This window comes from Prunus avium, chromosome 2 (assembly GCF_965620075.1).
Source record: "Prunus avium chromosome 2, drPruAviu1.hap1.1, whole genome shotgun sequence".
Taxonomy (NCBI): Eukaryota; Viridiplantae; Streptophyta; class Magnoliopsida; order Rosales; family Rosaceae; genus Prunus; species Prunus avium.
This window is the reverse complement of record NC_142285.1, coordinates 13113945-13186033: the sequence shown is the minus strand read 5'-3', so window position 1 is coordinate 13186033 and position 72089 is coordinate 13113945. Positions and strand designations below refer to the sequence as shown.

At 45.3% G+C, this 72089-nt stretch overlaps 2 protein-coding genes, 1 long non-coding RNA gene and 1 other non-coding gene across 4 annotated transcripts; all 4 read left to right on the top strand.

Moving 5' to 3' along the window:
• The first annotated feature begins 30767 nt into the window (after window positions 1-30767).
• Window positions 30768-30874, top strand: LOC148296539 (small nucleolar RNA R71). The gene has a single exon (XR_015834215.1). It is a non-coding gene; the product is annotated as a small nucleolar RNA R71 (small nucleolar RNA).
• Window positions 30875-31636: 762 nt separating this feature from the next.
• Window positions 31637-33905, top strand: LOC148296538 (uncharacterized). Its single transcript, XR_015834056.1, has 3 exons — window positions 31637-31902; window positions 32693-33276; window positions 33777-33905. It is a non-coding gene; the product is annotated as an uncharacterized LOC148296538 (long non-coding RNA).
• Window positions 33906-36146: 2241 nt separating this feature from the next.
• On the top strand, window positions 36147-43388 carry LOC110749032 (AMMECR1 family). Its single transcript, XM_021949032.2, has 5 exons — window positions 36147-36507; window positions 37624-37743; window positions 39140-39254; window positions 41890-41983; window positions 42905-43388. The coding sequence occupies exons 1-5, from the start codon at window positions 36404-36406 to the stop codon at window positions 43108-43110; spliced, it is 639 nt and encodes a 212-aa protein (XP_021804724.1). The 5' UTR covers window positions 36147-36403; the 3' UTR covers window positions 43111-43388.
• Window positions 43389-60504: 17116 nt separating this feature from the next.
• LOC148296537 (uncharacterized) lies at window positions 60505-61017 on the top strand. Its single transcript, XM_088248558.1, has one exon. The coding sequence runs from the start codon at window positions 60505-60507 to the stop codon at window positions 61015-61017; it is 513 nt and encodes a 170-aa protein (XP_088104684.1).
• Window positions 61018-72089: the final 11072 nt, after the last annotated feature.

The following is a 72089-nucleotide window of genomic DNA, read 5'->3' as shown; positions in this document are numbered from 1 at the left end:
TTGGTTCACCAACGGGGAATCGAGGTGGATAAAAATAAAGCCACGGCCATCATGGCGGCACCTCCACCAAGGACCAAGAAGGAGCTCCAGTCCTTCCTCGGAAAGGTCAACTTTTTAAGGCGATTCATATCCAATTTGGCAGGGAAAATTCGGCCGTTGACTCCTCTGCTCAAACTAAAGGACATGGAACGGTTCGTATGGGGAGCAGAACATCAAGCGGCCTTCGACGATATCAAGAAATATTTATCTCAACCACCGGTCCTTATGCCGCCGAAAAGAGGGAAACCCTTGAGGCTTTACATTTCGGCTTCGGAGGGCTCTATTGGCTGTCTGCTGGCTCAAAACAACGAGTCGGAACGAGAGCAAGCAGTGCACTACCTGAGCCGTACCCTTAACATGGCCGAGCTAAACTATTCGCCGATCGAGAAACTATGCTTAGCGCTTTATTTCGAGGCTACCAAGTTGCGCCATTATATGCTTCCCTCGGTCGTTCAGATCATCTCCAAGACCGATCTCATCAAATATATGCTCACTCGGCCAATCATACGCGGCCGAATTGGGAAGTGGATGATGGCATTGTCCGAATTCACCTTCCAATATGTGGCTCAAAAGTCGGTCAAGGGTCAAGCATTGGCCGTTTTCTTGGCTCACCACCCGGCTCAGGGGCAGGAAGAGGAGGTGGAGGTCGAGATCGGCATGGCCCGCATGGAAAAGAACTACTGGACCATGTACTTCAACTACTCCAGTACCGAGGCCAGGTCCAGAGCCGGAGTCGTGATCGAATCCCCTCAAGGACAAAGGTGGCAATTTGCATTCCAGCTCGATTTCAAATGCACCAACAATCAAGCCGAATACGAGGCACTCATCATCGGTCTCGAAATTTTGAAAGAAATGAAGGCGACCCGTGTCTTGGTCTACGGTGATTCTCAGCTGGTGATTAACCAATTGATCGGGGAGTACCAGTGCACGAGCGAGAATTTAACTATGTACTATGTAACGGCCCTCAATGCGGCCGACGAATTTTCTAGGATTTCCTTTGTCTACGTACCGTGTGCCGAAAACCATGAGGCCAATGAGATGGCCCAGGTGGCGTCAGGCGTGAATATTCCGAAAAATGACCACGATCGTGTGATAAGATTCGAGAGGCGTACCTTGCCAGCTTTGGCTGAACGGGGAATGACAACACAAGTGTCATCGGCCGAGATCACCGACGAAGTCAACGCGGCCGAGGCCGATTGCCACTACCCCATAGTGAAGTATTTGCGCGACCCCTCCGGCAGCCATGAGAGGACTACGCGTTTCCAGGCTCGGTGTTATTTGATTTATCAAAATGAGCTATATCGAAAGGGATCGGACGACTTATTGCTCCTGTGTCCCAGCGCCGGAGACATCAAGGTTATCATGACCGAATCTCACGAGGGGATTTGCGGCGCTCACCAGTCTGGCGTCAAGATGAGGTGGCTGGTTCGAAGGCACGGCTATTACTGGCCGACCATTTTAAAAGATTGCATAGAGTATGCGAAGGGGTGTATCAAATGTCAAATCTACGGCCCTATACAAAGGGTGCCGGTCGAATCCCTCCACCCGGTTACTAAACCATGGCCGTTCAGGGGTTGGGCCGTGGATATCATCGGCAAAATCTATCCGGCCGCGTCCAACCAACACGCATGGATTTTGGTGGCAACCGACTATTTTACTAAATGGGTCGAGGCGGAGTCCTATCGGTCAATTTCTAGTGCACAGGTGGTCAAATTCTTCGAGAAACACATCGTCCACAGGTTCGGTATACCTGAAACTATCACGGCCGACAACGGCCCAGTTTTCGCATCGGCCGAGACCCGGGAGTACACCGAAAAAATGGGGATCAAATTGGTTCACTCAACACCTTACTACCCCCAGTCTAACGGACAGGCCGAGGCGAGCAACAAGGTAATCAAGGGCATCCTTGAGAAAATGATTGAGGAAAAACCTAGGGCATGGCACGACTTACTCCCCGAAGCCCTTTGGGCTTACTGAGTCTCAAAACGATCGGCCATGGGCACATCTCCTTATGCCTTAACCTACGGTCATGACGCCATCGTTCCAATGGAGTTAAAGGTTCCGCCTCTCCGTATGACCTAACATCCTGGGGAAGAAAGGAAGGACTATGCGCAAGCTATGGCTCAGGAGTCGGAGGATTTGGAGCAGTCCAGACTCGATGCTTATAACCTAATGCCGGCACAGAAGCAAATCGCGGCAAGGGCCTATAACAGAAGGTCAAGCAAAAGACTTTCGCCGAAGGCGACTTGGTATGGCGAGCCGTGCTTCCTATTGGGACTAAGGACCCTCGGTTCGGCAAATTCTCACCTAACTGGGAGGGGCCATTTATTATCGAACGAATCCTGGGCCGAGGCGCATTCCAGTTAAGGGATAGGGATGGAGAATGGCACAACCTACCAATAAACGGCCAGTATTTAAAGAAGTATAACCCGTCATTATGGGAGACGGCCGAGAATGGGTTATGTGGTTTTGCAACTGTTTGTGCCTGATAAATCACGGCCATAAGCTGGCCGAAGGAGCCCCTTCTCTCGGCCCTGACACTTGTTCGTAAAAACTGAAACGCAGCGTTTTGCCAGGGTACTTCGCCTTCCTAAAGACAAAAGAAGAAATGCTAAGGCATGATCATCTCGGCCTCAAGCGCAGGCCGAGGCCGAGGCCGAACAAAATCACGGCCAAGGCATTAAAGGCAAATCATCACGTGACAGCAGGGTCCCAGGCTTCATTTAATGAAGTAGTGCCTGTTTAATGCAGCAAACCCACTGGCCACAAAGAAGCATTTAATGCATGAGGGAAGGTGGGAAGTGACTGAAGTCAGGATTTGGTGATGAGGATCAGAGTGATTAGACGTGGACATTCTCACAAGAATTCTGACAGCCTGAGATATTGGTTCACCAGCTATCCATGCCATAAATGCGTCTCCACGGCCAAAAGCTCAGAACCCACGATCAAGAGCAACAGCCGAGATTCACCGGGATTTCTGGGGTCACACCACCATACTTCACGATCCCAAATGTCGATTGGACTGCCCACTTGCTCCAATCAGGCTCCACCATGCAGATTTTTAGCCTCGATTACTCCTCCAGAGACTCTTCCTATAAATACAAGACTCGAGCTACATTCAAAAGGTTCAACACCAAAACAAAGCCTCCCACGGAGCAACTTATTTTTTCCTGTAATGCACTTTCAATATCTTTACTTGCTTTCCTAGGAGTAGTGTTAGATTGTAAGGAAAATCCATTCATCAATATATCATACGACCCTTGATTTTCAAGGCGCCGGAGCACCATCCTTGTTGTTCGTTCACTCACCCCATATATCACACGACCGTCGCTCCCTGAGCAGCGCGTCGGAGCACCGCCAAAACCCACCACCAACACCATCACTCAACGGCCTTGTAGTTCAGGCCGTGAACCTAACAGCCGAGACCAGTTCCTCTCTCGGCTACAATCGTTTGATTAGGAAGACGAGTTCAAACAGGCGCACCACTTATCCATCCAACACTCATCAACACATCGACGCACGGTAGACCGTGCTGGCACGCCCGCGCACAACCGCACAGCACCCAAAAGCAGGAAACCGCGTGTTAACGCATATCCCCTCGGCCCGGAACTCCAGGCCGTGAGATTTGCGCGGCAGACATGGTGAAGTGGACTCAGGAGTCTCAGAAGTCAGTTTGACTGCTTTGTTTTTGAGGTTTGCCTGTGCCCTAGTTTCCACCATAAGTTTTGAAAAGTATCCCACCGGGCATGCCAAAAGTGTCTGCCGCGCAGATCTCACGGCCTGGGTTTTCGGGCCGAGGGGATATGCGTTGACACGTGGCTTCCTGCTTTTGGGTGCGGTGCGGTTGTGCGCGGGCGTGCCAGCACGGTCTACCGTGCATCGAGAAGTTGATGTGGATGGAAATGGTTGAGTGGTGCGCCTGTTTGGACTCGTCTTCTAATAAAACGATTATAGCCGAGAGAGGAACTAATCTCGGCTGTTAGGTTCACAGCCTGAGCTACAAGGCCGTTTAGTGATGGTGTTGGTGGGTTTTGGGCGGTGCTCCGGCGCGCTGCTCAGTGAGCGGCGGTCGTATGATATATGGGGTGAATGAGCGAATAACAAGGATGATGCTCCGGCGCCTTGAAAATCAAGGGTCGTATGATATATTGATGAATGAACTTTCCTAACAATCTAACACTACTCCTAGGAAAACAAGTAAAGGTATTGAAAGTGCATTACAGGAAAATATAAGTTGCTCCGTGGGAGGCTTTGGTTTGGTGTTTGAACCGTTTGAAAGTAGTCTTGAGCCTTGTATTTATAGGAAGAGTTCTTGGAGGAGTAATCGAGGTTGAAATCCTGCATAGTGGAGTCTGATTAAAGCAAGTGGGTAGTCCAATCGACATCTGGGATCGTGAAGTATGGTGGTGTGACCCCATAAATCCTGGTGAATCTCGGCCGCCGCCTTGATTGTGGGTTCCTGCGCCTCTGGCCGTGGGGACGCATTTGTTGCTCTGATGGCTGGTGACCTACTCTCTCAAGCTGCAAGAATTCTTGTGAGAATGTCCACGTCTAATCACTTTTTCCTGTCGCCAAACCCTGACTTCAGTCACTTCCCACCTTCCCTCATGCATTAAATGCTTATTCGTGGCCAGTGGGTTTGCTGCAATAAACAGAGGCATTACTTCATTAAATGAAGCATGGGACCCTGCTATCACGTGATGATTTGACTCTGATATCATTGGCCGTGATTTTGTTCGGCCTCGGCCTATTATCGAGGCCGAGATGATCATGCCTTGGCAACATTCCTTTTGTCTCCAAGAAGGCAAAACAACTTGGAGAAACGCTGCGTTTGAGCAAATGCCAAGGCCGAGAAAAGGGGCTCCTTTGGTCAGTTCATGGCCGTGATTTATTAGGCACAAACACTAGCTTTTTGACATCCTCTGCCCGTAGGGCTGTTGGCTCGGGTTGATGTCTTCGGTGCCTCGAGCATGTCTGCCGCTCAAATCTCACAGCCTGGAGTTCCGGGCCGAGGGGATATGCGTTAACACGCGGTTTCCTGCTTTTGGGTACTGTGCGGTATGTGCGCGGGCGTGCCAGCACGGTCTACCGTTCGTCGATGTGTTGATGAATGTTGGATGGATGAGTGGTGCGCCTGTTTGAACTCGTCTTCCTAATCAAACGATTGTAGCCGAGAGAGGAACTGGTCTCGGCTGTTAGGTTCACGGCCTGAACTACAAGGCCGTTGAGTGATGGTGTAGGTGGTCGATTTTGGGACGGTGCTCCGGCGCGCTGCTCAGGGAGCGACGGTCGTATGATATATGGGGTGAGTGAACGAACAACAAGGATGGTGCTCCGGCGCCTTGAAAATCAAGGGTCGTATGATATATTGATGAATGGATTTTCCTTACAATCTACCACTACTCCTAGGAAAGCAAGTAAAGATATTGAAAGTGCATTACAGGAAAAAATAAGTTGCTCCGTGGGAGGCTTTGTTTTGGTGTTGAACCCTTTGCATGTAGCTCGAGTCTTGTATTTATAGGAAGAGTCCCTGGAGGAGTAATCGAGGCTAAAAATCCGCATGGTGGAGCTGGATTGGAGCAAGTGGGCAGTCTAATCGACATTTGGGATCGTGAAGTAAGGTGGGGTGACCCCAGAAATCCCGGTGAATCTCGGCCGCCGCTCTTGATCGTGGGTTCTGAGCTTCTGGCCGTGGAGACGCATTTATGGCCTGGATAGCTGGTGAACCAATATCTCAGGCTGTCAGAATTCTTGTGAGAATGTCCACGTCTAATCACTCTGATCCTCATCACCAAATTCTGAGTTCAGTCACTTCCCACCTTCCCTCATGCATTAAATGCTTCTTTGTGGCCAGTGGGTTTGCTGCATTAAACAGGCACTACTTCATTAAATGAAGCCTGGGTCCCTGCTATCACGTGATGATCTGACTTTAATATTTCTGGCCGTGATTTTGCTTGGCCTCGGCCTCGGCCTGTGCTTGAGGCCGAGATGATCATGCCTTAGCATTTCTTCTTTTGTCTTTAGGAAGGCGAAGTACCCTGGCGAAACGCTGCGTTTCAGCTTTTACGAACAAGTGCCAGGGCCGAGAGAAGGGGCTCCTTCGGCCAGCTTATGGCCGTGATTTATCAGGCACAAACATTGCCCCCACATCCCTGGATTCTTCGGCCTCGGCATGGGTAGGGGCCGAATGGATTCCAAGGGATGGACCCTTTGCATTCCTTTCTGAAGTGATTGACAACTGGGGCATTAAATGCGCAGGCCAGTCGGCGCATTTAATGCCTCAAGAACGTCGTGTAGGCCATCATTGCCCAGGGCGTCGCTTCGCTTCATCAAATGAAACGACGATCTCTAGATTTTCGACGTGTCATCATGCTCTTAATTCGCACGAGTCATCATTTTGCCCTGCCAATCGAAACGTCGGCCACCACGTCTCTGTCATAATTTCGCGTGCTCTGAGTGCGCTGTCAGGCCGTTTCATCTTTCGAGATCATACCTCTGTTTTGAACTCCAGCGCCAGTATAAAACCCAAACTCCTTCACATTTTCCTTCACACTCCCAAGATCTCTGAGTTCATTTTCTTCAAAGGTTCATACTGTCCTTCCCCAGTTTTCTCAACCCTCGTTCCTCAAACTTAAAATTATTATCCAGCGAACTTCCTTCTTGCTTTAATCGCTTTGGAACCCTTCTTTGATTCCTGGGTTTCGCCCTCCCTTATTTCCAAACTGCCCTAATGATCCTTATTGCAGCTTCCTCAAAACCAGGGAGCCAAACCTGCTGAGTCGCATGACTTGGCAATTTGACCTGGTCCAGATGACTCGGCAGTTTGATGAGGGCGAGAAGATCTGGAATGATGACCTCGACGTGGCCGAATTCATGCGGCTGAATACTCGGGTCACATCCATGGCCGGAGTGACGGCCTTCATCAAGGCTGGAGTGATGGCTTCTACCATAATCGGAATGACGACCACTTACCATGTCCAGAGTGATGGCCGTGACCACGGCCTGAACGACGGCCGCTGCCACTGCCGGAATGGCGACTGCTTACCACGGCTGGAGTGGCAGTGGCCTTCCGTGTCCGGAGTGACGTCCCTTGCGCTTTCCACGGCCTGGAGTGAAGCCCTGGATTTAGGCTGATGGCGATATAGATGGCGAATGCCCTGCCTCAGGGGAAGGCATCGGATTGTCTCGCAAGAAGACCAAGGAGCCGAAGCGCGTAAATTTAGGATGTGATTTTTCTTATGTGTGTTTGTACTCGGCCAGGACTTGGCCGTCTCCTTGTAAACGCACCCCCCTTTTCAACCCAAATGAATAAAATGAAGTATGATTTCCTTTAGTTTGTCTTCGTTATGTTGCATACTCCACTTTGGTATTTGCAAATCTCATAACCTTTCTGCGGTCGTCTCCCACAATGACGGGATATATCTCTTCAAATATTGGCCGTTGATCGGCAAGTTATGCCGTTTCCCATCTCTATCTTTTAACTGAAATGCACCTCGGCCAAGAATTCGTTCGATAATGAACGGTCCTTCCCAGTTGGGCGAAAATTTGCCGAACCGAGGGTCCTTTGTCCCAATAGGAAGCACGGCTCGCCATACTAGGTCGCCCTCGGCGAAAGCTTTTTGCTTAACCCTTTTGTTGTAAGCCCTTGCCGCGATTTGCTTTTGTGCCTGCATCAGGTTATAGGCATCGAGTCTAGATTGCTCCAAATCTTCCAACTCCTGAGCCATGGCTTGTGCATAACCCCCCCTTCACGCTCAGGCTGCTCGGCCGCACGAAGAGACCAAACCTTTAACTCCATCGGGACGATGGCGTCGTGACCGTAGGTTAAGGCGTAAGGAGATGTGCCCGTGGCCGACCGCTTTGAGGTTCGGTAAGCCCAAAGAGCTTCGGGGAGCAAGTCGTGCCACGCCCTAGGTTTTTCCTCGATCATCTTCTCAAGGATGCCCTTGATTACTTTGTTACTTGCCTCGGCCTGTCCGTTAGATTGAGGGTAGTAAGGTGTTGAGTGGATCAATTTGATCCCCATTTTCTCGATGTACTCCTGTGTCTCGGCCGATGCGAATACCGGCTCGTTGTCGGCCGTGATAGTTTCTGGAATACCGAACCGATGAACGATGTGATTGTCAAAGAATTTGACCACCTGTGCGCTGGATATTGACCGATAGGACTCGGCCTCGACCCATTTGGTGAAATAGTCGGTCGCCACCAAAATCCAAGCGTGTTGGTTGGATGCGGCCGGATGGACTTTGCCGATGATATCCACGGCCCACCCTCTGAATGGCCACGGTTTGGTAACCGGGTGAAAGGCTTCGGCCGGTACCCTTTGTATGGGGCCGTAGATTTGACACTTGATACATCCCTTTGCATACTCTATGCAATCTTTCAAAATGGTCGGCCAGTAATAGCCGTGCCTTCGAACCAACCACCTCATCCTGACCCCAGACTGGTGAGCACCACAAATCCCCTCGTGAGATTCACTCATGATGACCTTGATGTCTGTTGCGTCGATACAGCTGCACCAAAATGGATTCAGTTGCATCCTCAACTTGTGATACTCGCAAGTGCACGAACCGTTGGTAGTTTAGCGTATGTAAGTGCGAGGTCGATTCCACAGGGATTGGTGATTGAATGATCCAATTTAGTTTCCCTACACAAAACAGAAATGAAAAAGAAAGGAAATAAATAAAACAAGGAAGAAAGAAATAACTAACTCAAGCAAATAAGTTCCCAAGTTCAATTTAGATTAATGGATTGATTCTAGCTAAAGTATGATTAAGCCATGGTGTGTGGTCATAACCTTGTGTTCCTAATTCCCTAATTTGATCATTTGTTGTCTAACCTAAAATTAAGCATTAGGAACCCATTAAGCATAGAAAAACAATTTAAACAACCAAGCATGTATCTAATCCCTGTTGTCGAATGTCCATACATACTCTTCCTATTCATAGTTCAATTCGAATTAAAGCATGGTGTATACTCTTAATTCAAACCAAGATAGCTAACATGCAAGCCTAAATGGTGATCAATCATTCAAACTAGCATATTAACTTATAAGCATAATGAATAAGAACAAAAACCATAATTGAAACTTGGAAACTAATTAAACTTGAATACTTAAGAAAGAATGTACATTACAAGAAAAATAAATTACAACTAAGAAAACATTAAAGAAAGCTAGAATTGAGAACTAGAAAGCAAAACTAAGAGAATTTGAGGGAGAGAAGGGAAGGGAGCTCTAGAGAAGTGTTTGAGAGCTCCCCCCCTTGGGGTGTGTTTACAAGCTTAGAGAACTTCTCTATTTATAGGCCTAGGGGAAGTGAAAATCTGAATTCAATATGACTAATGCATACAACACTTGTATTATAAAATCTGAATTGGTTGATGCACTTCACCAATAAATCCCACCAGCAGCCCTAGCTCATCTTCATGTCACCATGACCAAGCTTCCAACCAGAAACAATAGCTCATCCTGAGGTCAGCATGACCAGCAACTTCAAGGGCTTACAAATTGGGCTAGGCTGAATCAAATGAAGACTTTAAGATGTCCATTGTGAAGTTCAGAATGTGTATGATCCAACCACACAAGTATTGGCCCAATCCAAGCTCGGAGGAGGAAGTTAAGGCCGAAACAAATTGCTAACTCGTTTTGCTCGCTGACAAAAATCCATCCTGAGCATGGTTCAGTGTTTGCTAGGTTACGGACTCCAGATTTATCCAATGGGGCTAACTGTTGGATATGTTATAGTACACACCCATTGGAACAACTTTCATGAAGAATGCGGCCTCATCCGAGTTGTGTAGGTTTCTGAAACAAAGCTTGCAATATGACCTACGGAATTGGACTGGCAAGGGGCTGTAGCCAAAATGAGTTTGTCTTTAAGCACTTCTTCCCTTTATCCAAATCAGGCTTTAACATGCAGGGATTGCATAATTTCCTATCCAAAGCCATCATTGTTACCTAAAGCTGAAAGATAAACACAAAAAGGATTAAAAGCACAAGTTTAACTCAAAAACATAACCAAATCATAAGCTAGAAGGGTACAAAATGATATACAATTATGAACCGATCAATGTCCTCGGTGCTGGGACATAGGAGCAATAAACCGTCTGATCCCTTTCGGTACAGCTCATTCTGATAAATTAAATAACACCGAGCTTGGAACCGTGTAGTCCTTTCATGGCTGCCAGAAGGGTTATGCAGATACCTCACTATGGGGTAGCGCCAGTCGGCTTCGGCCGTGTCGATCTCGTCGGTGATATCGGCCGAAAACACTTGCACTGTCATTCCTCGTTCGGCCAAGGCTGGCCAGGTACGCCTCTCGATTCTTATCACGCGATCATGGTCGGTGCTCCGGATGTTTACGCCAGACGCTACCTGGGCCATCTCATTGGCCTCGCCGTTTTCGGTGCGCGGTATATGAACAAAGGAAATTCAAGAAAAACCATCGGCCGTGTTGAGGGCCGTCACATAATACACGGCCAAATTCTCACTCGTGCATTGGTATTCCCCAGTTAACTGGTTAATCACCAGCTGAGAGTCGCCGTAGACCAAAACACGGGTTGCCTTCATTTCTTTCAAAATCTCAAGACCAATGATGAGCGCTTCTTACTCAGCCTGATTATTAGTGCATTTGAAATCGAGTTGGAAAGCGAACTGCCACTTCTGCCCTTGAGGAGATTCAATTGCAACTCCGGCTCCTGACCTGGCCTCGGTGCTGGAGCCGTCAAAGTACATGGTCCAAAAATTCTTTTCCATGCGGGCCATACCGATCTCGACCTCCAACTCCTCCTCTTGTCCCTGGGCCGGGTGATGAGCCAGAAAATCGGCCAAAGCCTGACCCTTGACCGATTTCTGAGCCACGTATTGAAAGGTAAATTCGGACAATGCCATCGTCCACTTCCCAATTCGGCCGCGTATGATCGGCCGGGTAAGCATATATTTGATGAGATCAATCTTAGAGATGATTTGAACAACCGAAGGAAGCATATAGTGCCGCAACTTGGTGGCCGCGAAATAAAGCGCTAGGCATAATTTTTCGATCGGCGAATAATTCAATTCGGCCGTGTTGAGGGTGCGGCTTAGATAGTGCACTGCTTGTTCGCGCCCAGACTCGTTGTTCTGAGCCAGCAGACAGCCGATAGAGCCCTCTGAAGCCGAAATGTAAAGCCTCAATGGTTTTCCCCTTTTCGGCGGCATAAGGACCGGCGGTTGGGACAAGTATTTCTTGATGTCATCGAGGGCCGCCTGATGCTCTGCCCCCCATACGAACCGTTCCGTGTCTTTGAGTTTGAGCAAGGGAGACAACGGCCGAATTTTTCCCGCCAGATTGGATATGAAACGCCGTAAAAAGTTCACTTTACCGAGGAAGGACTGGAGCTCCTTCTTAGTCCTCGGCGGAGGGGCCGCCATAATGGCCGTAGCCTTATTTTTATCTACCTCGATTCCTCGTTGGTGAACCAAGAAACTGAGGAAATTCCCGGCGGTGACACCAAAAGCACATTTCTTCGGGTTCATTTTTAGGCCGTGCGCTCGCATCCGGTCAAAAGCCTGTCGAAGATGTCCTACGTGGTCGGCTCTGGACGGGGACTTTACAACCACATCGTCGATGTAGACTTCAACGGTTCGGCCTATAAGGTCGTGAAAAATAAGGTTCATGGCTCTTTGGTATGTCGCGCCGGCATTTTTCAGGCCGAACGGCATGACCACCCACTCATAGGTTCCGATTGCTCCTGGACATCTGAACGCCGTTTTGTGAACATCTTCCTCAGCCACGAAAATCTGGTTGTAACCCGCATGGCCGTCCATGAAAAACAGGAGTTCGTTCTTTGCGGCTCCCTCCACCAGGAGATCTGACATAGGCATGGGATATTCGTCTTTGGGGGTCGCGAGGTTCAGATTTCGGTAATCGGTGCAAACCCTCAAAGCCCCAGACCTCTTCAAAACCGGTACAATGTTGGCTAGCCATTCAACGTACCGGGCCGTTCGTATGAAGCCGGCTTTAAGGAGCCGTTCAATTTCCTCCTTGACCCTAAGCTGTACCTCGGTCGAGAAACGCCTTGGCGGCTGTTGGAAAGGCTTGAACCCCTCCTTAATTCTTAATTCGTGCTCAACCAAACTTCTTGGCAACCCAGGCATCTCATGATAATCACAAGCAAAACAATCCTTATATTCATGGAGCAAGCCGATAACCTCGGCCGCTAACTTAGGATCCAACAAATGGCTTACAAAAAGAGGTCGTGGTTCGGCCTCGGACCCTACATTAATTTCTAACAAAGGGTCCTGGACTTCAGGGTAGTCATCCTCCATTTCGGCGGGCGCCGTTTCTTGGTCGTCCAAACTCAATGCGTCCGTTTCGTCCGCTTCGTGGAGGAATTCGATCAGGTTGATTGGTGAATTTGGCCGTATGGATTCCGCCGCCCAGTGTTCCAGCAATCGCTCGACCAAATCCCTCACGGCCGCTGCCCCCTCTTCTTTAGTGGCCTTGTCTGTCATTTAAAGACTGGTGAGGTCGATCAACACTTCGCGCGCCGAATCCTGTCGGATATTTTCGGCGCCTAACTCCAGCACTTTCTGGGCCGTTGTTCTGGTTGGTCGGCCGTTTGCATCGTGGCCGGTGAGGACAACCCATCCAACATCGTCGTCGTAAATCCGAGCTTGCACGGCGTTGTCCTTGAAAGGTTTTTCGTCGGCCGGGTGTATAGACACCTTTTGGCCGTTCCAGAAGAATAACAATTGGAAAAGGGAAGACGGTATACACCCAGATTGATGGATCCAATCACGGCCGAGTAATACGTTGTAGTCGACGCTTGATTCGACCACGTAGAAGGCCGCGACCCTCGTCTGATCGGCCACGGTAATCTTTAAGGGCAATATGCCAATGGTTTTTGACTTATCGCCGACAAAACTACTCATGACCACGTCGCTGGGGATGAGGTCCTCCTTCGACTTGTCCAGCTTTCTCATCAAGGAATAGGGAAGGATGTTGACCGTTGCCCCACAGTCAACGAAAACCTTGGATATGGGCACACCCTCTATGTGAGCCGAGATATACAACGGCTTCAAGTGCCAGTATTTGTTCGGCTCGTCTCTTGGTATCACCTCGTTAAACGCTACGGCCAGCAATTCCTCCTTAGTCTTTGGTCTCTGATCAAATTGCTCTTCGGGCACGTCATCCTCTAAGCCGCTGGTCTGTCCTCCTGGGGCTGAAAACTCGAATGGCAGCACCAAGACCATGTTGATGCCGACCTCCTCCGGTTCCTGCGGGTTTCCCCTACCGGCTTCTTCTTCGGTCTCAGAGCCATCTTCGGCGAGAGCAGTTCCCTCGACCATCCCGAGGATTCCCTCATATTCTTCATCGGAGATTCCTATTGCGGGGTCATCCTCGGCCTCATGCCCGAAGAGAGGATCTCCAAAACCCTCGTTCATAAGCCTCATGGCCCTCAGACTATCGGTTGTGGACGCTTTGACCTCAGGGGGTTCTGAGGTTTCGATCTCCTCTTTGAGGGCCCGTCTAGCCTCTGCCAATGCGTCCCTGGCTGCTAGGTAATCGTCTAGGCGGCTTACTCGACCCTCTTCCTCGGTCGTTAAACCAAAGAACGTGTCTGCCGGCGTCACAGCAAAGTACCGGCGGAGATATTCCAAATCGCCCCTGCTGAAGGGGATTTTAGCCTCTAATCCGCCGAGGTCGGGCTGGTAACTTGGCAGGCCTCTTGCTCTGGACTCCCTGTTTGCCTGGTATACGGCCTTAATGGCCGAGTCAGACCCGCTGGTGATGAGGAGCGCTTCTGCCTTTGTGTTCTTGAGGGCCAATTCTATGATTTCTCGGCTCTCAGGGGTCATGCCGTACAGATCCGTGGCCGAATGGTCTTTATGGAATTCTCTGAGGAAGGACAGACCGCTGGCCGAAAAAGGGGGATCCCTCCCGTGGTAGATGTCGACGACACCTTCGTCTGTTCTTTCCAAGACCGCGGCCTTTGGCTTAGCTGAACTGGCCGACGAACCACGGGGACTTTCGTCTTGCCTGCTCTCACGCCCTTAGAGGCTTGGTGCTGGCTGCTCTCATGGCCGGGGAGACAACTGGTTCGGATGACGGCCCGTCAGCAGTCGCCACTTTCTTTTGGCGTTTGAAGCCCTCAACCTCGGCTGTCTGCTTCCTGGCCTGCTGAACCTGCCTCTGCATTCTTCTCAGCTGGGTTTTTGTCAGTGGTTCGGCCCTGCCCCCAGGCCGTGCATGGTACCAATGGTTATCCTTTATGACTGGTGGTTTGAAAGTTTTTATCGACCTAGGGGCGGCCTCTTCTTCGTGGCTGGCCGAGACGCTGGGGTTTTGTGGCCCTAGTCGGCTGAAAATAGCTCTGCTGGTCGGCCATCGACCGTACTGACCACCGAATCTTTTCACGGTCGTTTGAGATGGCTCGGCGGCCTTCCTCTTGTTCTCCTGCGGCCTGGGCTGACCGATCTCACACTTGCATCATTCGCAAAGGGCCGGCTCAAGTTCGGCCAAAGGCTCCTTTCCTTTCGCCGAACTGCGAACTCCTCTATCCCCGGTCGGGAGTTGGGCGTCGACCATGTTAACGACAGGTGGAGGGAACGGCTTGGAGTCGACCTGCACGGCCGCCTTCTCCGGAAACTGGAGCTTCTTCTCATCTATCAATTTCTGGATAACGTCTCGCAAGACAACACAGTTGTTGGTGTTATGAGACCAAGAACTGTGGTACTTGCAAAACTTTTTCCCCTTGAGTTCTTCGGGCTTCGGAGTCTTATGGCCGAAGGACAATTTTACCTTCTTCTCGGCCACCAGCAGGTCGAAGATAGCCTCGGCCCTTGTTAAGTCAAAAGTGTAGGCCTTCGTTTCCCGCGTCGCGAACTTGGCGTCAGGGACCTTTGTGCGGCTATTGTCAGTTTTAACAAGCCCTCTGCAAACGAAGGGTTTGTCTATATTGACTTCGGCCGAACTCATCTCGACCTCATCACCCTCGGCCTCTACGGAGCCGTCTGCTTCGGCGTAGCTGACGATGGGATTCTTGTAGTAGGTCCCCTTTAAGGCCGTCTTCTTCTGCATCTCCTCTTTCAACAAGGACGCATATCTGTCCACCTTGTTGGTCAAGTCATGCATGTCCCGAAATTCGATTCCCTGGAATTTCTTCCGGTATTCGAATTCCAATCCTTCCTCGGCCATCTTGACGAACTCCCTCTCTGGTAGGTTCGTGCGGCACCAATTCCTACATGTTTTGAACCGTTGTAGGTAATCACGAGGTGATTCGTCCAATGCTTGGCTCATTCTTGCCAACTCGGCGACCGTTATTTCTCGGTTGGTCTGGTAGAAATGTTCGTGGAACACCCTTTCCATATCAGACCAATCCCTTATCGAGTTCGGCGGAAGGTTTATGAACCATGAGAACGCCGCGCCGGTCAAAGAATGAACAAATAGTCGGAGTCTCTGAGCGTCCGAATCGGCCTCTCAACACTGGGCCGTGAAACGGCTGATGTGTTCAATGGAGAAGGTCTGCCCATCCCCAGAAAAAAGCATGAACTCTGGCAATCGATAGTTCCGGGGAAGGGGGATCCGGTCAATTTCTGGCGGGTACGGCCTCGTATATCTTGGCATGTCCGGCCGCCTCTGAGCTAGGCCGTCTTCGATCATCCGCCGGACGTCTTCGAGCCGGATCCCTTGAGGTGGTGCCTCCTGTTGGGCTGCATACGGCCGCGTGGCCTGTAGCACCTCGTTCTGAGGCCTTGCCTGCTGGGCCATTTGAACAAAGGGCTCGACCGGGATAACCGAGCTGGTTGATGCCAGATGAGCACCGTGGGTTTGGCCAAGGTGCGTATGCGTTGTTGCTGGAACGGCCGACCCATAGTGAAGGTGAGAGCCCAACGGACACGACGAAGCCTGCAAAGGTGGTGAGGCGGTCAGACTGCCCTGACCATACTGTTGTGATGATACAGCGGACGCGTTACTTGGGCCAGGATGGGTGTGGACGGCGGCAGTATGAACTGAGCCGAGTGGGTGGACCGCAGGATGCGTGAAGCTGCCGTGCCCTAGTGATACGGCCAAAGCATGGAGCGGTCCGCGCCCTGTCTCCGCTGAATAGGTTGGTCCAGAATTCATCCACATGGGCTGGGATTGCCCCCAGCTGTTTGTCGGTGGCAAAGAATGCTGGTCGTAGCCTGATACTTGGGTGTGGGCCGAGACGCCGAGGCTGCTGCTTTCGCCGTAAGGCTCGATTCTATTGCGCTCTTGGCCCCTTGATCCGGATCTGGGAGGTGTCGCGGGCGAGGCCACCGGCATCCTCTCCTGAAAGAGCGTTCGCAGTTCGGAGGAGAACCTGTCCATCGCGGCCATGAAGGATGTTTCTATCCTGTTGGCCTGCTTGGACATCAGTTCCTCCACCACTGCCTGTTCCTGCATGGATTCGGCCGTGCGAACCGCCGTTATTGGAACGCTGGCCGAAATCCCGACCGAACGTTCGGTCTCGGTAGTTGTGATTGGTGAGGCGGACTCAGGAGTCTCAGAAGTCATTTCGACCGCTTTGTTTTTGAGCTTTGTCTGTGCCCTAGTTTCCACCATAAATTTTTTGACAAGTATCCCACCGGGCGTGCCAAAAGTGTCTGCCGCGCAAATCTCACGGCCTGGAGTTCCGGGCCGAGGGGATATGCGTTAACACGCGGTTTCCTGCTTTTGGGTGCGGTGCGGTTTGTGCGCGGGCGTGCCAGCACGGTCTACCGTGCGTCGATGTGTTGATGAGTGTTGGATGGATGAGTGGTGCGCCTGTTTGAACTCGTCTTTCTAATCAAACGACTGTAGCCGAGAGAGGAACTGGTCTCGGCTGTTAGGTTCACGGCCTGAACTATAAAGCCGTTGAGTGATGGTGTAGGTGGTGGGTTTTGGGCGGTGCTCCAGCGCGCTGCTCAGGGAGCGACGGTCGTATGATATATGGGATGAGTGAACGAACAATAAGTATGGTGCTCCGGCGCCTTGAAAATCAAGGGTCGTATGATATATTGATGAATGGATTTTCCTTACAATCTACCACTACTCCTAGGAAAGCAAGTAAAGATATTGAAAGTGCATTACAGGAAAAAATAAGTTGCTCCGTGGAATGCTTTGTTTTGGTGTTGAACCCTTTGAATGTAGCTCGAGTCTTGTATTTATAGGAAGAGTCCCTGGAGGAGTAATCGAGGCTAAAAATCCGCATGGTGGAGCTGGATTGGAGCAAGTGGGCAGTCCAATTGACATTTGGGATCGTGAAGTAAGGTGGTGTGACCCCAGAAATCCCGGTGAATCTCGGCCGCCGCTCTTGATCGTGGGTTCTGAGCTTCTGGCCGTGGAGACGCATTTATGGCCTAGATAGCTGGTGAACCAATATCTCAGGCTGTCAGAATTCTTGTGAGAATGTCCACCTCGAATCACTCTGATCCTCATCACCAAATTCTGACTTCAGTCACTTCCCACCTTCCCTCATGCATTAAATGCTTCTTTGTGGCCAGTGGGTTTGCTGCATTAAACAGGCACTACTTCAGTAAATGAAGCCTGGGTCCCTGCTATCACGTGATGATCTGACTTTAATATTTCTGGCCGTGATTTTGCTTGGCCTCAGCCTCGGCCTGCGCTTGAGGCCGAGATGATCATGCCTTAGCATTTCTTCTTTTGTCTTTAGGAAGGCGAAGTACCCTGGCGAAACGCTGCGTTTCAGCTTTTACGAACAAGTGCCAGGGCCGAGAGAAGGGGCTCCTTCGGCCAACTTATGGCCGTGATTTATCAGGCACAAACAGAGCGTCGCTGGTTAACTTCCTCCTCAACTTCCAAAGGTCGTTCCCCTTGGTTGCTTTGTCCGTGGGGCAGATTAAGAGATTGAGCTTGTGAGGATTCCTTTACGGCTTGTCGCTGTGTGTTGGCTCTCGAGCTGGTTGGTGAGCATCGATCATTGCATTCGTCAAGCTATTGTTCACGAACTCGAGCTCCTTGTAGGCCCAGCCTAGATTGGATACTTCCTTGTGGGCCCAAGCGAGCATGGACATTGGACTGTGGGCCCAGCCTCTCGGGCACATTGATCCTTGGACTTAACCTCGAACAGATCATCGACCGGCTTAGAGTACGGCTTGCAGAAGATCTAACCAGCCCATTTGTCCCTGTCAACCAGCCTGGGATCTCTTGAATTGTTCACCGGCATGTTGGTGCATCCTCCTCTCCTCATCAAGTGTGGTTGTTTTGAGTTGATCTCCTTGAGTAGCTGACCAATCAGGTTGTTTTGATCATCGACTCTCTGTGTGAGTTGATCAACTCCCTAGCTCTAAATGCAAGAAAATTTTAGGAAAATGAAGCTTGATATGCCTAGGTCTAATATGGAAATTTTGGGATTTATTGGTTGTAAACCTAATTTCTAGTGATATTCTAAAAGTGGGATGTTCTAGCTAGAATGGTTGGAAAGCTTGTGTATAAGTTTTGCTTGGCATGTTTTGGTGCATTGAGCATTGGCCGCATTCATCAATTTGCTCTCACTTTTGTATAAGCATGCTTATTGTCTTCAATGCCTATGCTTGATTTCTTCAAATGAATTGGGAATAGCATGAACACCCTAATTATTTGCTTTGATCTGTTACACTTCTTGTTTCCTTGCTTTTTTACATGGCTTTGCTTGGCTTAGCTTGGCTTGTCTAATTGGCTTGCATTACTTAGTTTGAATGTCTCTTATAAATGCTCATCCAACTTCAGTTTCTTTGCTTGGTTTACAATACCAAAGTGAATGGGCTCATTTACTTGATAAGAGCTGCGGCTAGCGTGGTTTGGAAATGATTTGCTTTGAAGCTTGATTAAATTGATTCGGTAGGCTTGCATGTATCTTCCATGTTTTTGAAGTACTTTGCATAAGGGATTTTTATTTTTTATTTCCAGCCTAGCATGGTATAGCTTGACTTCTAACAAGAGCCTTGCTTGATATGTTGTATAGAGCTTGCTGATATGGTTGCTTGATATTGGTTGAGATTGAGATAATTAGGTTTCTTGGCATGTTGAAAAGGACAATTTTTGTTTTTCTTGGCTTAAATTTTGTTCCTTGCATGATAGCCTTGCTTGATTTATTGATGATCTGCCTTGAAAATTTCTATCTTTATATCACTTTATGACAGGATTCTTTGAGCATGGTTGTGGACGTAATTGCTCTATTGTCCTTTTTTTTTAAGAGCAGGATGCTTGAATCTTATGAATAGTATTCAAGGGGCTTGATTGCTTATGGGCATGATATTGACCAATTTTCTTATTCTCTTTTCTTCTTTCCTTTATGTTCTTTCCAGCATCTTGCTTCAAAGATGAATTTTCCAGTAGCTTGGAGCAAACTTCATGCACGTCTTTATACTTTGTTTATTTGATTTTTTTTCTTTACTTGCTTGTTGTTGATCGGTGCATATTTATATATCATTTTGTACCCTTCTAACTTATGATTTGATTATGTTTTTGAGTTAAACCTGTGCTTTTAATAAATTTTGTGTTTGTTTCAATGTAATAAGCTTGAGACTCATTAAATGCATTTTGGAGACAAGTTAGCTCAAAACGGTGTCTGCAGATCAGTCAACTTCACGAATTGGACTGTAATTTCTCAGGATGAACCAGATGATGAGCCCTATATCATTGGAAAGATGCAGAAGTCTAGTTTCTGGAGCATTTTACGGTTCATGATTCCAAGTCTCCTAGAGGAAGTTATGCAAGTTTTGGTAGCTTAAGGTCAAATTCGGCAGCATCTGCGTTACTGGGCCAAAAATGACATTTGAAGGTCTTTCCGATTTTTTCTTGAGTTGGGCTGCATATGCTTGGAAAGACAATTCAAAGGGTTTGAAGATCCAGATTTTTCCAGATTTTGTAGGAGGGAAGATCAAGCCCAAAACAAGCCCACAAGATGACTGCAATGCATTGTCAATTCCAGTTTATTTTCAGCAGTCAACGTGCAAGGCCCAAAATGTATACTTGTATTGCTCAGATGGGAATACATTCTTCATAAACGTTGTTCCAATGGGTGTCTATTATGACATATCCAAATTTGAACCCCATTGGATACATATTGAAACCTCAGGCCTTCCTACACCAAGCCTGGTTCAAAAGAATCGTTTTTTCCAGCAACCAAAAGAAAACCCACATGGGTTGGCAGCAAAAGGCAGCCACAATTGAATACCTTTGAAAACCCATGTGAAGAAAGCTTGAGGTGCAGCAAAAGAAGTATGGGATGGAATTGATTCCAACGACACTAACATAGACAAGATGAAGTGGGAGTTATGGATTGTATTAAAAGAGGAATGGTGATGTTGGAATTCATCATGATGTTCCTCCCTCTTAGCCCTATAAATAGAGAAGTCTTCAAGCTTCAAAACACACCCCCAAGGGGGAGGGGGGGGGGGGGGGGCGCTCTCAAACACTTCTCTAGAGCTCCCCTCCCTTCTCTCCCTCAAATTCTCTTAGTTTCTCTTTCTAGTTTTCAATTGTTGTAATGAAATCTTTGTGCTGAAATTCTCCTTAAGTTTTTCTTAGTTCCACTTTACTTTTCATTGTTATATAAATTCTTTTCTTTAGTTTCAAGTTTTATTAGTTTCCAAGTTTCAATTATGATTTTTGTTCTTATTCATTATGCTTATAAGTTAATATGCTAGTTTGAATGATTGATCACCATTTAGGCTTGCATGTTAGCTATCTTGGTTTGAATTAAGAGTAGACACCATGCTTTAATTCGAATTGAACTATGAATAGGAAGAGTATGTATGGACATTCGACAACAGGGATTAGAAACATATTTGGTTGTTTAAAATGTTCTTCTATGCTTAATGGATTTCTAATGCTTAGTTTAGGTTAGACAACAGATGATCAAATTAGGGAATTAGGAATACAAGGTTAGGACCAGACACCATGACTTAATCATACTTTAGCTAGAATCAATCCGTTAATCTAATTGAACTTGGGAACTTATCTGCTTGAGTTGTTTCCTTTTCTTTCTTTCTTGTTTTATTTATTTTCTTTCTTATTTTTCTGTTTTGTGTAGGAAAACTAAATTGGATTATTCAATCACCAATCCCCGTGGAATTGACCTCGCACTTACATATGCTAAACTACTGAACGGCTCGTGCACTTGCAAGTATCACAAGTTGAGGATGTAGCTGAATCCATTTTGGTGCGGCTAGATCGACGCAACAGTTGTCATGCGTTGGACTTATGCTTTGGCAAAGAAGAAAACTGATATCTGGTCTTTCCTGCAGATGCAATTTTTTCACTGATTGTAAAACGAAGCTGCGGAACCTACTATGGACAGCTGTTGGAAGCTTGAGCTTGCCCAACCTCATAGCTTGGGCCAATATACTTCTAGGCTTTGTAAGGAATTCTTCATAGCTTGGGACATCGCATATCTTTTTCTTTTGCTTTGGCATGTTGTTTTGATTGGTTAGAATTTGACATGTCTTCCTTCAGAACTGACTTGTTATCCTAGCAATGACTTGTTGTGCCTGAATCTTTTTTCTTCTTTTTTCACATCTTGCTTGGCATGAGATGACTTGCTTTTCTAGGCATGAAACCTCACTTGTAGTGCGGAAGACTAGTCCTATTTTATTCATGCTTCATGTTGCAACTTATCATCGATAAATTTATTCACAAGTTAAGCATGTGCAAGTAGGGAAAATAACCTTCAAATGCCTGAGAGAATACCTTTCTGCACCTCCTTATATCCTTCCGGTGCTTGGAATGCCCTTTTCAGCGCCTCTTTTCTTTGAGAATACGGCACCTCTATTAGAGGTAATAGTTGTCCTATGTTGTCAACGCTCGTCTGCTAGTTCTTCATTGCATTGAGCGTTTTGGCATTTGGCATGGTAACTCATTTCATGTAGCAGTTGTATTTTTTACATGGAAAGCCTCAGATTTTAGCTGTCGGAACTTAAATTATTCCTAGGACTTGAATTATATACATTATGTTGCTTGTTCGTGGTGCTTGCTAATAGTTTGGGATCCCATCCAAGTAGCTTTGCTTAGTATGTCTACTTCTTTGCGTGTTTGTTTCTTTGCAGACCCAATTTATGCTGCTGCAATGTTATATATATATATATTGTAAAACCAGGCCCTAGGCTCTAAAATCCTACAAAGGGGGGGTGAAGTAGGCTAGAGGTCAAAGACCTACCAAATTAAATTTTAAGCCCAGCTAAGAATGAAATGCGGAAACTGGATTAATACAGACAACTCCACGTATTAATCCAAATAGAAACTCTTGTGATTTCGGATCAATACAGTGCAATGTCGTATTAATCCATGTTAGTGTACTGATGTGATTTGAACAATATGCAACAAGTACAGCAATGACAGCAAGAGTAAAAACATACACACAGATTTGTTAACCCAGAAAACCCAAGTGGGTAAAAAACTGGGAGCACCAAGCTAGGAGAGATTCAATCCACTCATTAAGAAATACAAGAAATGAAGGAAGACAAAACTCAATCTATCACCTATAGGCAGCTTCAATCAACCTTACAGCAAGCACCAATTCCTTTGTTTCTTAGCAGCAGCAAATCCTCTCAAGAGCACCAAGCTCAAGTTGCATATGTATGAAGTGAGTTATGGTTTCACATATTCATCTATCTCAATCACAAAGTGTGATTGAGCTAGACAAATGAAACCTAAGTGTTGTGATGATTAAACTAGAAGTAATGAACTTGAAGCAAATAGTTTAATTCAACATAACAACAATGAAACAATAAACTCAGCCGAAATCAATGTGAATATACTTGGAGGAAATTAATGTGTATGCAATCATACTCATACTCTCAAGTAATCAACAATGGCTGAGACAATAAAATAGTTTTTGAATGCTCAATAGCAAATATAAAATGTTTCAAAAACATAGAACCGGTTCTGCATCAAGGATGCAGATTTTCTATTTTCACATGACTAGCATGAGTGGTTCTTGAGGAACTTAGAAATGGTTCGGCAAGGGATAAGAAATGAGATGCAATGCCATTTCAAAAACAAGTCCTGCCCCCTCCAGCCGATAGGTATAGAATATATATATAGAGAAGTCATTAAACACACTTGTTTGTTTAAAGCCATAGACAAAAGAACTTAACAAGTTAACGGCTCCAAAAACCAAAACAATATAAGGAATTGTTTTATACCTTTTGGAGAACATGTGGGCAGACAAGGTATGGAGAGGAATAAAGAAAACATGGGAGTGTTTGAGCAAAGAGCCGTTGGATTCTTCAAGAAATAAGCATGGGAAAGAAATGTAATAATCATCCCATGCTTTTGTTAGAAACACATGCACATGGACTCTTCAACACAATGATATAAAAAGCATGGGTGTGTTTCTTTAAAACCAAGAGGAGCCGCACAAGGTAATTGAACAAAGAGAAGAATCAATATAACAACATCCCATCACTTTAAAAAGGTGGAGACAAGAAAACATTTTGTAAGAAGCAAGAGTAAGGGTTAATTAAATAAACAAAAGACATGCTCCCTACAATATATTATGTTATAATATATTATGTCTCCACACACAAATTAACCAAACTCCACACACACACCCGTTGGGCTAAGGAGGAAACATTCAACAAGGAATGAATAAAGAAATCTGCCAACAGCTTGAAAACAGACGCAACATGGATTAATACATTCATAGAATGTATTAATACAAAGAACAGACAGCAGCATGAATGTACGTTGGATCAATCCAAGTGAATATGGATTAATCCATGTGTGCAATGCAAATGATTATACCTTTTGATCTGCAACGAGGAGACTTGGAAGCCCTTCAACCCACACTGATTCTAACCTAGAATCTAATTAATATTACAAGGGTTTTGTTGGTTTAAGAGAAGAGCCAAAATACAATATTGGTTCAAATAAGAACCTTACATATATATATATGCTTGGCATGGTAGTTATGAAGTCTGGCATTCGCATGGTTTCTTATTGGTTCTTTCAACATGTGTTTTGAACTGTTCCAACAGCCAGCTAGCATTTGCATGACCAAAGTTAGAGATGGAAGTGTGTTGAACTTCTCATGGATCTTGTCCAACACTTCTCCCATTCCAAGGAAGTTTGGGAAGCCCCCCCAGTCATCATCTGCAACTTATTGTGTTTGTTTGCCTCAGGTAAGTGCCAACAAGAGCCCTTTCATTAATTCCATGTTTGATATAATTTCTTCATTGCGTTGAGCATAAAAATGCTTATGCCTGCATCCACTTCACAAGTTGTGGGTTCTAGTGGCAAATGACATCATTCTTGTATGCTTGGATGTTAAGCTTGGAACGCATTTGATTAAAGCTATGTCTTCCAATACCTTGTTATGAATTCCAGCAGCCCAACTTTGGGCTTGTTATTAGAGTGTTGACCCAAGTAGCATAGTTTAATCTAGCTTTTGGGTCGTTTAGCATGGTGGCTATGTTTGAGTGTATGGGTTTTAGCTATGAAAGTTAACAAAACTTGTGAGCAGTGGGATTGGATGCTAGGCAAAAGGTTTCAGCATGTATATTGGCATGGTCTAGCCTTTTGGTTTTTTTTTTTTTTTTTTACAATAGCTATATGTGTTGGTAGATGATGGAGATTCAATCTTGGAGTTGCAACAGGATTCTTGGTAATTATTCTCCTGTAGATGGCTTGTTGGGTTGTTATTACTTGGTTTTCATGAAAAGAAAAGGATAATTGCTTGCCATTGAATCTTCCTAGGCTTGAGGTAAGCAAAAAGGAGATTTTGTATTGTCTGGTAAAGGATTGATTTATGAATTTGCTTGTTTGCTTGTTTGCTTGTTTGCTTGTTTGCTTGTTTGTTTGCTTGCTTGCTTGCTTGTTTCCTTGTTTCCTTGTTTCCTTGTTTCCTTGCTTGCTTGTTTGCTTGTTTGCTTATGCATCCTCTTATGCATTATCTTCTACTTTGCAGGAGTTTCTTTAAAGAAAATGAGAGCACATATGCAAGTTCAGGTGCTGGGCATTCATCTTCATAAAACGAGCATTTCAAGTTTGTTTGAGAAGAATGATGGTGATGAGGAGGTTATGATTTACAAGGGAAATGATAGATTTCAAAGATGAGAAGATATGAGGAATTGCATGAGGAGGTGATAGGTTTGGATGTTGCAAGAGAATGGATGAATGTAGGAAAAATATGCTTCCGGCACCTCATTTTTTTGTCTACAATACCTCTCTAGCATCTCATTCTTAGCTAATGTATCCTTTTCAGGCTTGATTAAGAGGCTCCAACGCATGAGAAGTCTCATTTGCTTGGAGTTTGATAGCATGAAGGTGAGTTTTGGTTGCTTGCAACTTGTCTTCGAAAAAATTATGCTTCCGGCACCCCTTTTTTGTTTACACCTTTCCAGCACCTAATTTTGGGCAATGTACTCTCTTGTTTCTTTTTCAAGCTTGATTGAGAGGCTCCAAAGCATGAGAAATGTCATCTTCTTACTGATTTGCAAGGAACTTGATAGCATGAAGGTGAGTTTTTGGTTGCTTTCATCTTGACTTGCAATGTGTAGGCTTATGGAAGATTTGAATTGCTTGACCAAAGAGACTTTGGATGAGACAGAGAACAAGCTAGTTGTTGAGGTTACTTTGAGTTTTCTTTCATAGATGTAATGAGTTTGTTGAATTGTTGCGAGGATGGATTGAGTTTTGGAGGTTAAGGAGCACATACACTAGCAGGATGTTTGAAATAGGACAGGTGCAGAGAGGGTTTGAAATAAGGCAAGTGTTTGGAGAATATTTAAGATACTAGAAGTGGTGGAAACGGTGATGGAAGAATGAATATAGCTTGGACTTGCTTGAAGATGTGAATAATGTTGAATCACACAGCTCTTGGAATCGAGGTATAACTTGGTTTAACATGAGAAACTTTGAAGTGCTTGTGCTTGACTTTTTTTTTTTCACTTGGCAAGAAGCCCCCAAGTCATTTGGATTTGCATTTTGACTCCTTTTTTTTAGATGGAGCCCCAAGTCATTTGGAGTTTGCATGTGCAGTTTGTTCAATGGCATGAATGATGGACTTGCCTAATGTCACGACCCGATTCGAAAATAAGGAATATTCCCGAATCATGGTGTGAGTCATACCATAGTCATAAGAATAAAATCCTACAACCATGATATGATGAGAAATAGAGCCACAAATACTACAAATTTACTTAACATCACAGAATCAGAGTCGCAGTAGCTCGTAGTTAAATACACACTAAGATCTTTAACAAATGGTTGACTACTTACAAATATTAATTACACAAATCAACAACAAAAGCCTAGTAGCTTGGTTGAAACCTGCTTCCTCATACTTCGCCTTGAATCCTGCACAATCTATTGGGGTATGAGCATTCTAATGCCCAATAGGGTACCGTCAAACCCCTCAAGGTCAGCTATCATAGTTAATCAAAGTGTCATGCATCAAACAACACAAGATATATAAATTATGCAATCATACCAGATAAATAAGTTTGCATATGCGATGATGCCATGAACTCACTCCCTGCTAATCCCACTAATTCATATCCTAGGGCAACAAGCCTGCATGTCCCATACCATGCGTTTTACCACTGTGGCTCCGAATACCCTAAAATATGAACTAGCGCCCATCCGTCCCTTAACCCATTTTTCTTTTGTTTACGAATTTCTCAACTTTCACTTTTCATTAGAGGCCCTACTTCCATCACCTCGATATATTCAAGCTCTGCTCCCGTCACCTGAATATATTCCACATTTTTTTTACTCAGATATATCTAAAGCCTTCTCCCACCCCTTAGATATATCTCAAACGACACACACTCCAAACACCACTGTATTTATAATGCATATGTAATGCAGCACAAACATCATTTATTTATGCTGAATAATGACATAGATAATAATATATCAGGCTTAATCATATGAATAATAATATTCACCCAACATCAAATAATATCCATGGAAAAACATCAATAATAATATTCACATAACATCAAATAATATTCATCGAGCAAAGCAACAATAATATTCATATTTATAATACTATATATAAGCACCAAGATTAAAAGTGACATAGCCCAATCATCGGGAATCAAGAAACCCTACCTCAAGTCCAGCTAGCTAAAGTACCAAAATTAACCTTCGGAAGTTCTCGGAGTTGTCGAATCTACACTTTTGATCCAATTCCTAAACAAATTCAAATCCAAATTATTATTGAGCAGTCTTCACGCTATTTCACCTAAGACCAACCCCAACCCCAACCTTATGCATTTCAAAGATTTTGCATAAAAATGACAAAAATGCCCCTATGCCCAACTCAGGGTCCAAAGCGATCAAATCTCGTCCAAAATAATCTAAAACTTCATCCCATGCCTTGTCAACACCGACACAAGGCCAACGACACCCGTTATCCAAAAGTTACCACTTGGGTCTCGTGGGCCCCACAACAACCGATACTTTGCACAACCACGGATTGACTCAAAACATATGCCATCAGACTCGGATCGAGAAATCGAGTCGAATGGACTAAAAAATATGGCGTCGGAGGCTGCCGGAACAGCCGCCATGTGCCGCCACGCGCCGCGATGCGCTGCCACTTGCCGGAGCCGCGAGTGGCTTGTTTCTGGTTAGTATTCATCGTCTTCCCTAAAAAATCCTGCAATTTCTCCTGTTTACCAGATTAAATCTCAGATTTTGTGAGTCATTTTGACCAACCAAACGTCAACGAAAATGGGCAAACTTATGGTGGTTTTGAAGCTTAATATCTCTAGTTTCTAACCCAACAAACCAAACTCAAAACGGAGCTAAAACGAGAGAGAAAACTAGGTCCAAAGTTGTACTCGTTGCTGGTTTTTCTGCAGAAAACAGATTTTTTTTCCAAACTTTGAACATGTGTTTGATGTATCAAAACTCAACCAAATTCGACAAAACCAATTGTGTTTTGTTCCTTGCCAAGTCTAGTTTAAAACCCAATAGATGGCTTCCTCAAACCCAAAACGTATTGGGAGAAAAATAGAGCCAAAGTGAGGCTCACGGACTGCAAATTTCCAGAAAATGCAAATTTCCAGATTTTGTTCAAAGTTGTTTTCAACCATTCTAAAACCCCAAGTGGTTCCTAAGGCTTCTAAAACTCTTCTAAACTTCATACCTATCATTAGAACTCATCAAAAACTCAAAATAGAACCAAAATTATAAACACCCACACTTGAAAAATTGCTCTATGCACCCAACCCGAAAATAGAGGTTCAACCTCTTCTAATTCAATCTTCCTAACACTCATATGACTCAAATTATTCTTTAAGAGATTAAAATCACACAACCACAAGGTTAAAACTAAAATTTTCGAAATTTACTCACCTTAGAAACTCTCGTCTTCTCTTCCTCCTATTTTCTCCTTTCTTCCTCACCCAAATTTCATTTCTTTCATCCCAAATCTTATCTTAGTTTATGCCATTAATTTTCTTAGCCTAGACTAGGTGACTCATCTACCATAGGTTTACAACTCATCCCAAAATCAGATTTTTGAAGAGAATGTAAGTGGGAAGGGGGGAAGAATGAAGGAGGGAAGAAATGCTTGGCTTACAATTTGCCTCCTTTTTTTTTTTCTTTTTTTTCCTGCAAGGGTATTTTGGTAATCTTTCACACATAGGGGTGTTTTTTGGTCATTTTTGTCCAACTTCAAATTAAACTTACTTAATTTAATAATCTCAATCCAAAATCTCTTGATAAAATACCCATAATCATTTTCCACCATAATATTATTTTTTACTAAAATATGAAAATCCACCTTGAATTTTTCGGGGTATTACACCTAAGCCCATAGGGCCCTCTTACAAGATCTTATTTTGCTTGAGAATGGAGATCTAAGACACAGACAAGGGGAACTTGTGAGTAATCTATATTATGTTTGTTCTGCAAAGTAGATAGCCAACAAAAGAAAAAGAAAGAGAAAACATTCTTATCTTTTTCTTCCCTCTAGTTTATTGTTTCTAGGTGACTAAAGGATCCCGAAGCTTGCAGTGGAAGAGCCGATGTAAGAATAATGGCCTAGTCCCCAGCATAGTCGCCATTTATGTTGGGCTCTTTTTCCGTCGGAAGGCTTGTCCGGGCTTGTTCTTTCTTGGACCGCCACAGAGTGGTGAATCAGGCTTTCATTGTGCCTTTCTCTGAGTTAGCGAAAATTAGGCCTAAAGCATCCCGAAGGAGAAGCAAGTCATAGGGGAATACTTTGTTGTTCTTTCAGTGGCTGCGTGTCTTATGTTCACCTTTTCGGCATCTTTGAAAATGGGTAGAGATGATTTGCTTATGTTGAACAGAGATTGTAGAGCTTGTAGTGTGGGAGCTGAAGACCCACAAGTTTAGCAAATGATAGAGGTTGATTGCTGAGGAATAACTGCAATGACTGCTAGAATGTAGCAACCGAAGGAAGGTACTCTGATGGTTGCTAGGGTGCTTGCAACCACTCAAAGAAATGGGTTCTCATGATTGCTGAGAGGCATGCAGAAACCCAGAGAAGTTGGGTTTTGCATAGCAATGCCTACCAATTTATAGAAGGTGAAAGCTCTTTTTGGTTTCCAATAGGTAAAAGAAAGTGTTGGAACCATCCTATTTCCAACGGATAAAAGCGAGCATTGGGACATTTTTATTTCCAACAGGTAAAGCTAGGCATTGGAAAATGACTATTTCCAATGGGTAAAAGGAAGTGTCGGAATTGGCTTGTTTTCGGAGGGTAATAGGAAGTATTGGGACATTATTATTTCCAATAGGTAAAGCTAGGCATTGGAAAATGACTATTTTCTATGCATAGAAGGAAGTGTTAGAATTGGCTTGTTTCCAGTGGGTAATAGGGAGTGCTTGAAGAATATCTCATTTGCTCACCCATATTGGAGAACTCCAAGTAATGGGCTTGGACTTTGGTGCTCCTAAGTAGCTAGCCCAAAGTCTCCATTATCCAAGAGCTTTCGTGGACCTTGTGGACCTCCATAACTTTCCACACCACAATCCCTCGTGCAAGCCCCGTGAACCACATGACTTGGGTTCATGTGAGCTTGGTAAGTGATTAGCATAGGAAAAATGTATTAGCGTGACATGGAGTTATTTGGCATGTGCTTGGAATGCTTGTGCACGTGTTACAGTGACTAGGGCTTTTGTGATCGAGCTTAGTGACATATCGAAATTAAATGAATAAGTTTTTGGCATGACATGGATGCTATTAGAATTTGTATAAAAGCTTGCGTACATATTTATTTTGTCGAATTAATTCCCGATAATATAATTGGAATTAATACATGACCAATTTATCCCCTATTTCATACATCATATTGGGCTTTAAATGCTTTTGGGCTTTAAATGCTTTTGGGCTTATCGTGACTTTTTGGGCCTCAACAATTCCTTTGTCGATTAAATTCTCGAACCTGATTGACTTGCTCAGCAGACGCAAACGGGTTCTCTGTAGTGCACTCCGAACTTGGATGGGGGCCTGCACAAAATTCACAACCAAAATTAGTATTAGTGTTCACAGCATTAACACTCAAAGAATCAACTTTTTTAGTAAGGTTAGAAATTTGTGTTGTTAGCAAAGCCATAGTGTTGACTTCCAAGACCCTAGCTGGCTTCAGATTTATTCTCTCACTAGGCCATTGGTAAATGTTGGACGCCATGGTCTCCAATAATTCAAATGCTTCTGTAGCCGTTTTTGCCATTAAACCACCTCCAGCTTCTGCATCAACTAATGTCCTGCTTGTTTGACTCAACCCATTGTAAAAAGTCTGAACTTGAACCCAGGTGGGTAACTCATGGTAAGGACACTTGCGCAATAAATCTTTGAATCGTTCTCAAGCTTCATATAGATGCTCTTTATCATATTGAGTGAATGACATAATATCTTTGTCGAAATTTTGTAGTTTTGGCCGGAGGGAAAAATTTAGCAAGGATTTCTTAGATAAATCATCCCAAGTACGGATGGAGTCTTGTGGCTGTGATAGTAACCAAAGCTTGGCTTTATCCTTCAAGGAGAAAGGGAATAACCTTAAACAAACTGCATCGTCAGTTACCCCATTGAACTTGGATGTGTCACAAATCTCCAAAAATACCACAAGATGTATATTTGGATCTTCATTCGGCAAACCAACAAATACAGATGCATGTTGTAGCATGGTGATCATGGCTGGTTTGATCTCAAAATTATTAGCCGTGATTGCAGGACGTCGGATCGGTGAAGGAGTTGCCACTGGTACGACAAATTCCCTCAATGAAGAATTCATGTGAAATCTCTAATGTGATTTCTCTTGTCTTATATGATTCATTTGAGCAAGATTAGAAAGATCTTTTCTCAATCAAGTCTAATACTCTGGCTAGAGGTTCCTAAATTATATCTTATAGTATTCTCTTGCATGGGTTTTCTTTTGGTAGATCTTGTGAGATTTTGGTTTCCAACTCAGCTTCTCGAGATTTCGACCACGTCAAAACAGCTTGTATTAAAAAAAAAAAAAATTAAAACAAGAAGAGAGGGAAGTACCACTCAATGCCACTGCAATCCAAACTTAATTTGCAAATACCACCTTTACCCACACATTTTGCAAATACAACCTATAAATACATACTTATTGCCCACTTAACACTTTTTCTTGCCTTTTCTTTTCTCTCTCAGCTCTCTCTCTCAATTCTTCCCCTCAGCGCTCTCTCTCTCTCTCTCTCTAGGGCACTCTCTCTGACCTACTCGTTCAAGGTAACACATATCTTTCTCCTCTTCCTCTCTCTTTCTCGCCCCCTAGCCCTTCACTTGCTGTGTTTGGATTTGAGCTGTTGGATTGATCTTGATTTGGGCTTTTACGCCCTGTGGCTGGTCATATCCATGATCATCAGCATCCCATGGACCCCTCTCCAGTGTCAACCACTCAACCTCTTGATGAAGAAGATGAGTGGGGTACGTACGGCCTTTGGCATCTATCCTTGTTTGGTTACTGAGAAAATTTTTTGGAAAGTGAAAAAGAACGAGAAAAGCTTGAATCTTTTTGCCTGATTTATGTGGGTTTTTGTAGTTTTGCTAAATTCACCTTATACTAGTCCAATAATTGTGTTATGCACGTTTGTGGTGCATTCGGGCATTGATTGCTGAATTCTTTTGTTGGGTGATGCGTAGACATTTAAGTTGATTTGGTTATTTTTATTTTTGTTACAAAATGGAAAGCGGAAGCGGCTTTGTTAGTTTTAGTAACTTGGGGATTATTTTCTGTCTTGTGAGTTTTGCTACCATAATTGGAATGATTTTCTTTTTAGTTTCTCTTCATGTTGGTTTGAATGGTCTAATTGTGAATTTGCTACAATGTTATGAATGCGGGGTCGAAACTTGGCTCATTTACTTGATCGTATTTTCTAATTTTCATGCTATATTGTTAAGGAGTACCATTTTGACTCAATTACGGTGGATTTCATATTAGTCAATATTAAAGATTTGGGAATGGGCTTGCAGTTGCATTATAATCTGTTGTTCTTTTTGTGTCACTACTGGTTAGTGTAATTTGAGGAAAGTGTTTGATCCGAATATGTTTTTCTTCTTGTTTTGCATGTGGGTAGTTTAATTAAGTGGTTTGATTCTACTTTTTACTATGGAATCATTAGATTAGCATGTTGGCTAGTTGTAATTGGTTATTGTTTTCACTTATATCTGTTACAAATTGTCTTACTTTTATGCCTTTTGGTTTCTGTTTATACAGATGGCTGGAACTTTTGGTTTTGGCCATGACTGGCTATTGTGGAGCTTTTGGCCATGACTGGCTAGGTGAAGGAGCTTTTGAGGAATTATTTTAACAAGAATTTCAAAAATTGAGGTCTCTTGTGGCTTTTGGAAGATTATTATCTCTGCATATTATGAGATTCGATAGATTGTTCTTTAAAAAAATATCCATTATTGAATAAATTCTCTATAGATGTCATTATGCAAAATCTAACTGAGAGGCTTAGGCCCCTTGTGGGTTTGAAAGGTTGGGAATATTGTGTTATCTGGAAATTAAGTGAAGACCAAAGGTTAAGAGAAACTTTTTAATTAACAGTTACTAATTCATGTTTCTTTTTGTGACTAATTTTTAGATTGGTTAATTTTTATTTTTTTATTTTTGGTTTATTGAGTTGATGGATTGCTGTTTTTCTAGGGCTAATGAGAACTCTCAGACTAATGGAGGAAATGAACTTATTTTTCCAGTTTATCCAGCCTTCCATGCAGGGATACAATGCAGCACTCAAGAACAAATTCATGTGATCTTCTTGCCCAGCTTCGTTCTTCTTTGTCCTTAGACTCTGGGTACCTATATATCCTTTCATTTTACCATTTTTGTTTACTCATTCAATCATAATTACCAATTACCATACATATCTTAACAAAAGAAATTAATTAGTGTTTTTATATCATTAACCATGAGCAGAATTTATGCACATCCATTAATATCAAACCAGCCCATTTGGTTGAACTCATCTTCTAACATAGATTCAAGTGCCATGGTAGTGAGCTCAAGTTCCCAATTTTCCCAATTTTCCTAGCTAGTTCCCAAAGAAAGTCCTTTTCTGCACATATAATTAAATGTAACTGTATACTTTTACTTACATTTTGCTGGAAAGAGATGGGACCAGAGTTTTGGTTCCAAGTGCAGAGGGTTGATATTGAGCTATTTATCTCCAAAGATGTATGATATTTTATGATGCTTCACTCAAACCTTGCTTTAATTTCTTATGTTAGATTTGAAATTTTATTTTGGTCACATCTCTCACAAATAGTTTTTTTTTGGTAATTATCAAATTCACAAGTCTCTAAAGACCAACAAGTGATTGATTATATCACAGCCCAATGCAACATTTCATTGGAGAAAGACACCTTACTTGGTGCTGGCTGCAATACAAGCTTCCGTATCAATATAAATGACATGAGCACTGAAATACAACCACAGCCCTTTCCAAGCAATGAGAATGAAGGAAATGATCATCTAAACAGTAATCATTTCTAGCAGCCACCTGTTGTTTCCCCAGTGGATCATGATTTGAATGTGCCATACGACATATCAGTTGATCGAATCCGTCTCTGCAACACTTCTCCAATGAATGTCCTGCAACATGTCACTTACAACTCAGAGAACAACATGAAGAATGTCCTTGTTTTTGTGAGAATTGATAATGCCCATGTATTTGACAGAGGTCATGTGTTGAGCTAAACACGAATGATCGTAAAAATTTTCATATTTTTTATATGGTTTTGCATGTATAGTTGATGTCTTGTATGATTCTTAATTGTAGATAAAGGTGGGATTCATTGCTTAGTACCAACAGATAACAAGACCCTCAAGGTCGATGATAAGAGCAGTGATTTTTTTAATTTTAATTTTAGTATTTTTCTGATGTGAAAATATAGTAGCTAATAGTACTATAGAATGTTATGTAATAATATTTCTTCAATTCTTATACAAGTTGTTGAACAAGGATTATTGGCAAATATATCAATCATATTGAAGAGGTACATATATGGTGCTTGTTGTACCTTATTTATATGGTAATGAACAATGATCCAGCATTTTCCTTTACAAAATAACCTTATACAAACAAGCGTTTTCCTTTACAAAATAACCTTACAAGTTCATTCACAAGACAAACTTGAAAAAACAGGTGATAAGAAACAAATATAAGTGCAATAACAGGCAATACCACAACACTACAATGGCAATACGATGGCAATACAAACGCAATAGTGTAGCAATACAATGGAAATACAAAAACTCCACATTCCCATTATAATTTCATTCCAACAAAGACTTGGGAAAAAAAAGTGATACTGGGGCACTACGGTGGCAATACCAAGGCAATATAGGGCTATCCATTGGCAAACAAAAACTCCATACTCCCCCTATAATTTTATTCCAACACATACGTGAAAATAGGCGATACAGGGGCACTATGATCCTAATAAATGAGCAACACGATGGCAATACAAGAGCAATACGATGGCAATATATGTTCAATAAATAGGCAATATGAATACAATGAGGATCAATTACAAAATGTTCCCTAACCCTTCTGTTTGTTCATTCAAAATACATGATACCAAGTGAAACAAAGTACCACAAAATAAACCCAACATATGTAATCTGGTGAAACCATCGTCGCATAATCACAAAACATTTCGAACCTGCTCTCGAAAGCTTCAACTATTCATAACATTGTCGTAAATTCACAATCAGACCATTCAAACCAACAGGAAGATAAACTAAAAAGAAAATCATTCCAATTATCGTAGCAAAACTCACAAGACAGAAAATAATCCCCAAGTTACTGATCCTCTAGGCAATCATGTAGCTAACCAATTCAAATTGCAATGCCAAACCCACATCTAATACTAACAAAGCGGCTTCTGCTTTCCATTTCGTAACAAAAATAAAAATAACCAAATCAACTTAAATGTCTAAGCATCACCCAACAAAAGAATTCAGCAATGAATGCTCGAATGCACCACAAACGTGCATAACACAATTATTGGAGTAAATTTAGCAGAACTACAAAAACCCACATAAATTGGGCAAAAAGATTCGAGCTTTTCTCATTCCTTTTCACTTTCCCGAAAATGTTCTCAGTAACCAAACAAGAGAACTAGATGAAAAACAAAAAAGACAGATGCCAAAGGCTGTACCCCACTCATCTTCTTCATCAAGAGGTTGAGTGGTTCGCACTGGAGAGGGGTCCAGGGGACGCTGATGATCATGGATTTGACCAGCCACAGGGCGCAAAAGCCCAGATCAAGATCAATCCAACAGCTCAAATCCAAACACAGCAAGTGAAGGGCTAGGGGCCTAGGGAGCGAGAGGGCGAGAAAGAGAGAGGAAAAGGAGAAAGAGATCTGTTACCTTGAACGAGCAGGTCAGAGAGAGCATCCCAAAGAGAAAGAGAGCACTGACGGAGGAAGAGAGAACTGCGAGAAAGAGTTGAGAGAGAGATCAAAGAGAGAGCTGAGAGAGAAGAAAAAGTGAGAAAAAATGTAAAGTAGGCAATAAGTATGTATTTATAAGTTATATTTGCGAACTGTGTGGGTAAAATGGTATTTTATGAGTTATAGTGGCATTGAGCGTTATTTCCAAAAAATCAATGCTTTTTTCATTGGGTTAGGCTAGACGTTGGCTGTACCCCGCTTCCTTTATTAATATTGTTGGGTGGAGGGCCTCAAAACGATGCTCAATGCTCAATAGAAAACAGAGAGGAAAAAAAGCATTTCTCTTTTCTGCTTTCTTCTCTGTCAAATTCTCAATTATTTCTGCCTTCCGGCACCAAATCCTCTCTCTTCTGTAAAGAGGTCTCTTACTTTCATTCATTTTATAAAACCCCAAATTAGCGATCAAATACGAACGGATCATATATACCAAGTGACGATATAAGAATAATAATAATAAACGAAAATGGTGTCGGCGACGAAGGAGATGGTGGCTTACTGCTTCGACACTCTCCTTGCTCACTACAACAGCGAAGAACCTCCTGCCCCAGCCTTCGATGAGGGCCAACAGTACTCTCTCTCTCCCCCTCTCTTTGTCTCTATCTCACAACCATACCACAATTACGCATGTATATGTATTGATTTTATCAGTTTAATTAAACTAACTATTTCTAGAAATTGTGATGATGGCATGGTGTTTATAGATTTTAAATTTTTTTTTAAATTTTTTTTTTTGATTGTAAGGTGAACTCTTAGTTTAATTTTTTTTCCTACTATGAAATACAAATATATACATATATATTTTATGATTTTTCATGTGATTGTTGAAGTTTAAGTTAGCTCACCCATGCTTTATTTGGGTAATCTCCTGTATTGGCATTCAAAACAACTTTTATAAGGATGGGTTAATAAGTGGTGTTGGGAGGCCACCTATTGAACCCTCCTTGTTTAAAATCAGTCCTAGTTAAAAAGGGATAGGATGTACATTTAGTTCGATTTTTGATTGAGATCCGTTCTTGATTATGAGAATGAACTTGTGTGGCTGTTCTTTAGATTTTTAAACATAAACGGGGATTGCTACAGGTGCAAGCATCTTCAAGTTGTTGAGCAAAGGTTTTCTTGTAAGAGTGGATGAAATGCATCTTAACTGTAAATATCTAATGTGAGGATGACCTGCAGTCCAAAAATTAGTTTATTAACTTGTCTCTGAACACACAACACAATAGACACATCCATATATATGTACAATCTGTAAGTTCTCTAGATTTAAGCCACTGAAAGAAAGCGATGTTGGTTGCAGATAATGCATTGGTAATTGAAACAGTCCAGTCATGATTGAATAGTTCGTCAGTGACTGAAATATGAAGTAAGAAAGGTAATAAATTAGAAAACAAGAGGTCCTATGCACTACAATTTTACTTGAACTAAAAAGTTGAGAAATTAATAAAATATGAAAGAAAAGGCATCTAGTTGCAAGAATATGAAGCTGTCTATGCTCCCAATATAGGCTATTATGACAGAGAATTAAAAGGCCAGCACACAATGGCTTAAAACATCACCAAACGTCAAAAAAATCCGCACATCTGGATTTGAGAAAAACTGTATATATATTGATGTATGTCTTAAAAAGCAGAACCTTGATACTATTGACTTTCTCATCTGATATTAACAATGCCTTGGTCTCAGTCCATTGTTTGTTACTTGGAAGAAAGTGGTGAATGGTAGTGAGACTCGTTTGCGTGGATGCATTGGAACACTAGAAGCTCGTAGCTTGATGAATGGATTCAAGGACTATGCTCTAAACAGGTATTACAACAGATCTTGTACTTTACATCTTGACCATTTCTGTATCATATGCGGTCACATGTACGCGCGGTAATGTGTCTGCATGTTTTCTATATCTTCCTTTGTTATTTCAGATAAGTCTTTGACAGTGTGTACTATGTGATATTTATATTTGTGTGCATTGTTCGTGGATGCTTGTGCATTTTTATTTTTATGTTTTCAAGGCAGGTAACTTAAATTATGTAAATCATGAATGATGTATCTGAATTCATACTTTATTTTTGCAAAAGCAGATTGTTCAATATGAACTATGAGGGTACCATGTTTGTGTTTGTCTGTGCGTGCACATCTATGCGCCTATGGATTGAAGAGAAGTGCAATGGATAGATGGGCCAGAAATTTAGTTGGGATGGACCATATGTAGTGCCATTTAGCAAATTAGCGAAGAGCACATCAAAAGGATGGTCAAGTTTGTTACCTTGATGCCATCAGATTTAGTTATTAATTATTTCCTTCCCTTCTTATAGAACTAATCATTAAGCTAATCATTAAGGATTAGCATTTATACCTTGCTACGCTTAGTTGTTAAAGAAGAGGAAGTTCATGCATGCAATCTTGGTCGCGTGATATCACATTGTCGAAACCTGCACTACTATATCTTTTTTGTATGATCCACATTCTTGATCTTCTTGGTATGGTCATACCACATTCTTGATGTTCCACAAGTGTTCTTCACACCTCCGCTTGATAAACCTCTCAAGGGTGTGATGATGGGCATCACGTCTTGGTTTTTATCCACAAAAGAAAAAAGAAATGAAACTAGAGATTGGGGGCAAAGTATATTTGGTGCAGCTAAGAAATGGATGCACCTTTCTTTTGGAAGTGATAGTGTGCATGCAGCAAGTCCTTGGAATTTTCGCTATGCTTGCTGCATTTTTTTTTTTCTAGAGGGAGAGTTTCAGTTATAAGACCACTCCTTTTCAAAGGAGCCTTAATGTTTGCTTACACAGACTAGGAGACTAGAAGGATAACTCTTATCCTAGTCTAATTAGACATATCCATTTTCCCCATTAGGATTACATAAGGGCATATTTGTTTAATCTAGATCAGATATATAAACGAGCAAAGTCACAAGCAATGCCACACCATGCCTAGCTGATATTGGCATTTTGAGGGCCCTAATCCTTGCAACTTATGGTATTGTGTCCCAACTCCTGGTTGGAGGTCCAAAATCTTTCCCTCGCATACTTCCAAACTAAAATTAATGCTCCCTTACCTGGTTTAAACTGCTCTCTTTTTTTTTCTTTTTTTTTATGTTATTTGTTATTTTCCTCAACTAATGTAGTGTCTTCTTTTTTTTTTTTTTTTTTTTGGTGTATTATATAGTCATTTAGTCCTTGTTGTTAATGTTCTGCAGTGCTTTGAAGGACCGTAGGTTCCCCCCAATACAACTGAAAGAATTACCTTATTTAGAATGTACAGTTTCCATTCTGACTGATTACGAAACTGCTAGCCACTACCTTGATTGGGAGGTATGTTCAAGTTCTTTATTGGGATATTTGTTAGTTCTATGTATCTAGTTCATTATGCCTTGCAGTGATCCACTGCATGCTTCGATTTCTTGTCCCTGATACTGAATAGGCGATTTCAATAATCTCTGTGTAACTATATGTTCCTTTTAGTTTCTAACATATTGCAGAGATTAGTTTATAGTAAAATGCCAAATTTCACTTTTGGTCCCCATAATTTGAGTTAAGCTGCAATAAGGTCCATGTACTTTCAGTGTTTTCTATGTTGGAACTGTAATTCAAGATGCATCCACAATTTCATATTTTGCCTTGGCAGAAGTGGCATGTGCTGGTCACGTGTGGGAGCATTATATCAGCTGTTTTGCTTAATACAATATTAAAAAATTAAAAATCATTTAATCACTATTCCCCTTATTTCAAACCTTTAGAATGCTGGCCTTCTCTTCTAGTGTCGGATCCAGGATTGTAACCTCATAGGGTAATAGAGTAAAAGTGTCAAAATTTCTTCAAGAAGAAAATAATACTAAAAACCAGAAATATAATACTTCCATTCATAATTCATGGCAAAACTATCAATACAAATTACAATTGTCAATATCTCATCTAACTCCATTGGTCTTGCTCTTGCACTTGAACTACTCAGATTAGACGAATTATCCGTAGGTAATTTTCTCTTAAAAGTATCGTTCCATAATTCTACTTATTAATTAATTCAATCAATCAATTATAAACTGATTAATTTGAATAACAATTTTAATTCGTATAAACTCTAATCCAATTATCCAAATAATAAAATCAATAAATAAATTCTACTCCATAAAAAACAGTACAAATAAGTCAATATAAACTCTAATCCAAATAACAAAATCAATCAATTCCCCTCCCCTCTAGTTTAGACTGTCGCTTGTACTTCAAATAAAAAAATCAAACAATATCAATATCATACCAATAAATTCTAATTCATTACAGATATATCAATTTCATTAAAATTATAATTCCTAAGCCCAGTATACTATATTTAAAGGATTATCCTCCTACTCACTTCATTTAGGCTAGAGTTTAGAAGATAAATTTAGGATATATCAATTAGGGGAAGGGGATTAGGCCTGGCCCAAAACGGCGTCGTTTTGGCCAGGTCATTTAAAAATATAACCTTGGCCAAAAGGACCTCTTTTTGCCAGGTTGTTTAAAAAAATAAGAACTCGCAGCAGCTTCTTCTCCATGAGTTGCTCCGATGGCTGCCAAGGGCAAAACCAGGGAGCTCCAACCAATACCCAGGGCTGCCATGGGGTCGTCTAACCCCATTGACCCCATGGTGGCTCCACCACTGTTCTCTTCACCCTCTCCATCCCTAGAAGCACTAGCACAAACACCCAACACCACCTACTTTGCCACAAATGCCACCACCTATACCATCCCTCCTACCCAAACCACGTGACCTGTGCAGTCTCATCTTTCAGAGGGGTGGTTCATCCCCAAATACCACGTCACAACCAACCACTCAACGTCACTTCTGAAAGCCAAACAAAAGGGTCCAAAAGACTAAATGGGTCGTGTTTACTGTGTTTGTGTCAACTCGCTTTTCTTAGTAGTTTGACACGACATGACCCGTTAAGTTAACGAGTGGAAAATACCAAACATGAACATGACCTGTTAAAATAACGAATGACTCGATTCACCCAATAAGAATTTAAAAAACTGAAGAAAAAAATTAATTACAAATAAAATTAAATCTGAAAAAAAAAAAATCAACCAAAGAAGAGTTGGGGTAGGGGAGAAGGGAAGAAAAAAGGAAAAAGGAAAGATATATATAATTACAAAATTATCATATTCTTAACGGGGGTATTCGCGAATTCACACGACACGACCTGTTAGCTTAACATGTCCACCCGTTTTCAACATGACCCGTTAAGTCCCAACTCAAATCTCGAATACTGATTTTTTCATGCAAATTCGTTTCGTGTACAATGTCTACAAAAGACCTTACGCCAAATATAGCTCTAAATTGTATGTTGTATTACTTTCTATCCCAATTTTCTGTTTTATTTTTAAAAAATAATGTTGAATTTTTTAGCATTTTCAAAAGTAATAAGACTGAAATACTGCTACATGGTATGTTTCTTCTCAAAAAAAAAAATTATGTTACATGTGACAAGCAATTCCGTCAAGTAAATACACATAATTATGGGTGTCTCCTTGAAATTGCAATGGTTAGCAATCTACAATGGCAAATTGGAACTATAAGGACCTTAGTGGAACTTGGACCAAACTACAAGGACCAAAAGTGATATTTTCTGTACTTTTAGATGGATCAGCCACATATGGATGGACGGTTATGCTCTCATCTGGATGTCCGCATGTTATTATCGTGCGGATACCATTGTAAACAGAGAAGAAAGTAGGGAGGCGTAGTAGAAAATACATGGCGTCTGCACGATAATAACGTCCGAACGTCTATATAGGAGAATTTCTATATGGATGGATATTTAATTATATAGATTAATTTTTCCTATATATATGACAGGTAGATTAACGATCAGATGCTAAAAATTGTAGCATGTATGAGAAGCACTTGTGATTTACTCTTTGAAAGAATTTCCGAAGTTTGGCTTGCCCTCTGAATTAATAATTATTGCAGATTGGAAAACATGGTATAATTATTGAGTTCACTGATCCCGAATATAGTACAAGGCGCAGCGCCACATACTTGCCTGAGATTGCTGCACATGAAGGTAATTTTTCCCATTTATTATTAGCCAAACACAGGGTTTTTTAAAATGCATGCGCAAAAAGTAAGCATAATAGCCTTTTTTTTCATATAATTATTTTGAGAGAAAAGTAATAGCTTTGAAAATCTGGCAGTGTACCTTTGACGTTGACCGTGAGTTTAAGATATTAAGGATTTAGAGCTTCGGATTTGGGTTTTAGGAAGCCTAGATGCTACATTGAAAACCTAAAACCCGAAACAGATTCCAAACAATAGAAAAATAACAAATGAAGTTAGCTGTGAATACAACTCAATCACAATTGTTTGATGGTCATTGAATCACAATTGGGTTTGTGAAAAAATACAATACAAATAATTGTTGGACCGTTACTGTTCAAAGGTATGAAAGGCCTTATGGCCCAAAATGATTCCGTCTCCTAATTGTAAACTTAAACAATTTTTCTACGTATGCTATACCAAAAAATGAATACAGGTTCATTGTAGCACTGGAACTGAAAGGACCCTCTCTTTTATAGAAAAAAATTTCATCTGGAGGGCTTGAGTGGTAAATCATTTATTGGTCATGCAGTCACCTATTTCCTAATTTTTAATTTTTAATTTGCAGTTTCATGGTTTCTGTTGTTGCTCATCCACTAATTATTTAAAATTACTAAGTCTAAAGAGTTTAAGAAGTTATAATGTACATATTTTTGCCAGGTATTATAACAGAGTCAGGTGAGCTGAAATTTGAAAATATGTTTTGTGAACAACTCTCTTCTTTGAATACTTTCATTTTGAAGATAAGGTCCCATTTACAGTTAGGTTTCTTATGCACTTGAGGCAAGCTATGCGATTTGGGTTTTAGTAGACCATTAATCCAAATTTTCTATGCAATTTTATGTTTGGCTAAAGTTTTGTTTTTTATTCTGGTCTGCTTCGGTTTCAGCTTGGACAAAAATAGAAGCAATTGACTCATTGATGCGGAAAGCTGGTTATAATGGCACCATCACTGAATCGCTTCGGAAGCGTATAAAATTGACCCGCTACCAGAGCACCTTATGTACAATGCACCACAGTGACTATATTTCCTATGTTAAGGCAACCAGAGGCGCAGCCCCGTCTATTATTGGCGCTAAACCAGGCAGTCACTGACTTCAAAGATGCATTTTCTAAGTCGAAAAAGGTGCTTCCATCTGAACAAAAGAAACCTTGGTGGGAATGCATTTGTTTGTTGTTTCAGTCCAGACTGCAATAATGGTGACCTTAAATATAATTCTTCAAATTCATTTGATTTTGAAGAAAGAAACCAAAGAACACTTTTGAACTTGGGTTTCTCAGATTGCACTTCACATCATTCACGTTTTAATTCTTGTAAAATATTGTGACTCAATTTTTCTGTAATGCTTATCAACTGCATTTATGTCGCCTTCTATCTGGTTACAAATGATAATTAATGCTCTTGTAAGTTAATTAGTAATCATTTGAATATTTTCAGACCAGAAGGCAGAATCCTAGAGTTAGCTTAGATGGGGTATATTTTCCACTGTTATCATAAATTAGAATATCGGTAGTGCAATGCAGGTTGTGAGGTCGGAAGGTGACCTCTGCCTGTTTGCAGGTTGTGAGGTCGGTGGCCGCCCATGGTGACTAGCACCACTTTGTTAACCTTTGCTTGTTTCATATTGGAATGCAAGAATTTTTTTGGAATTGTGCAATGCTAACTATTTTTGTTGCCTCCCTACTTGTACTCATTGTACCGATATTATCCTCAACCTCACCAAGTCTCAGGAAAATAATATCAGGAAAATAATTAAAATCCTAATTAAAATCATATCAGGAAAATAATATCCTAATTGATAACTTATTCTAAAAATATAAATATAATATAGATCTTCTCAAGAAATCAAGCAATCCGAAAATCCCAACGATACTTCCTTCTTTTCCGAGCCCCATAATTGATGCTCAAGCATATTTTTCATATTTGAAGCCCAATTTTCTAATTTTGAATTTTTCCCCTTTTTCCAAATTTCCTTCGTAAGAACAAACCTATGATTTGTCCTACACCCACCCTCTCCCTCTTTTTGACTTTGATGGATAATACTATCTTACTGCCACAAGCACGAGCTTCCCAGCATCCACCGAGACCTTATGCGCATTTGAGATGAGGTCACGTATCTGTTTTGATTTCAATGAAATTGAATTGGGTTTTCAAGGATTGGAGGGCTTCTTTAGAACCGTCTCAAGAAATAGGCTGGGATTGAGTTGGGTTGTGTCACGCCTCAATCCACGGATTTACGTAACCTTGGGTTAAGAAGTAAGTAATTGTTGAGGCCCAAAAAATCCATGGTTGGACCCGAATAAATTCCTAGCCCGAAGCGATATATTATTGGAAAAAGACCCGGTTTAAGGTATACAGAAGTCTGCCATGCGCAAGCCATATCATGCCAAATAAGATCTACGGTGCTAGAAATCAGGATTAAAATTATAAGATGCATTTAGCTCTGCAAATCCATGCCAGTTATCCTATCAAGCGTCGTATTTAAAAGCACGCCCAGCGACATGCCATGCCAAGCGAGAAAGTATTATCCCACAACAAGCTTAAGTGGACCCAAGCCACTCGAAAGCCCGGGGCTTGCTTGAGTGGGTTGTGGTATGGATGGTAATAAATCAACATGAGGCCCATTGATGGGCCGAGAAATGGAAGTCTCGAGTCGCTTGGGAGCCTCGGGACTCAAGCCCATTCCTTAGGCCCAAACATGTGGGTCAGCACAAGAGGAAGAAATAGTCCAGTCAAAATAGCCTATGGACCTTACCAAAAGCCCAAACGTTTAATAAAAATAGCCCAATCAAAGAATAGCCTATTGACTCAACCCAAAAGCCCACTTACTTAATAAACCATCTTGGCCCATACAATTACCCCAGCTGGCTGGGAGAACAAAGGCCACGAAGGGGGAGGTCTGGAGACTTATTTAACAAAGCTGCTGGAGGTTCCAGCACATGGGGGGAGCAAGTTCCAAGCAAGAAACATTCAAGGAACCAAGGGGTATTAGCCTGCGAGCTGCCAGAAGCACCCTTTGAACCAGCATGTATATCCACTTCCTTTCCCTCATCAGATCTAGCCATGGAAGAAGGAATGAAAGAAGAAGAAAAATAGCTGAAAGTGGGAGTCTCCCACTGAAGCTGCTGCGGGAAAGGGAGGCCTTGAGCTCCCAAAATTCCTAATTTCGTGCAAATAGATAGAGGCAATTTCACTGAGATAGGAAAGTCAAGGGAGGAGAGGAGAAAGGAAGGAAAAGCTTTGCCAAATTGGAAAGAAACCATTAGGGTTTCTTGGGAAAGGATAGTTTCCCGCAGCTATAAAATGGGGCCTCTCCTACCCAACAAACACAACCCACACTCAGAGAGCAAGCTTTCTCTCTTACCTGCAAAAACCTAGCAACCACGTGCACTATTCACCCTTCTTCTCCATCTTCCTTTCCTGGCAGACAGAGTATCTGTCAAGCTGCCGGAAGAACATTGTCCTCTAATTCTCTCTCCTTAGCCAAATCTCCTACAAACCTCTCCTTACTCACCTTAACACTTTCCTTTTCCCCCTAAAAAGCCTAAATTTCCCCTCAGTGCTAAACTCATGTTGATTTTGCTTCCATGCCACATGCCTCTCATGCCAAGCCCAAAAGTTTATCTGTAAGTATGGAGAAATTATCTGTAAGTTGTTGTTTTGGTCGGTGAAGGTAACCAAAATACTTCCTAAGGCCTTGCTGCCCTTTCGAAGCATTTTGGGGCTTAATTTTCGAACTCAGACAAAGGGGACAATTTTATCAGCCCAGCCCACCTGCTGCCGGAAGAAAAAGGCCCCTACATAAATTGGCGACTTCACTGGGGATTAAGCCAATATCTGAACCAATGCCTCCAAAGAAGAAGACTAGGAGCAACAACATGACTTCTCAAGATGGCCCAGACCATGGTGATTCGGAGTCAAGGCAAAATGCCTCCTCTAGAGAAGAAGGGCGTGCAAGTGAGGGAGCTTTCACCCTCTCAGACCTCATCGCTGCCATCCATGCCATGGGAGAAACTCAGAAGGGGATGGCAGACACGATCAAGGAGCTGAAAAGTTCGGTCTCTAAGCCAAGCGAAGAAAATGAGAAACACCCACAGGAGGAGTCTGCTGCTGCGGGAAAAGGGTCTGAACAAAAGGGACCATCTTTTGTCACCCAAGAAGATGTCATTGCTATGCTGGAAAAAGAGCTGAGTAGAAGCTAAGAGGATTGGAAGTATATTCCTCAACCGCCGTATCCATCAAGCTTGCTCCAGCAGCCATATCCTAAGGGCTATGAAACACCAAGCTTTGTCCTCTTCGATGGAAGGAAAGGGAGCCCGAAGGAGCATGTCAACCGCTTCCTTGATGCCTTGGGACCACATGCTGGCAACCATAATCTCCGGCTCCGCGAGTTCTCAAAGAGCCTTACCGACCGTGCTTATACATGGTATACGACACTAGCACCAGGCTCTGTTCGTTCGTGGGAGGGCTTGGTCAGTAGGTTCTGCAAAAAGTACTTCCAGCATGAGGAGAGAGTTACAACCACTGAACTCAACAACACTCGCCAAAAACATGGGGAGGATCCCGTGGACTTTGTACGCAGGTTCCGGGACCTAGCTTTGGACTGCTATGATGAGAAGGACGAGGAGGCGCTGGTCGAAATTTGCATCAGCAATATCATGGCAGATTATAGAGTCTATTTGGAAAACATTGGCATCAGTCAATTTTCTCGGCTGCTGGAAGCAGTAAGGAGGACAAGTATGTTTGTCAAACCAGCTGGACAGAGGAGCTGGAGGAGTGAGAAGAAGGAGGCGCATCAGACATTGGCAGTGGACGATAAATCATCGGGTGACTACAACTCACGCAAGCGAAAGGATAGGGAGACATACCCACCATTACCTTGCAAAGACGAAGAGTTCCATGCTATTCTCGACACAATGATTGCTAATGGAGCAATCAAGCCTCTCAGACCTTACAAAATCCCCACCCGAGAGGAGAAAAATGATCATAGGTACTGTCGTTATCACCAATTTGTGGGGCATCCAACCACAGCTTGTCAAAGCTTAAGGAGGATTTTACATGCTAAAATACATGAAGGAGTTCTTGAGCTTCCCTATAGGAAGCAAATCATCGATGAAGACCCCTTGCCAAAACGAAGGGGGAAAGAGATAGCTGCTGTCATCACATGCTCTGATGATCTGCTCAACGACGATGAATTGTGCCACCCTTGGAGGAATGACCCGAAGCCACCGGAGGCTATGTGGGAACCCTGCGGAAATATGGAGAAGGCTTACTGGTGCAAATATTCAAAACCTTCAAGTTACAATACCCCATGGCCACTTGCTGATGGATGGGATGATAGCACAGCCAATGAGGTATTCCCGATGGACGTGCCGGAAGAATGCTACTTGGGGGCTTCGTCTGTGCCGCAGGAAACAGCTGCTGTAACGTTTCACAATCTTACGGAGGCCGAAGCAAGTATGATGGAACGTTATCTAGGTCTGAAGCAGGGACCTACGGCCTCACAAGTCCTCCAAAGGAATCCAAAATTCAAGTCACTCTTTGACCAACTTGGCTTTGGGCCTCAAGCAAGAGAAGCGGCTGCTGTAGCTCTCATAAACATCTCTGCGGAGTCGAATCCTCATTGCTTCACTGCTCAACCACAAAGGTCATTCTTAGGAAATGACAATGCTATCGTTTTCACAGATGAAGACATGGAAGTTCCATATCCGAATCATAGAAGACAACTTTATTTGGAGGGACAAATCAACGATGTGTTTATAAGAAGGGCTTTGGTGGACACTGTTTGTGCCTAATAAATCACGGCCATGAACTGGCCGAAGGAGCCCTTTTTCTCGACCCTAGCACTTTCTCGTGAAGCTAAAACGCAGCGTTTCGCCAGGGTGCTTTGCCTTCCTGAAGATAAAAGAAAAATGCTAAGGCATGATCATCTCGGCCTCGAGCGCAGGCCAAGGCCAAGGCCGAGCAAAATCACGGGCAAAGGCATTAAAGGCAAATCATCACATGACAACAGGGTCCCAGGCTTCATTTAATGAAGTAGTGCCTCTGTTTATTGCATCAAACCCACTGACCACGAATAAGCATTTAATGCACGAGGGAAGGTGGGAAGTGATTGAAGTCAGGATTTGGTGATGAGGATCAGAGTGATTAGACGTAGACATTCTCACAAGAATTCTAACAGCTTGAGATATTAGGTCACCAGCTATCAAGGCCATAAATGCGTCTCCACGGCAGGAAGCGTAGAGTCCATGATCGGGGCAGCGGCCGAGATTCACCAGGATTTATGGGGTCACACCACCATACTTTACGATCCCAAATGTCGATTGGACTACCCACTTGCTCTAATCAGGCTCCACCATGCAGATTTTCAGCCTCGATTACTCCTCCAGGAACTCTTCCTATAAATACAAGGCTCAAGCTACATTCAAAGGGTTCAAACACCAAACCAAAGCCTCCCATGAAGCAACTTATTTTTTCCTGTAATGCACTTTCAATATCTTTACTTGTTTTCCTAGGAGTAGTGTTAGACTGTAAGGAAAATTCATTCATCAATATATCATACGACCCTTGATTTTCAAGGCGCCGGAGCACCATCCCTGTTGTTCGCTCACTCACCCCATATATCATACGACCGTCGCTCCCTGCTACACTCATCAACATCTCGACGCACGGTAGACCGTGCTGGCACGCCCGCGGACAACCGCACCGCACCCAAAAGCAGGAAGCCGCGTGTCCACGCATATCTCGGCCCGGAACTCCAGGCCGTGAGATTTGCGCGGCAGACAGACACAGGTTCCTCTGTCAATATATTGCCTCTATCTGTGCTTACGGCAGCTGGTATTCCATTATCCAAGATAGTCCAATCTCAAACAAGCATCAGTGGCTTCGGAAATAAAAGTGAGATCACAGTCGGGCATGTGCAAGTAAACTTGAAGGTGGGGCCAATCAGGTCACTTACCAAGTTTTACGTGGTGGATATAGATGTTGCTTATCATGCTTTACTTGGAAGGCCATGGCTCAACAAGTATAAACTCGTGGTCTCTACTTATCACCAGTGCGTGAAGGGACGGATTGGGTTAAGGCCACTTCGCATACCTGGGAATCAAGCACCGTTCAACAAAGACGAAGCCCACTACTCCGAGGCAGAATTTTATGCTGAGTGCACAGGCGTTGGAAGCAGCCCATCTAAGGATTTTGGAATCTACCTACCCTCATGGACTGAAATTCGTGGTTTAAGCAATGAAGAACTCATCACCATTGTTGAGCGAGAAAGAAAGAGACACTCGGAAGCTAGCAACCATGCCTACAATCATCCCCAATGCTTGAAAGTGAGCTGCCAGACGGACACATCGTGTACCGCTTCTGACGGGATTGGGGCCTCGACCGTGTCCTACGGGAAAGCCCCGAGTATGAAGGAGAAGCCATGCAAACAAACAGCCGTAAGGGTCCAGATAACAAAACATCCCCGCCTTGCGCTTTCCAGGAGCCAATGACCGCACCTAGACACATGCAAGATGGATCAACAGCCGTAGCTGAGCAGCTGGAAGCAATCAATTTGAGTGACGACCCCTCTGCCCCAAAGCCTATCTCCATCAGCATTCATTTAACAAGTGAAGAAAAGGAGGCTTTGGTGTCCTTGTTAAGAGAATTCAGTGATGTATTCGCTTGGAGCTATGAAGAAATACCCGGTTTAAATCCAAACTTGGTGAGTCATACGTTGAATATTGAGCTTGGTACGAAACCTGTTGTGCAGCCAAGGAGGAATTTTCATCATGAAGTTGAAAAGCAAATCAAGGTGGAAATTGAGAAATTGTTAGCTGCTGGATTCATCAAGCCAATCAAGCACCCAACATGGCTAGCAAATATTGTTCCCATGAAGAAGAAGACCGGAGTAATTAGAATATGCACGGACTATCGAGACCTCAACCGAGCTTGCCCAAAGGATGAATTCCCGCTGCCCAACATGGATATCCTAATTGACTCAACTTCGGGTCAAGGTTTGCTATCATTCATGGATGGGTTTAGCGGTTACAATCAGATTAAAATGTCACCCAAAGATGCTGAGAAGACGGCCTTTCGAACACCATATGAGAATTTTTATTACACGGTCATGCCATTCGGTCTTAAAAATGCTGGTGCCACCTATCAAAGAGCCATGATAGCAGTGTTTCATGATATGATGGGGAAAGAGGTGGAAGACTATGTGGATGATCTTGTGGTGAAGTCAAAAACTAGAGAAGGCCATCAAGAGGTGCTGAGGAAGGTGCTGGAAAGATGTCGACTGTATGGGTTAAAGATAAACCCCAAAAAGTGTGCATTCGGGGTGTCATCCGAAAAATTCTTGGGGTTTCAAGTGCATCAGCGTGGCATAGATGTAGATCCTGAAAAAACAAGAGCTATAAATTCCCTCGCGCCTCCAAGAAATCCAAAGGAGTTGAAAAGTTTCATGGGGAGATTGTCCTATATCCGGCGCTTCATCCCAGGTCTTGCTGCCACTATGAGTGTTTTTACTCCCTTACTCAAGAAGGGCAGGCCATACGAATGGAGCAAAGAATGCCAAGAAGCCTATCTGCAGGTGCAACAAATAATTGCTAAGCTGCCCACCATGAGAGCACCCATTCCAGGGCTTCCTCTCAAGCTTTATCTAGTTGCAACCAGTACAGCAGTCGGGGCCTTACTTGCTCAAGATGACCATGCTGGAGAGGAGGGCACTATCTACTACGTGAGTAGGCAATTAAGGGGAGCTGAAACGAGATATCCAAAGACCAAGCTTTTATGCCTTGCCCTTGTCTATGCTGCGCAACGCTTGCGTCACTACTTCCTTGCTCATAAGCTACAGCTCATCATGAAGTTTGACCCCGTAAGGTACTTGCTCACAAGGCCGGTGCTCTCCGGACGCCTTGCAAGGTGGCTATTGCAGCTGTCCGAATTTGATATCACATGCACAACTCCTAGGGCCATCAAAGGACAAGCCGTGATTGATATGCTGGCTCTGTTTCCTGAAGAAGAAGGACCAATTCTTTCGGAGGAGATTTTGGGGGAGCTGCTGGAAACGGTGGCTGTTGTTACAGAGGAAGAACCGTGGACCCTCTACTTTGATGGTTCTTCTACGTCAAATGGTGGAGGAGCAGGTGTGGTACTCATCAACCCCGAAGGGCAAGCCACGGCCCTCTCGTTCAAACTGAATTTTCCATGCACAAATAATGTGGCGGATTATGAGGCATTCATTATGGGGTTATCTACAGCAAAAGAAATGGGCATAGAGAAGATCAAAATCATTGGCGATTCAAATTTGGTGCTAAGTCAGTTACAAGGAAGCTTTGCTGTAAAAGAATCAACATTGGCGCCATATCGCACAGCTGCTGAAAAATTGATCGGTTCTTTCAAGCAAGTGTTGCTGGAACATATCCCAGGAGTCACCAATAGATAAGCCGATGCTTTGGCCACATTGGGGTCAAAGCTCTCATTTATCCAAGAGCAGCCCAACATCACCGTGATAAAAAGGGATGTTCCAGCAGTTGAAGCAATGGCTCAGGAAGAGCCGTTGGAGGAAAAGGATTGGAGAAAATCCGTGAAAGAGGGTCTGATCGAGGGAAGCAACATCAAGGACTTGAAGGACTATGTGGTTATCTTCAGCGAACTCTACAGACGCCTGCCAGGAGGTATTCTGACTCGCTGCATAGGACTGACAGAAGCGCAAAGAAGACTTCGAGAGGTATATGAAGCCACTTGCAATTTGGAGCCAATAATCAGCCTATATCGACTCTTGCAACGCAAAGGTTATTATTGGCCAAAAATGAAGAAACAAGCAGCTGAAGTCCAAACCAATTGTCCCAATTGTGCAACAATACCCTCCACCGAAGAGTCATTCACCATTTCATTTGCGGAAGATTGGAGGGTGCCATACTTGGCCTTCTTTATTGAAGGAGTTCTACCGAGCAACATTAAGCATGCCCACAAGCTCAAAAATACGCTGAAGAGATACTTTGTAGATGGATCCACCCTCTATCGCAAAGGGTTTAATGCTGAAGATTTGAAATGCTTAGGAGAATCTGAAGCACAGCAAGTGATGCAGGAAATTCATGCTGGAGAATGTGGTGAACACCAGGGGATGAAAAGACTCTATCGGCAGCTGCTGAATGTTGGGTATTATTGGCCCACCATGAAGAATGTGACTGCCGCGCAAATCTGACGGCCTGGAGTTCCGGGCCGAGGGGATATGCGTTGACACGCGGTTTCCTGTTTTTGGGTGCGGTGCGGTTGTGCGCGGGCTTGCCAGCACGGTGTACCGTGCGTCGAGATGTTGATGAGCGTAGGATGGATAAGCGGTGCGCCTGTTTGAACTCGTCTTCTAATCAAACGATTGTAGCCGAGAGAGGAACTAGTCTCGGCTGTTAGGTTCACGGCTTGAACTACAAGGCCGTTGAGTGATGGTGTTGGTGGTGGGTTTTGGGCGGTGCTCCGGCGTGTCGCTCAGGGAACGACGGTCGTATGATATATGGGGTGAGGGAACGAACAACAGAGATGGTGCTCCGGCGCCTTGAAAATCAAGGGTCGTATGATATATTGATGAATGAATTTTCCTTACAGTCTAACACTACTCCTAGGAAAGCAAGTAAAGATATTGAAAGTGCATTACAGGAAAAAATAAGTTGCTCCGTGGGAGGCTTTGGTTTGGTGTTTGAACCTTTTGAATGTAGCTTGAGCCTTGTATTTATAGGAAGAGTTCCTGGAGGAGTAATCGAGGCTGAAAATCTGCATGGTGGAGCCTGATTAGAGCAAGTGGGTAGTCCAATCGACATTTGGGATCGTGAAGCATGGTGTTGTGACCCCATAAATCCCGGTGAATCTCGGCCGCCGCTCTTGATTGTGGGTTCTGCGCTTCTGGCCGTGGAGACGCAATTATTGCTCTGATAGTTGGTGACCTTTTCTCTCAAGCTGCAAGGATTCTTGTGAGAATGTCTACGTCTAATCACTCTGATCCTCATCACCAAATCCTGACTTCAGTCACTTCCCACCTTCCCTCGTGCATTAAATGTTCATTCGTGGTCAGTGGGTTGCTGCAATAAACAGAGGCACTACTTCATTAAATGAAGCCTGGGACCCTGTTGTCACGTGATGATTCGCCTTTAATGCCTTTGGCCGTGATTTTGCTCGGCCTCGGCCTCGGCCTGTGCTCGAGGCTGAGACGATCATGCCTTGGCATTTTTCTTTTGTCTTCAGGAAGGCAAAGCACCCTGTTGAAACGCTGTGTTTCTGTTTTACGAGCAAGAGTCAGGGCCGAGAGAAGGGGCTCCTTCGGCCAGCTCATGGCCGTGATTTATTAGGCACAAACATTGCCCCCACATCCCTGGATTCTTCGGCCTCGGCATGGGTAGGAGCCGAATAGATTCCAAGGGATGGACCCTTTGCATTCCTTCTGAAGTGATTGACAACTGGGGCATTAAATGTGCAGACCAGTCGGCGCATTTAATGCCTCAAGCACGTCGTGTAGGCCATCATTGCCCAGGGCGTCGCTTCGTTTTGTCAGAGGAAACGACGGCCACTGGGCTTTTGACACGTCATTGCGCTTGTTCAGCGTGCTGACAGAACGTTACGTCTCTCGAGAGAGACACGCCCTTTTGTTTCGAATTCTAGCGCCAATATAAAATCCCAGACTTCCTCGCTTTCTCCTTACGCTTTCAGAATTCTCAGACGCCCAAGCTTTGTCAAAAAACCCTTTTCTCAAACCTTCAAACCCACCAAACTCTCGAACCTCTAAGTTTACCAGAGAATCCCTCCTGAGCTCGCGACTTTCCAGAACCTACAAACCCTCTCCCTTTTTCAGGACTTTCTTCCAGTGTTCTTCACGTTCATCATCTTTTTCTCGCGTTTCCCCCTTAAACACTCATCTCAAACCTGCTCTAATGACCTCCAGTACCTCCACCTCCGTTGAAGTTTGGTCCCAAGCCTTCCATACTGAATTCGAGGCTATTTGCCGAGACATCCAGGATTCGGTCCTCCCCAACATCATCGCGCCCTGGGCTGATGATGATGGTGCCCCTACTGATTCCTGCGTTCTTAGCCCCTCCATTGATGGCGGAATGCCAGAGAGGCTCGTGGCCCATTTGAAGAACAATTTGGTGGATCTCTCGGCCTTTGATGGGGGGGACTTCCAGGATTGGAACATCCTCAGGCCGCAGCAACAGTGTTTTTGGTCGTCAGCCACCAACACTATGAATTTTCCGTTCGGCATGATGACGCCAACCGTGCTCGATATGGCCGCCCTGTTCGGCCTGTCCCCTCTCGGCGTGGAAGTAAACGCCGCCCTCGTTGCTCCCGAGGTGGAAGGGAGTTTTAAAACCATGTGGCCCACTCTCACGAGACTTGTTGGGAACAAGGCGAAGAATATGCTCAACTACTCCAGCTTCTACAGTAATTTTGGAGTGGAGGACAGCGCCGAAGACGACGTCATCGCCCCCCTCGGCGAAGTTGAGCATGCTGCATTCTTGCTGTACTGGTTGTGCAAGTTTGTATTCTGCACCCAGGCGAATAAGGTTACCCTAGAGTTCGCCCACGTGGCTGATTACCTAGCGCAGGGCGATAGGTTAGCACTTGGCCCATTTTTGCTCGGCCACATCTACCGCACGCTTCACGACATCATCACCGATGGAATGAAGCCGAAGCACAGTTGTCCGCTGTGGGCTTTCCAGTTCTGGCTGCAAGCCTACTTCCCAAAGCTGAGGGCGGTGGCCGATATCAACGATGCCGAGTCGCTGGCCAATGCATTTGCCCGAGCCCCCAAGAAGCATAACACCTCGGCCCTCTGTTACAAATTTTTCTATGGCCTGGCTGAGAGGATTGGTACACAGTTCCGAGTCTGCCTTGCTCGGGCGTTCCCCCTGTTCCTAACTCACGACCTCTCCGTCATTCCTGATGTTGAGACGGAGAACGATCTGAAGGAGATCTGGGGCTCCTTCCTGGTTTCGCGCGACCTTCACTGCGGCTTGTCCAAGGCTGGGGCTGAGATTTATCTGCCAAACTTCGTGGCGCGACAGTTTGGCCTAATCCAGACGGCCCCACTCCCTCCTCTGTCAACCAACCGGCTCTCGTCCTGGAGGGCCGATGTCTCTCAGCAGCACGGCGTGGCTGGCATAACCTTCCAGCTTCAACAGGGGTGACCTTCCTGACTTTGACGCCCTGGTCGCGTCGTAATGCGTATGACGAAGATGGAAGGGTCTGGTACGAGGAGTGTATCTCGGCCAGCTTTATCCGGCCTGTTGAAGAGGCCGCAAGAGTGGCTCTAAAGAACGCAGACTGGGACCCTCTCACCCCCAAGGGCAGCAAAGTGAAGAAGGTATCAGCCGGGCCTCCTCAACTGAGTACCCCGGCCGTGGCCGTTCCTAGGGTGACGGCCCCTCCCCTGGCTGGAACAGCGGCCGTGGCTTCCACCGCGGCCCCATCCTCGACTGTAGCTCCCGCTCGCGGGGCGACGCCTGTTGTGGGGGCGCGAAAGACGCTGGCGCACAGGACCGTGCCGTCCTCCCTGCCAGTTCGACCAACCGCTGTCGCTGGTAACCCTCGCCTATTTTCTCTATTTATCATTTATTCTTCACCGGCCTCTCTAAACCACTTTTGTCCCTTCTCTTTGTATACGCAGCCTCATGTCGCAAGAGGAGCCGAGAGGCGCCAGGTACTGAGGCCGCAACGGTGGAGGCCGCACTGGCCCAGAGTGCCGTGGCCGAGACGGCGGCCCTGCAGCGGCCGAGGAAGAGGACCCTTTTTACCTTCTTGGAGGGTAGAGGTGAGGAGGAAGCTCCTCCCGTGATTGTGAGTGAGGCCCCTCGTGCGATCGTAAGTATTCCTCCTTGGCATCCTTTTTCCTCTTTTGTGCATTCTGGTAATCTGGTTTTTTCCTCAGGACGTGGCAATAGTCGAGGAGGAGGCTATGGCCGAGGTGCCGTATGTAGAGGAAGCGGCTGCTGCCCATATGGTGGTCGAGGAGGTGGGAGCCGCAGAGGCGGCGGTTGAGGAGGCGGTCACTGCCGAAGAAGTGGCTGAGGTGCTGGATGCTGAGATTGCGTCCGCAGAAGTGCCGCCTGCCGAGGAGACTGCCGAAGAGGAGACCGAAGAGATCGCCGAGGAAGCCGCTGAAGAGGCCGCTGAGGAGGCTGCCGACGAGGGCGGCGAGGAGGCCATTGAAGAGGCCGCTGAGGAGCCAACCGAAGAGGCGGCCGAAGAGCCTGCTGCAGACGTGCTTGGTGAGCCCTTGCCGTCCGCCCCTCGTCGCCCAAGCGGCATCTCCTTTCGCTCGGTAAGAGTCCACTTTCCCTATACTTGGCTTTATCGTTCTCTCTTTAGAACTGCACTATACTTCTGACCGAATTTTGTCTCTAGCATCCCAAATCGTCGTCGCCGCTGGCCATGGTTGCCGCGACCATGCCCCCTGCGCCGTTGTCCCAGGATTCGACGGTCATGACCGAGTCGGAGGTAACTGGAGCCGCGGTCGTGAGTGTGCCGAGTCTCCTGAGGACCACCTCTTCGGTCAGAACCGAGCTTTCGCTCGCCGTGAGTATTTAGTCCTTTCTTTTTGTTATCTCCTTGTGTCCTAGCTGGTTATCTCTCACCCCTACTCCCTCTCATGTTCAGGAGGCCACCTCCTCCGATGATCTTGAGGAGCTATACGCCAGCCTCCATGAGGAAGGGGGGAGCTCGGCCTCGGCTCCCTTGGATGAGGATTCCAAGACCGTCATTGAACGGCTCCGAGAGTTCCTCCTCCTTGGAGTTCAGCAAATGACCGCCGCCGGGACGCTTACGGAGTTTAGGTCCTGCTTGGACACGGCTATGGCGATCGATCTGTTAAACTCGGCTCAGCTGGAGGAAATGATCGGCCGGTATGCTGAAGCTGTCATGCGGATGGCCGAGGGGAGCTCGCTCGAGCAGGATTTGGTGGAGATAAAAGACCAAGTCCACCCTGCGATGGCTCGGCTGAAAGAGAACGACCTCGTGGTCCAACGGGAAACTGAAGAACTTGCGCAGGTCGAGGCTCAGATCGCCGAGCTCCAGGCTCGTCGAGCTCTCATACTCTAGCGCCGAGATGGCGCGGTCGCGACCGGGAAAGAACTGAAGTCCTCGGCCAAGCAAATCCTCAAGGCAGCGACCGAGACGAAGAAGGCCCTGGCCGAGCGGAAGCTGATCCGAGCGAGATGGCAGGCAGACATCGACGGTGGGGACATCGCTTGGAGAAGGATTACCTGCCTGATCTGGGGGATGTTCAGCGAAGGGGTCTAGGCGGGTGGCGAGTGACTTGTTTCTGACATATTTTGGGATGTAATAATTAACCATATACATTTTACTTTATATATATTTTTGTATAGTTTCTGTACTTTTCGACCGGCCACGACTGGTCGTTCATCTTTATTGTAATGAAACTCCTTTAAACTAATTATAAGGCTAGTCTTTTTCCCAAAAAATCAAACGTATGCTTCTTGCCTTATGTTGACCGTACCGTTTGTTTAATTCGTTCACCTACCTCCCTCTTTTCTTCTTCTTGACTTTTTTGTCGTAGGTCCTCGGTGCCATTTCCTTTTGAACTTGCGCCGAGTTGTAGGCGTCGAGTTTCAACTGTTTTGAACTCTCTGAACTCCTGGGCATCATTCGCGAGTAGTCCTCCTTCTTTCTGCCGTGTTGCTTGACATCTCGAAGAAATCGAACCGTAAACCTTAATAGCTTATTAGTGTCTCGGCCAATGGCCGAGACATAAGTAGATGTGCCCACGTCCGAGTTTTTTGAAACGCGGCGTGCCCAAAAAACTTTAGGAAATAAATTGCGCCAAACCATGGGCTCGCTTAATAGGCACGGCTTTGTGTACCCTGGTGCCCCCGGCTCCCCCTGTATTGAAACGTCTTTCAAGATAGATCGGATGTCTTCGATCTGAAACCTTTGAAAAGGCTCGCCCTGTCGCGCATCGTTTCGCGGCCTTTCCTGCTGGGTCTTTTGAGCACAGGGCCCGGTCATTTCGACCTAGCCAGGTAGTTTCAGAGGAACGCCGTGGGTTTGGCCGAGATCAGCTCGGTCCGCTGGCCATCGAGGTATAGTCACCTGGTTCCGTTGATCTGCATCATAATGGGAACCTAGGTGCGTTTGTGTTGTCGTTGGAATGGCCGTATCGTGTATTTGTAATAGTAGTGCAGCGGTTGAGCCATTCTGATCGCATGGTTGTGGTGACTCCCCAGTCACGTCGGTCTGGTCGGACTGCGCCTGATCAGTCGAGGTATGGGTTGGGCCGAATTTCTCGGCCATAGACACCGCAGGGCTACTCCGTCCTAATGCTTTGGCTAAAACGTGGAGTGGGCCGCATGCTGTTTTTGCTGGATAGATTGGTCCGGAATTTGCCCACATGGGCTGCGACTGCTCCCAGCTGTTTGTCGGTGGCAAAGAATGCTGGCCATAGCCTGATGCTTGGGTGTGGGCCGATACGCCGAGGCTGCTGCTTTCGCCATAAGGCTCGATTCTCTCGCGCTCTTGGCTCCTCGGTCCGGCTCTGGGAGGCGTCGCGGGCGAGGCTACCGGCATCCTCTCCTGAAAAAGCGTTCGCAGTTCGGAGGAGAACCTGTCCATCGCGGCCATGAAGGATGTTTCTATCCTGTAGGCCTGCTTGGACATCAGCCCCTCCACTACTGCCTGTTCCTGCATGGACTCGGCCGTACGTTCCATCGTTACTGGAACGCTAGCCGAGATCCTGACCGTATGTTTGGTCTCGGTACTTATGATTGGTGAGGTGGACTCAGGAGTCTCAGAAGTCATTTCGACTGCTTTGTTTTTGAGCTTTGCCTGTGCCCTAGTTTCCACCATAAGTTTTTCACAAGTATCCCACCGAGCGTGCCAAAAGTGTCTGCCGCGCAAATCTCACGGCCTGGAGTTCTGGGCCGAGGGGATATGCGTTGACACGCGGTTTCCTGCTTTTGGGTGCGGTGTGGTTGTGCGCGGGCGTGCCAGCACGGTCTACTGTGCATCGAGATGTTGATGAGCATAGGATGGATAAGTGGTGCGCCTGTTTGAACTCGTCTTCTAATCAAACGATTGTAGCCGAGAGAGGAACTAGTCTCGGCTGTTAGGTTCACGGCCTGAACTACAAGGTCGTTGAGTGATGGTGTTGGTGGTGGGTTTTGGGCAGTGCTCCGGCGCGTCGCTCAGGGAATGACGGTCGTATGATATATGGGGTGAGGGAACGAACAACAAAGACGGTGCTCTGGCGCCTTGAAAATCAAGTGTCGTATGATATATTGATGAATGAATTTTCCTTACAGTCTAACACTACTCCTAGGAAAGCAAGTAAAGATATTGAAAGTGCATTACAGGAAAAAATGCTCCGTGGGAGGCTTTGGTTTGGTGTTTGAACCTTTTGAATGTAGCTTGAGCCTTGTATTTATAGGAAGAGTTCCTGGAGGAGTAATCGAGGCTGAAAATCTGCATGGTGGAGCCTGATTAGAGCAAGTGGGTAGTCCAATCGACATTTGGGATCGTGAAGCATGGTGTTGTGACCCCATAAATCCCGGTGAATCTCGGCCGCCGCTCTTGATCGTGGGTTCTGCGCTTCTCGCCGTGGAGACGCATTTATTGCTCTGATAGTTGGTGACCTTTTCTCTCAAGCTGCAAGGATTCTTGTGAGAATGTCTACGTCTAATCACTCTGATCCTCATCACCAAATCCTGACTTCAGTCACTTCCCACCTTCCCTCGCGCATTAAATGCTCATTCGTGGTCAGTGGGTTTGCTGCAATAAACAGAGGCACTACTTCATTAAATGAAGCCTGGGACCCTGTTGTCACGTGATGATTCGCCTTTAATGCCTTTGGCCGTGATTTTGCTCGGCCTCGGCCTCGGCCTGCGCTCGAGGCCGAGACGATCATGCCTTGGCATTTTTCTTTTGTCTTCAGGAAGGCAAAGCACCCTGTTGAAACGCTGCGTTTCAGTTTTACGAGCAAGAGTCAGGGCCGAGAGAAGGGGCTCCTTCGGCCAGCTCATGGCCGTGATTTATTAGGCACAAACAGAATGGTGCATGCAATTTCGTGAAGAAGTGTCATACATGCCAAGTTCATGGCAATCTAAGGCACAAGCCTCCCACGTTATTACAGGACATGCGTACTCCTTGGCCTTTTCACACTTGGGGGCTTGACCTGATCGGAACTATCCACCCGCCTTCTGATGGTTATATATGGATCCTCACAGCCACTGAGTATTTCACAAAGTGGGTTGAAGCAATTCCTCTTCGAAAGGCCACGGGGGCTGCAGTTGCAAATTTCATCCGTGAATACATCGTCTGCAGATTCGGAATCCCATAAAAGATCGTCACCGACAATGGTACCCCATTTGTCAACAAGCAAGTAAGCTCGACACTTAGCGGCTATGGCATCAAGCATCGTCGTTCCACGCCATACTACCCGCAGGGAAATGGCCAAGCAGAAGCCACAAATAAGACTTTGTTGAGAATCCTAAGCAAGATGGTGTATGAGTATAAAGGAGGCTGGAGTGTCCACCTGCCGGATGCTTTATGGGCTTACCGCACCTCTCCAAGGAGCGCCACGGGTTTCTCGCCTTATGTACGGTTCCGATGCCATATCTCCCATCAAAATCACTATCCCCACTGCTAGAGTATCAGCTGTTAATGACCTTAAATGGGATGCAAAGACATGCTCGGAGTGGCGCTTGTTAGATATCGAGGCTTTGGATGAGAAAAGAGTGGAAGCCGAAAGAAGAACAGCACTTTACCACAGAACCATTGGCCAAGCTTACAACAGAACAATCAAGCCGCAAGCCTTCAAGCAAGGAGACCACGTGCTAAAAGTCGTCGAGCATGTGAGAAGACAAGTATCGGGACCTTACAAGTTTGCCCCGCAATGGGAAGGGCCATTTGCAGTCAAAGAAGTTTACAGCAGCGGCTATTATCGCTTGGTCTCTGTCAAAAAAGGCATGCTAACGGATCCCATCAACGGGAAGTGGCTCAAGCCCTACTACTGCTAAGTTCATTTCATGCCCAGCACTTTTTATTATTGTACTTCCCTTTGTTTTAAATATGAACTCCTTCTATGTTCTCACTTGGTATTTTGGAAAACTCTTGTATGATGCACCATTACGGTAGCATAAGCTTTGCAATGAAAATGAAGGAGTATTTTGAAAAAAAATCTGTCGCCGAGCTATTATTTTCCTTTATGTAGCACCAAACTCGCCTTGCACCAAATACTATATATATACGTATGTAATAACAATAATAAAAATATATATATACATGCCACTTAGCAGTAAAACATGCCAAGCAAAGCCACTTGGATGGGGTCCCAAATCGTCAACAAGCATCATGCCTAAGCAAAATGACATAAGCCAAGCTATTACAAAAGAGGGAGCATGCAATTCTTGAGGTGCTGGAACAATGGAACCATTGTACCCTCTCAATAAGCAATTCAAAACATTTGGAATCATGAACATGTCGGCCTAGCCCCTTCAGAGGCATCACAAAAAAAAAAGAGGAGGTGCGTCTTGGGCCAAATGACTAAGGCAAGACTTGCAAAGAAATTCTAAAAGCAGTGTAGCAGAGATCTTGTTTTTCAGAAGTCCTATTGGAATTTTGGGCAGCATGTACTTTGTTTTTAAGAGTATCCAACCTGCCAGAAAATCTCAGAAAGAGGAAGTTTCACAAGGACAGATCTTTCCAACCAAACAGCATATATATGAAATACGTGGATTACAATATGCTTCGAGCATTGATAAATTAATACAAGCTCCGGGAGTTCAAAGTTACATTGCAAAAACCATAACGACATGATCGTTAGATTATCCAAAATGTACACAGCCATAACACAAAATAAAGTTATACATGCTGAAGGGTGATATGTCCTATGGTCATGAGGAACTGCACATCAAGCCAAGTGGCTCCAAATCAAAGAGGGTAACCTGCAAAAAAAAAGAAAAGAAAAAGAAGGCACGCGTCAAGGCTAGGTGATGCTAGAAGGTGTAGTGCAACAGAGAAATAAAAATAAAAATAAAAAAAGATTGCATACCTTAAAGCTATGAGGAATGCCCAAAGAGAACGGAAGAAGCCTTGAGAGACGACCTGGTCGCTGCCTCAGCCACGCATTCGGCACTATCAATTGAGACACCCTTAGCAAGAAGCAAAGTCTGGAACTCACGGTGCTTGTCTTCCAATTCGCGCTGCTTAAGGTTCAGCGCGTCGACTGCAGGCTTTATCTCGTCGAAACCCGGCAGCGATCTCATACTATCAATAGCCCGTGCTCCGAATACAGCGCATGCTAAGTTTCTCACTAGATTGAGAAGAAGGTCCACAGGGAACCCTAAAGTCATGGCCTCACAGATCGCATCTCGCCAGCAAAGGAGCCGGTGGTCTGTGATGTCCAAAAGCTCCATAGTGTCCATCCCGTGAAGTACCAAACCCAAAGCCCGGAAGGCGGCGCTCCTGGAGAAGGATGAACTGATACCCGTGACTTCTGCAAAGCACCCATACTTGTCCATGAACCTTCTCAAGGCTCCGATCGTTTCTGGGTACACGAGGGTGCCTTGGAATATTGCATACCCATCGAACCTGTAACAAAGAGGGAGGAGTTCGTCGATGGACCGGAGAATCTTGACGCCGCCATCAAAGAAGGCTTTGAACGCCATAAAGGAAGTCTCAAAGAAGATGCGGGGTAACAAGGGCAGCAACATCAATCAGAGGAGTAAAGGGCACGCCTTCCGCGCCTTGTGGAGCGCCCTCAACCTGAGAAAAGAAAGAAAAGCAAGTCTAAGGGATGAGTGACCTAAGAGGAGGCTAAGTTGGGACATAGAAAATGGGGAACAAGGAATGGGTACCTCGTCGGCAGTCTGCATAGTGTCAGCAGTGGGAAAACTAGGGCCGACCTCTGAGGAAGGATGTGTCGTGTCCACAATAGTAAGGACCACCTGCGAAAATAATAATAATAATAATAATATATATATATATATATATATATATATATATGTGGCAGGGCATGAATGGTGAGGTGAAGCAGGCAATACGCAGCACGTATACACAAAGGCAACAAGCAAAAAAAAGACTTCCAATACCAGTTCAGGATTCATGCGTCGCTCGGGGCTGCTGGCAAGTCCGGGAGGAATATTTGAGGTATCCGGCTCCTCTGAGTAAGTATCTGTTTGTGCCTAACAAATCACGGCCATGAGCTAGCCGAAGGAGCCCCTTTTCTCAGCCCTGGCACTTGCTCGTAAAACTGAAACGCAGTGTTTCAACAGGGTGCTTTGCCTTCCTGAAGACAAAAGAAAAATGCTAAGGCATGATCATCTCGGCCTCGAGCGCAGGCCGAGCAAAATCACGGCCAAAGGCATTAAAGGCAAATCATCACGTGATAGCAGGGACCCATGCTTCATTTAATGAAGTAGTGCCTGTTTAATGCAGCAAACCCACTGACCACGAATAAGCTTTTAATGCATGAGGGAAGGTGGGAAGTGATTGAAGTCAGGATTTGGTGATGAGGATCAGAGTGATTAGACGCAGATATTCTCACAAGAATTCTGACAGCTTGAGATATTAGGTCACCAGCTATCAAGGCCATAAATGCGTCTCCACGGCCAGAAGCTCAGCACCCACGATCAAGAGCGGCGGCCGAGATTCACCGGGATTTATGGGTTCACAACACCATGCTTCACGATCCCAAATGTCGATTGGACTACCCACTTGCTCTAATCAGGCTCCACCATGCAGATTTTCAGCCTCGATTACTCCTCCAGGAACTCTTCCTATAAATACAAGGCTCAAGCTACATTCAAAAGGTTCAAACACCAAACCAAAGCCTCCCACGGAGCAACTTATTTTTTCCTGTAATGCACTTTCAATATCTTTACTTGCTTTCCTAGGAGTAGTGTTAGACTGTAAGGAAAATTCATTCATCAATATATCATACGACCCTTGATTTTCAAGGCGCCGGAGCACCATCCCTGTTGTTCGTTCACTCACCCCATATATCATACGACCGTCGCTCCTTGAGCAACGCGCCAGAGCACCGCCCAAAACCCACCACCAACACCATCACTCAACGGCCTTGTAGTTTAGGCCGTGAACCTTACAGCCGAGACTAGTTCCTCTCTCGGCTACAATCGTTTGATTAGAAGACGAGTTCAAACAGGCGCACCACTTATCCATCCTACACTCATCAACATCTCGACGCACGGTAGACCGTGCTGGCACACCCGCGCACAACCGCACCGCACCCAAAAGCAGGAAGCCGCGTGTCAATGCATATCCCCTCGGCCCGGAACTCCAGGCCGTGAGATTTGCACGGCAGACACTTTTGGCACGCCCAGTGGGACACTTGTCAAAAACTAATGGTGGAAACTAGGGCACAGGCAAAGCTCAAAAACAAAGCAGTCGAAATGACTTCAGACACTCCTGAGTCCACCTCACCAATCACAATTACCGAGACCGAACATACGGTCGGGATCTCGGCTAGCGTTGCAGTAACGACGGATCGTACGACCGAGTCCATGCAGGAACAGGCTGGATAGAAACATCCTTCATGGCCGCGATGGACAGGTTCTCCTCAGAGCTGCAAACGCTTTTCCAGGAGAGGATGCCGGTAACCTCGCACGCGATACCTCCCATAGCCGGATCGAGGAGCCAAGAGCGCGAGAGAATCGAGCCTTACGGTGAAAGCTGCAGCCTCAGCGTATCGGCCCGCACCCAAGCATCAGGCTATGGCCAGCATTCTTTGCCGCCGACCAACAGCTGGGGGCAGTCCCAGCCCACATGGGCGAATCCTGGACCCACCCATCCGGCAAAAACAGCATGCGGCCCACTACACGCCTTAGCCAAAGCATTAGGGCGGGGTAGCCCGGCGTTGTCTACAGTCAAGCATCTCGGCCCAACCCATACTTTGGCCGACCAGGCACAGCCCGGCCAGAGCGATGTAACCGAGGCGTCACCACGACAATGCAATCAGAAAGGCTCAACCGCTGCACTACTATAACAAATACACGGTCCGGCCATTCCGTCGACGACGCAGGCGCGCCAAGATTTCCATTATGATGTGGTTCAGCAGAACCAGGCGGCCATACCTCGATGGCCGCACCCAAGCGTCCCCTTGAAATTGCCTGGTTCGGTCGCAGCGACCGAGCTTTGTGCTCAAGTAACCCAGCAGGAGTGGCCGCGAAGCAATGCGCAGCGAAGCAGGCCTTTTCAAGGGTTTCAGATCGAAGACATCCGATCTGTCTTGAAAGACGTTTCAATACAGGGGGAGCCGGGGGCACCAGGGTGCACAAAGCCGTGCCTATTAAGCAAGCCCATGGTTTGGCGCAATTTATTTCCTAAAGTTTTTTGGGCACGCCGCGCCTCAAAAAACTCGCCCGTGGGCACGACACTAATAAACCACTAAAGCGGATGACGCCCAGGAATTCAGAAGATCCGAAAGGGTCGAGACTTGACGTCTACAACTCGGCGCAAGTTCAAAAGAAAATGGTGCCGAGGACCTACGACAAGAAAGTCAAGAAGAAGAGAAAAGGAAGGTAGGCGGACGGGCTAAAGCGAAAGGCCCGGTCGTCATATAGAAAAGGAAAGTATACATTTCGTTTTTCAGAAAAGAAGGCCCTTGCCTTACATTTAGTTAAAAGGGTCGTTACTTACGGAAAGAAGAGAACGGCCAGTCACGGCTGAAATAACATATACACATATCTGTCCATGGTCGTAAACAAAGAAAAAATATATATATATGTGTAAATAAAATAATGTATGTTTGTGGTTACTTATTACATCCCAAAAAGAGAAAGGAAAGGGGAGAAATAGTTAAAACAACCGCTCATCGCCTGCCTAGACCCCTTCACTAAACATCCCCCAGATCAGGCAGGTGATCCTTTTCCAAGTAATGTCCCCGCCATCAATGTCCGCCTTCCACCTCGCTCGGATCAGCTTCCGCTCGGCCAGGGCCTTCTTCGTCTCGGTCGCGGCCTTGAGGATTCGCTTGGCCAAAGATTTCAGCTCGTTCCCGGTTGCGACCGCGCCGTCTCGGCGCTGGAGTATGAGATCTCGGCGGGCCTGGAGTTCGGCAATCTGGGCCTCAACCTGCGCAAGCTCTTCATTCTCTCGTTGGACAACGAGGTCATTCTCTTTCAATCGGGCCATTGCAGGTTGAACTTGTTCTTTGATCACCTCCATATCCTGCTCAAGCGAGCTCCCTTCGGCCATCCTCGTGACGGCTTCAGCATACCGGCCGATCATTTCCTCGCCTAGGCGGGCTTGCAGTTCATCCAGCTGAGACGAATCGAGCAGATCGAGCGCCATGGCCGTATCCAAGCAGGACCTAAACTCCATAATCGCTCCGGCAGCGGTCATTTGTTGAACCCCAAGGAGAAGGAACTCTCGAAGCCGTTTAAGGACGGTCTTGGAATCCTCATCCAAAGGAGCTGAGGCCGAGCTACCTCCTTCCTCTTGGAGGCTGGCGTATAACTCCTCAAGATCATCAGAGGAGGTGGCTTCCTGGGCATGAGAGAGAGGTTGGATGAGAAACAATCAGCTAGGACATAAGGGAATAATAAAAGAAAGGGCTGAATACTCACGGCAAGCGAAAGCTCGGTCATAACCGCCGAAGTAGTCCGCAGGAGACTCGGCACACTCACGACCGTGGCCCCAGTCACAATCGTCGAGTCCTGAGACAACGGCGCAGGGGGCATGGTCGCGGCAACCATGGCCAGCAGTAGCGACGGCTGGAGACAAAAATTCGGTCAGAAGTATAGTGTAGTTCTAAAAAGAGAGCGATAAAGCCAAGTATAGGGAAAGCGGACTCTTACCGAGCGGAAGGCGATGCCGCTTGGGCGACGAGGGGCGGACGGCAATGGCTCAACAGGCACGTCCGCATCGGCCTCTTCAATGGCCTCCTCGCCGCCCTATTCGGCGGCCTCTTCGGCAGCCTCCTCAGCAGCTTCCTCAGCGATCTCTTCGGTCGCCTCTTCGGCAGTCTCCTCGACAGGCGGCGCTTCTGCGGACGCGATCTCAGCATCCAGTACCTCAACCACTTCCTCGGCAGTAACCGCCGCCTCTGCGGCTCCCACCTCCTCAACCACCATATGGGCAGCGGCCGGTTCCTCTACATACGGCACCTCGGCCGTAGCCTCCTCCTCGACTATTGCCACGTCCTGAGGAAAGAACCAGATTACCAGAATGCACAAAAGAGGAAAAAGGATGCCAAGGAGGAATACTTACGATCGCAGGGGGAGCCTCACTCACAATCACGGGAGGAGCTTCCTCCTCACCTCTGCCCTCCGAGAAAGTAAAAAGGGCCCTCTTCCTCGGCCGCTGCAGGGTCGCCGTCTCGGCCACGGCACTCTGGGCTGGTGCGGCCTCAACCGCTGCGGCCTCGCTACCTGGCGCCTCTCGGCTCCTCTTGCGACCCGAGGCTGCGTATATGAAGAGAAGGAACAAAAGTGAGATGACCAGGGACAAAAGCGGTTTATAGAGGCCGGTGAAGAATAAATGATAAATAGAGAGAATAGGCGAGGCTTACCAGCGACAGCGATTGGTCGAGCTGGCAGGAAGGAAGGCACGGTCCTGTGCGCCAGCGTCTTTTGCGACCCCACCACAGGCGTCGCCTTGCGAGCGGGGGCTGCAGTTAAGGATGGGGCCACAGTGGAAGCAACGGTCGCTGTTCCAGCCAGGGGAGGGGCCGTCACCCTAGGAACGGCCACGGCCTGGGTACTCGGTCGAGGAGGCCCGGCTGATACCTTTCTTCACTTTGCTGTCCTTGGGGGTGAGAGGGTCCCAGTCTGCATTCTTTAGAGCCACTCTTGCGGCCTCTTCAACAGGCCGGATAAATCTGGGAGACATCGGCCCTCCAGGACGAGAGCTGGTTGGTTGACAGAGGAGGGAGTGGGGCCGTCTGGATTAGGCCGAACTGTTGCGCCACGAAGTTTGGCAGATAAACCTCGGCCCCGGCCTTGGACAAGCCGGCGTGAAGGTCGCGCGAAACCAGGAAGGAGCCCCAGATCTCCTTCAGATCGTTCTCCGTCTCAACATCAGGAATGACAGATAGGTCGTGAGTTAGGAACAGGGGGAACGGCCGAGCAAGGCAGACTCGTAACTGTGTACCAGTCCTCTCAGCCAGGCCATAGAAAAATTTGTAACAGAGGGCCGAGGTGTTATGCTTCTTGGGGGCTCGGGCAAATGCATTGGCCAGCGGCTCGGCATCGTTGATATCGGCCACCGCCCTCAGCTCTGGGAAGTAGGCTTGCAGCCAAAACTGGAAAGCCCACAGCGGACCACCGTGCTTCGGCTTCATACCATCGGTGACGATGTCGTGAAGCGTGCGGTAGATGTGGCCGAGCAAAAATGGGCCAAGTACTAACCTACCGCCCTGCGCTAGGTAATCAGCCAGGTGGGCGAACTCTAGGGTAACCTTGTTCGCCTGGGTGCAGAATACAAACTTGCACAACCAGTACAGCAAGAATGCAGCATGCTCAACTTCGCCGAGGGCGGCGATGACGTCGTCTTCGGCGCTATCCTCCACTCCAAAATTACTGTAGAAGCTGGAGTAGTTGATCATATTCTTCGCCTTGTTCCCAGCAAGTCTCGTGAGAGCGGGCCACATGGTTTTAAAACTCCCTTCCACCTCGGGAGCAACGAGGGCGGCGTTTACTTCCATGCCGAGAGGGGACAGGCGCACCACTTATCCATCCTACACTCATCAACATCTCGACGCACGGTAGACTGTGCTGGCACGCCCGCGCACAACCGCACCACACCCAAAAGCAGGAAGCCGCGTGTCAACGCATATCCCCTCGGCCCGGAACTCCAGGCCGTGAGATTTGCGCGGCAGACAACACCTGGCAAGTGCCGGACACAATTGACCTAATTGCCCTTCTAGTCAAAATTCAACCAAAACTGGGGTTTAACTTCTACCGAAAATTCAGCAGATCTCCCCTGAAATCGGACCAATCCCAAAATTACACCTGCCAACAAGCATAAGAATACACACCAACTACCAGCATGCAAAAATATTTACATTCTAATAGTTAAACAAGTATTCTAGGGCAATATCAGAGCATCTACTCAGAATATATTACAAGGGTAAAATAACTATATGGAGCCCTACATTGGCAAGGATGTGGCGGAAGGTGGTCTCAGCCCGGTGGTGGCGCACTGATGCACGGCTGCTGCCTGGGGGCGCAAAACATTGAAAAGGTGAGTGGACCAAAAACAATGCTTTCTGAAAATAGTATAGGAACATACTAACCCCACTGTAAAATTAGTTATAAAACTATATCATTTCTTTTATATATATTCGTACTGAAATCAATGCATTCATATTTATATCTATAGAATCATTCAAATACTTAATCAAACATGAAATCTTGAAAGCATTGAAATCAACTATAATCTACCACCTAGGTGTACCCATTTATTAATCAGTCAATTCCTTATGATCCGTCAATTCCACTAGTTTCCATCAATTCCATTCTCATGCCACCGGAGTGACACATTCTCGCAGGTCAAGGTGACACAAAGTCAACCGAACCGCAGTCTCGCAGGATTCAGGGGACACTTGGTCCACCTGATCCGCAATCTCGCACCTCACGGGTCGGGCGTCCCCGAATCCCGTGGAGCAGTGTCGAGCATGCTGACATATCTGAAGGCAACTGATAAACCAGAGGCAACCATTTAATCTGTAGGCAACATATTTATCGAAGGCAACCTTAATAAATCTTGGGTACCTATGGTGGTTTCTAAGAAAATAAAGTTTTAGAACTAATTTAACGAGAAATAAAATAAATTCTTATTTATCCTTGAACTCTGCTGCCATTTTATCTATTAATTATCTAAAATTCTAGTATGCCAAAACCTCTAGGCACTCTCAACTCGGTAGCATATAAAATATAATAATAAAACATATCAAAGCGATAAATCAAGCTACAAAAACTCTGATCAATGAATAAACTCATTCAAGATCAAACAATGAGATTAAATTACATAAATTCATTTATGAAAATAAAAAGGTCCACTCACTGGTGATCTGAGCTAGCTGGACCTTTCGAAGGTCCCTCTTGCGGGTCACCTGATACCCGAGGGCCTGAATAATCATTACAATATTTTATTAATAAATCTGCTTATTAAAATAATAATAAATTAAAAACCCGGACCCCCGGCTCCTAAGAGTGCGTGCATCCTTTTAAAGGTTGTTCCTAAGCCCACACTAGCTTTCCTCTCAGTGGACGTAGGTTAGAAGTAACTCAGGACTCAAAAACGATAAAGTCCCAAAAAGTCAACCCGGGACTCCGTGGGTCCACAACCTCCAAATCCTGATCCGATCATTCCTAGAGGTTCCAAAATTCCTCGGACACAAGTCCCGAGAGTTTGGTTTCAATCGGACGGACGAGCGATTTTCCGTAATCCTAACCCTAGGGTTGGCCTTTTCGGAGTATCCGGGACTCCGATTAACGATCCGTCAAATCCTACACGATCCTGAAATTACCTAGATCAGCATATTCCAATTTGACTACGATCCAACGGTCCAAACGTATTGAACCCGGAAGTCACACAATATGCGAGATCCGTTTGGGGTTCAAACGTTATCCGAATTGAGATCCGCGAAATCCTACGCGCTTGTGAGGACACGAGGATCATTCTGGGACCAAGGGTGTTCCCTGCTACCTGGCCCACGCGCCGGCAGCGTGTGGGTGTTTATAACAATTTCCTGCTACCTGGCCCATAGAAAAATTTGTAACAGAGGGCTGAGGTGTTATGCTTCTTGGGGGCTCGGGCAAATGCATTGGCCAGCGGCTCGGCATCGTTGATATCGGCCACCGCCCTCAGCTCTGGGAAGTAGGCTTGCAGCCAGAACTGGAAAGCCCACAGCGGACCACCGAGCTTCGGCTTCATTCCATCGGTGACGATGTCGTGAAGCGTGCGGTAGATGTGGCCGAGCAAAAATGGGCCAAGTGCTAACCTACCGCCCTGCGCTAGGTAATCATCCAGGTGGGCGAACTCCAGGGTAACCTTGTTCGCCTGGGTGCAGAATACAAACTTGCACAACCAGTACAGCAAGAATGCAGCATGCTCAACTTCGCCGAGGGGGGCGATGACGTCGTCTTCGGCGCTGTCCTCCACTCCAAAATTATTGTAGAAGCTGGAGTAGTTGAGCATATTCTTCGCCCTGGGCAATGATGGCCTACACGACGTGCTTGAGGCATTAAATGCGCCGACTGGCCTGCGCATTTAATGCCCCAGTTGTCAATCACTTCAGAAGGAATGCAAAGGGTCCATCCCTTGGAATCCATTCGGCCCCTACCCATGCCGAGGTCGAAGAATCCAGGGATGTGGGGGCAATGTTTGTGCCTAATAAATCATGGCCATGAGCTGGCCGAAGGAGCCCCTTTTCTCGGCCCTTGCACTTGCTCGTAAAACTGAAACGCAGCGTTTCAACAGGGTGTTTTGCCTTCCTGAAGACAAAAGAAAAATGCTAAGGCATGATCATCTCGGCCTCGAGTGCAGGCCGAGGCCGAGGCCGAGCAAAATCACGGCCAAGGGCATTAAAGGCGAATCATCACGTGACAACAGGGTCCCAGGCTTCATTTAATGAAGTAGTGCCTCTGTTTATTGCAGCAAACCCACTGACCACGAATAAGCATTTAATGCACGAGGGAAGGTGGGAAGTGATTGAAGTCAGGATTTGGTGATGAGGATCAGAGTGATTAGACGTAGACTTCTCACAAGAATTCTGACAGCTTGAGATATTAGGTCACCAGCTATCAAGGCCATAAATGCGTCTCCACGGCCAGAAGCTCAGCACCCACGATCAAGAGCGGCGGCCGAGATTCACCGGGATTTATGGGGTCACAACACCATGCTTCACGATCCCAAATGTCGATTGGACTACCCACTTGCTCTAATCAGGCTCCACCATGCAGATTTTCAGCCTCGATTACTCCTCCAGGAACTCTTCCTATAAATACAAGGCTCAAGCTACATTCAAAGGGTTCAAACACCAAACCAAAGCCTCCCACGGAGCAACTTATTTTTTCTTGTAATGCACTTTCAATATCTTTACTTGCTTTCCTAGGAGTAGTGTTAG

Bases quoted from the DNA above. Each gene is read 5' to 3' on its own strand.
- LOC148296537 (XM_088248558.1), top strand. From the start codon at position 60,505: ATGAGTATAAAGGAGGCTGGAGTGTCCACCTGCCGGATGCTTTATGGG.
- LOC110749032 (XM_021949032.2), top strand. From the start codon at position 36,404: ATGGTGTCGGCGACGAAGGAGATGGTGGCTTACTGCTTCGACACTCTC. The intron at 36,508-37,623 runs GTACTCTCTCTC...CCTTGGTCTCAG, and splicing joins GCCTTCGATGAGGGCCAACA to TCCATTGTTTGTTACTTGGA. The intron at 39,255-41,889 runs GTATGTTCAAGT...TAATTATTGCAG, and splicing joins GCCACTACCTTGATTGGGAG to ATTGGAAAACATGGTATAAT.